The following is a 72,089-nucleotide window of genomic DNA, read 5'->3' on the forward strand; positions in this document are numbered from 1 at the left end:
CAATTAAATTTAAACACGCCTCGTACAGCTAAAGTTAGACGAGGACGTGACTTCATAAAGGAATTGTTGTGAGTGTACTGTTGTTAAAAGAGGAAGTAGCGTGGGAGTTTCCAACTTCTCTTTGTTTCCCCCCCCCTCACCTGCTCGGCTCAGATGGACAGAAGCAAAGCAAAAGGACTTTCCCCGCTCACACGGTTTTATTTCAAGGACAGTTTACAAAGGACAACATTGTTGATAGGTGTTGTGGGCGTGTTTTGGTTCGAGTGTCACGTTCAGTTCAAAAAAATAAAAGGACCCAAATGCGAGACTCCGGGCAGGCAGGTTGAAGAACCAAAAACAAGCTTTAATAACGAAATCTAACACAAGTCCCGAAAATAGGCAGGAAACAGAACAGAACTAAAGTAAAGACAAACTGGTAGGCAGGAGTAGACAGGACTGGGGCTCAAACGCAGGGCACACGGTACGACGACGACCTGACACTGAACACGCAGACTTAATACACTCAGGCAGGGGAGACAACGAGACGCAGGTGAAACCAACTGACACAGGTGAAAACAATGAACGCAATCAAAGACAGGAAGCAAAACTAGCAGACACAAGAGGGAGGGAAAACATAACAAAATAAAAGAGGAACAAAAAAAACCCAAAAGCATGACAGAGTGGAGGTTTCAGGAACAGACCACACAGCAGCATGATTTATATATAGCTGGCTGTATTAACGCTGGATAGTGCCATAGCATGGTGATATGATGTGGTAGCAAATAGAGAATAGAAAGTATTCACATGACTTTACATTTGTGATGTCTGCATCAAACTATCTGTGGGCAAATATGATTTGTGGGGTGCGTTGGCTAAATGAAATACGCCTGTCAGGCTTTCTGTTCCCGCACAGCACATAATGCAGTTTACAATCGTAACGGTGCAGATTTACCATCGAAATTTCTAGTAATTTGTGGGTCTTTGATTTCAGTAGTAAACAAAAGTAGCTTCTCAAGTTTGTCGGCTGAAATGACAACTGTCGCTAGCACGTTTTTTTTTGTAGCTGTAGCTAACTAGCTAATTTAGCTAACATTAGCTCTTTGAGTTGCATGAAAACGCTGTCTCCGGGTGACGTTTTAATGTTTCAAATGTTTCAAAAACTCCTAGCCAGTGACGTTGATTTTGTCACCTGAAATGACAACTGTCGCTAGCACGTTTTATTAGCTGTAGTTAACTAGCTAATTTAGCTAACATTAGCTCTTTGAGTTGGATGAAAACGCTGTCTCCGGGTGATGTTTTAATGTTTCAAATGTTTCAAAAACTCCTAGCCAGTGACGTTGATTTTGTCGCCTGAAATAACAACTGCCGCTAGCACGTTTTATTAGCTGTAGCTAACTAGCTAATTTAGCTAACATTAGCTCTTTGAGTTGGATGAAAACGCTGTCTCCGGGTGACCGTTTTAATGTTTCAAATGTTTCAAAAACTCCTAGCCAGTGACGTTGATTTTGTCGCCTGAAATGACAACTGCCGCTAGCACGTTTTATTAGCTGTAGCTAACTAGCTAATTTAGCTAACATTAGCTCTTTGAGTTGGATGAAAACGCTGTCTCCGGGTGACCGTTTTAATGTTTCAAATGTTTCAAAAACTCCTAGCCAGTGACGTTGATTTTGTCACCTGAAATGACAACTGTCACTAGCAGCTGTAGCTAGCTAGCTAATTAAGTGTTAGCTCTTTGAGCTGGTTGAATGCGCTGTCTTGGCTGATGTTTTAATGTTTCAAGCTGACTTGTTTTAAAACAAGAAGTCTGTAAAGGGTCTCAATATGCACTTGATGGCTACTTAGATGATGTTATGCTAAAAGACTGAGGCTAAAGCTAACAGGTCTGGGGCAAAAAGTCCTCACCAGATGATGATCCACGTAGAATATAAAGGAAGGAAATAAAGAAACAGTGTTGTTCTTGTATTGCAGTGTAGCTAGTAAGTGCTGGTATTTTAAGTATGATTTAGATTTCACTACATCCCTCTGGCAGATGTTCTTTCTTTACGCAAGCGCTTCAACAATCAACGTGTCCTCGCTCGCTTTTCTTATGGCGATGACCAAAGTTTATGGCAGCCGTCTTCTCCTTCCAACGAGAAGTCAGAGAGAGGCAGCAGGAGCTGGCAGCTCCACTGGCTTTCACTCTGCAGTCAGATCAGATTAGCAGCAGTCTGAACAAGATAACGCAGGTAAATGCAGGTAAATTCCCCACTGTGTGTCTGGGTGATATTTTTAGATTGTGTAATAATTCCAGGGGTGCTGCTCAGGTACGAATGAACAGTCAGGTGTGTGTCTCGTGTTGTGTGTGTGTGTGTGTGTGAGTGTACACGTACGCACAATGGAAAATTAAACCAAAAGGATCGATAAAACAACAAACATATATATTTTTTTATTATCACAGATTAATAGTGAAGTAAACAACTAAATTCCCCCGGAAAAATCCCCCCAAAACTAAACATAATAAATGAAAGAATAAAAGGAAAATGAAACGATAAAAGACTACAAAAGTGATTGAAAAAGGGAAAAAAATGTATTAATTAAAAAATAAAAATAAAAATGGGGAAATCAACACCTAATTCATTTAATGAAAACAACCCTATAGGGTTGGAGATTACTTTAATGACGTGGCCTTAAAGGCCTTGCACACCTTCACAGGTGTTTTCAATGACTGAGGCCGATCAAACCTCGTCAGGTTGAAGCTGGATGGAGCTACAGTACTACTACTACTACTATACTACTACTACTATAACTACTACTGCTGCTACTACTACTACTATAACTACTACTACTATAACTACTACTATAACTACTACTATAACTACTACTGCTGCTACTGCTACTACTATAACTACTACTATAACTACTACTGCTGCTACTACTACTACTATAACTACTACTATAACTACTGCTGCTACTGCTACTACTATAACTACTACTATAACTACTACTGCTGCTACTACTACTACTATAACTACTACTATAACTACTATAACTACTACTATAACCACTACCGCTGCTGCACTACCACCATAACCACTACTGCTGCTACTACTCACTACTACTACTACTACCACCATAACCACTACCATAACCACCACTGCTGCTACTACCACCACCATAACCACCACTACCACCACCTATATCCACCACCATAACCACTACCACTGCTGCCACTGCCACTACCATAACCACTACCATAACCACTACCACCGCCACCGCTACTACCATAACCACCGCTGCCACTGCCACTGCTACCACTATAACCACTACTATAACTACTACTGCTGCCACTGCTACCACTATAACTACTACTATAACTACTACCTGCTGCTGCCACTACTACTACTATAACTACTATAACTACTACTACTACTACCATAACTACTATAACTACTACTATAACTACTACTGTAACTACTACTGCTACTACTATAACCACTACCATAACTACTACCATAACTACCACCGCTGCCACTACCACTACCATAACCACTACTACTACTACCTATAACTACTACCATAACTACCACTGCTGCTGCTACTACTACTATAACTACTACCGCTGCCACTGCCACTACCATAACCACCACCGCTGCCACTGCCACCACTATAACTACTACTATAACTACTACTACTGCTACTGCTACTACTATAACTACTACTATAACTACTGCTGCTACTGCTACTGCTACTACTATAACTACTACTGCTGCTACTGCTACTACTATAACTACTACTATAACTACTACTGCTACTACTATAACTACTACTATAACTACTACTATAACTACTACTATAACTACTACTGTAACTACTACTATAACTACTACTGCTACTACTATAACTACTATAACTACTACTATAACTACTACTGTAACTACTACTGCTACTACTATAACTACTACTACTACTACTATAACTACTACTATAACTACTACTGCTACTACTATAACTACTACTATAACTACTATAACTACTACTATAACTACTACTGTAACTACTACTGCTACTACTATAACTACTACTACTACTACTATAACTACTACTATACCTACTATAACTACTACTATAACTACTACTACTACTACTATAACTACTACTATAACTACTACTATAACTACTACTGCTACTACTATAACTACTACTATAACTACTGCTACTGATACTACTATAACTACTACTATAACTACTACTATAACTACTACTGCTACTGCTACTACTATAACTACTACTGCTACTACTATAACTACTACTATAACTACTATAACTACTACTATAACTACTGCTGCTACTGCTACTACTATAACTACTACTGCTACTACTATAACTACTACTATAACTACTACTACTGCTGCTACTACTATAACTACTGCTGCTACTGTTACTACTATAACTACTACTATAACTACTGCTGCTACTGCTACTACTATAACTACTGCTGCTACTGCTACTGCTACTACTATAACTACTACTGCTACTACTATAACTACTGCTGCTACTGCTACTACTATAACTACTGCTGCTACTACTATAACTACTGCTGCTACTGCTACTACTATAACTACTACTATAACTACTACTGCTGCTACTGCTACTACTATAACTACTACTATAACTACTACTATAACTACTACTATAACTACTACTATAACTACTACTACTGCTGCTACTACTACTGCTGCTACTGCTGCTGCTACTAGGCAGCTAATTGCTAATTGCTTAATATGAAAGACCTTGTGTGTAAAAATATCCTTGAATGTTTTAGTTTTGACAGCACTGGGGCAATGTACACAAAGCACTAAATTATCAAACAAACAGGTCAGTAACAACAAAACAGAATTTAGCAAACACCAGTTTAAAAAAGCGAGGGAATATAAGTGAGTCTTTAGACGTTTTTTTTTAAAATATTCAGCTGAACTGAATCATCGAAAATGTCCCCAAATGAAGGTTCCCGACTGCTTTGTTGCCGCCAGCGTCACAAACTACATCGACTCTTTGAGGAATATATTTTTTAAATGTTTCTCTGGTATTGTCGGTTTTGTCTTGTGTTGTTTTCTTTGTGCGTTTATTGTCGTTGGCAGTTTATTGTTTAATGCCCAGCCCAAGAAAGTAGTGACTACCGCGTGAGAGCTAACAGGGGAAAAACAAATAATTATTTAAGAATACGAATACTAAAAAAGTGAAGTACCACAACTCAACCCCGAAAGGGAAACACCGACAGTCCAAGCGTGGGTTTGTGAGTGTGTGTTTGTGCCCATATCCACACACTCATATCTCAAATGACATTTAGAAAGGCCTCGCGGTACCAGAGGGATGAGAAACAGAGAAGTGAAATCCAGCTGCATCACCCTCTCGCTATGATGAAGCTCCAAAGGTCATGAGCCAAAAACCACAACGTCACATTCACATTTCGATTGAAAGTCATCGCGTGTGTGTCGAAACGGGAAGTGTTCAGTCAGACGGGGATGTTACTTGGACGTTTCGAAATTAAAATGTGAAAGAGAGAACGAAATGTTACGACACTAACTTCTGTTCCCTGAACGCGAGGAAGGTACGGCATGGGAGAACGGAGCGGAGAGAGACGGGTGCAGCGAGCAGGAACTGAATCACAAGGGTTGGGATTCATCAGAACTGAGAATAAATGTTAATAAATGACTCAGTGGAAGATAAGGGGCAGTTTTATCAGGTCACTGAACCGCAGACGGTCCGAGCTGAGTCTCCGCGCGATCTGAGAGCTCAGAGCAAACTTTTGACATGACTATTATCAACTTTTATCAAACACAAAGGTAAATGCTAAGCGGGTATTATGTTTTCGTTCGCCGCCTTGGTTTAGCATGTTAGCATGCCAGCTTTTTACAAACTTTAAAAACTGGACCTGGTGATGTTAAATGAAAAGTCAGAGGAACACGAATGTCTGAACCACATTTCATGTCCGTCCGTCCAACAGTTTTTAAGACGTTTCGCTTAAAAACCACAAACCGCAGGCGGCTGTGTCTCCCCTGTCGAGCCCACTGAGCTCAGTGTGAGCTCTCTGCAGGACTGTCCGACAGAAAAAACACTGGATGTGGATACATTTTCTTCAGCTCAACTCAAATAAAACTGAAATCCCTGTCATCGGGCCCCAACACATCACTAAACAAATACTGCCATCTGCTGGTGACCTGTCGCAACATGTCGAGCCTGTTGCAGGAAACCTTGGTGTCCTGTTTGATGGAAATTTATGTTTTGAGCAACTTATCAATAAGCTCATCCAATCGTGTTTTTATCACCTCAGAAACAAAAATCCGATCTACTTTAAATCTTAGTGAAGCAGAAACTGTTGCTCGTGCTTTTATCTCCTCACGCCTCGATCACTGTAACGGCCCGTTCACTCGTCTTAATCTAAAAACTCTGACAGACTGCAGACTGTCCAGGACTCAGCTGCTCGGCTGTAAACCAGGACCCAGAGGTGCGACCACATCACACCTGGTTCAGCCTCTTTACATCGGCTCCCTGTTGGTTTCAGGACTGACTTTAAGATCTTGTTGATTACTTTTAAGGCTCTTCATGGCCCCAGACTATATTTTAGACCTTGTAATCCCTTATGAACCTTCACGTAGTCTGAGATCTTCGGGCAGGGGTCTCCTGTCTGTTCCTGAGTCCAGGATGGAAACTAAGGGGGACAGAGCTTTTGCCATCAGGGCCCCGAGGCTCTGGAACAACCTGCCCGAAGACATCAGGCTGTCTGAGTCAGCGTCCTCGTTTAAGTCTCGTCTCAAAACACATTTTTATCTGAAAGCAGATCCTGATTTTACCTGAACTGGTTATATTATTGCTTTATATTTCGTCTTTCACTGTGGTGTTTTATTTCTCCTGCTGTGAAGCACTTTGTCCTTTGTTTTGATAAGCGCTCTATAAATAAAGTTTTATTATTATTATTCTTTATTAAATGTAAACCTCACAGTGGCGCTAGAGGAAACGTACGAACACAAGAGTCAGAGACGAACATTTCTTTCCAATCCATCCGAGAGTCATTGAGATCTCTCCGTCCATTAGCTGCTGTGTGTGTGTGATTGTGTTGCTTCAGTAGTGAAATGTTAACAAAGATAGGACAACAGCTTTTACAAAGACCAGAAGATGTTTTCAAAAAGAGCATCTGACTCCCACAACTGAAACGTACTGTCGCTTTACTTCACATGGTGTAACTCCTGTGTGCAGGAACAGGAGCAGCCTTCGCTCACTGCGGGGCACAAAGTCAGTTTAAAACCTTGAGTTTCGGCAGCTGAACGGTGACGCCTGCAGGTCTTTGTGAATGCTGTGTGCTCTGAGAAAAGGAAGTTGCAGCAGGATTTGTTTGCTGGTGCTTTAGCGCCCCCTGCTGATCATACGTGGACACAACAAGTGTGCTCCAACGAACTGAGGGTTCGTTTGATCTGCATAATAAATGTTACATTACTTTTTAATTGAATTAAATTAATATTTGTTGCATTATATTTTCACATTATGCTTAATTAAATGTATTTAGCATATATGCTAATATTCAAATATACGTTCCAAACACTGTATACTGTATCTACACATGTAACTTGAATTATGTTTAAATTGTTTTGATAAAAGACTTCTTGTATGAGAGTCTGGCACACGGCCTGGTTTTTGCCTTATTATTCTTGTTTCCACAAAAGCAAAACAAACAAACAAACAAAAAAAAACACTTCTAAGAGAAAATAAAGAAATTAAATTACCACCAGAAGTTCAGTTAACCCTCCAAACGACCGCAGCAACATGAGAAATCTAATATAATTACAGCAGCTACTATTATTATAATTTAATCCTCACTATCATTCAGTTATATTAAAATTCTGATTTGCATACTGTAGCTGGTAGTTGAATTTATGACCCACAATGCTTTAAACACGGAGTGTCATATTTCACATATCTCAGATTAAAGCATAAAAGTGGATTTGTCAGATAAGAGCCAAACCATTAAAGTACTGACAGAATTTCCAATATGAAGAAAGCACGTGTATGGATCCCCAAAGTGTTTAATTAACGAATCAAATGAACAGTCATGTTCATAAATAGATTTAAAATGATTAACTCATTGTTATGAAATGTTATTGAATCGGTGTTCTTCCCGCCTGACTCTTATGCACACTTCACGTCACATTAACGTCTCCATATCTGACTCAGTGAGTTATATTTTCGGATTATTATCTTTGCACATTGCACATATTCTTTATTCTTTATACTGTGAACATTTGCACATTCTGCTCTATCCTCTTCGCACCGTACGGCTCTTTTCATTTCAAAAACAGACATATAAAAACAGACATGTTTGACATATTTTTAAAAATATTTTATATTTCTGATTATTGACTTTTGCAGTACTTGTGTTTTCTTTTTCTCTCATGTTTATTGTCATGCACCAGAACACCAAGGCAGATTCCTTGTACGTGAAAACCTTCAACAAACCTGATTCTGAGTTCGTTTTTAGTTCATTAAAGATTTGTCTTAAAATGTCTCTTTGCATACGTTTTTATTTCATAACTTTTCCGTAACGAAGCAAACACAGACTTTTAAAAAGCTTTTTAAAATAAAAAAATGAATGTAATTAAAATTAGCTCCAATAAAACTTGTAATAATGAAATAACTTTTCACATTAATAATAATAATAAAGTTCAGTTTGAATAATATATCAAATAATTTCACTTTCCATTTCTTAATGATCAGTTTAACTCCGAGGCTGCTGGCTGACTTGGACATTTTCTCCTCTCGAGAGCTTTTCGTGAGTCGTGGATCAATAAAGTTTAATCTAAAATAATACACAGTAATTTATTTATTGATTATATTTTGTATTATTAATCTGAATCTGCAAAGTAAATTAAACATGTCAGATTAATGTAGTGGAGCAAAAAGTACAAAACTTCCCTCTGAGATGTAGAAGCAGAAAGTAGCAGAAAGTGGAAATACTCAAGTTGTACTTAAGCACTTGAGTAGACGTACTTTTCACCACTGACGTGTGTTAAAGAGGGTGAATATTCATGCAAACAAGTATTTTTTAAGTATATTTATTCTCTATATTTGTTTTATTCGGATCACTCTGTAGAGATCTGTTCTCACTTTGACATTAAATGATAGTTTTCCTTTGATCAGTGTCAAAAAAAACCCCATTTCATCTGCTTTGATTCGGCAGATAAATCTTAATCTGAGTACAACACGATTCCCTGTTTTCACGTAATTAAAGAAACTACCGTGTGACTGGTGTTTGCACTCATAGTTAAGCTAGATAAGCCCCCCCCCCCTTGGAGACGCTCTCTTCTTTTGTCTTGTGTCTTTGATTTTACAGGATTTTAACTAAACCTAAGGACTGTGTTATGTCCACATGTGCTCCACTGGAACGAAACACTAAATGCTGCTGAAACAGAAAGCTTGTGTTTGAGTGTGATCAGCTGATAGATGAGAGTACCTGGGGAGGTAATGACCAGCAGCCGTGAGACCCACGCCCATATCAATGACACCATCTCTGCCTGCAGATGGCGCTCTGCTCTCACATTCACAGCTGCACGTCTGTGCTGAAGACGTTCACTCCCGGGCTTCATATAACACGCTGCTGCAGTTATATCAGCAGTAAACCTTAAACCATGAGTGATGTTACGTGCGCGATGCAGCAGATATGATCACATCGCATTGGTAAAGTTGGTTTTGTAGATAATGTGATTCAGCAGAGCTGGAGAGTCAGAACTTCACCTGCTTCCAAGGTGCATGAAGGAGTGAAAAAGGTGAGAAGAAGTCAAAACTCCAGCAACACTTGAGGTATGAAGAACAACTTCACTGTCACAACAACATGCGATCATAAAAGACATTACGGAGAACAGTTAAATAAGACGGGTGTGAAGCAAATACATTCAAAAGGACAACCGATCACATGCACACACGCCTTTACATCAGCAAACGGGGCGCACACACACACACACACGTGTCAACACAACACGCAGCCATGTTGTAACGAGTAAGGTCAGGTCTCGTTATTAATCACACTATAATTTTCATCCATCACATCACTTTCTGATCCATCAAAACCAAAGAGTCCAGCAACTTAAGAAAACACATGCAAAGACACAGAACGTCAACACATGCGCAAAACCAGAAAACACAACCAGAGACGCTGCGAGTCACACAGAGCACAACGGAAATTAGTCACATTTTTTTATTTTAATTCACTTAATAGAAATTAACTAATGCTGTACGTTTTTTTTTTGTTTTTTTTTGATTGCATGATTCTGATTTGAATTTAGAAACTAGTAATTAGCTAAAGGCTAACGCCAGATTAATTATCTGAAATAATATCTGATAAATAATTAATAAACAACATGAGAATGTCTAAAGGAAGAAAAACTTGCGTCGTTTGCTCATTTTCCAACGCTGACAGGTAACCGGTGACTTCGTGAGCCGAAAACCATGGCGACGAACAGCGTGTCCGGGTGTGTTCATCCCTCTTCAGTGTTTTCTGCTGTGTTCTGTACGACGTGCAGGATTTCTGTATTTGGTTGTGTTTTCTCACTTTGCAGCGCTTTTCCCCCCCTAAATGTTGCGCCTGCGCTGTCAAACCGATGAAGACGTGATTTTCCTTTACAATGCGTTTTCTTAAGTTGCTGTAGTTTTACCACATGGTGGTTGGCAGGTCGCATACTAGTACCGGAAAGCAACACAATAGCACTTGCAGTAGTAGATGTGCTCATGACAGAAATACGAACTCGAGTAGCAGAAGAACAGCAGCCATAGCACAAGTATGAGTTGAGTTAGTAGTAGTGGTGTAAATCGTCCTGTAGCAGTAGCAGTAGGAGTGGTAGTAGGCCGAAGTTTAGCAACAGTAAAACTGTCTCATTTTCTAAATTAATAGTTTACTTAAGGTAGTAATTAACTCTTAATTAACAGTTCAACAATTAACCTGGTCTTACTTGTAACCCCCGGGGAGTCATTGAATATCTGTGTGTAACAACAGATCTGCAGTCTCGCCCTCGGACCCTGAATGTGAACACATGCAGCCTGATGCAAACCGCAGCCGGCCCTGCGTAACTCAACCCCCGGAGTTCGCCAGAACAGATCCATCATCATTTACGTCCTGCTGAGCGCCGTTTGTCTCAGCAGCTCCCCGCCTGCTAAAGGTCAGAGCATAAGAGACCGTTTAGTGGCTGCGAGCTGCGTATGAAAGGCCGGCCTTGACGGCCTCGGCAGCCTCGGAGCGAGACGCTGAGAGGAAATGAGCGTGAAATGAAAGTCACATTGAAATCAAAGGCGGGGAAGATAAATGAGAGAGGTGGTTGGAAATCACCTGGACCGGGGGCGAGAGAGACACAGAGAGAGCGATGGATGGATGGATGGATGGATGGATGGAGGGAGGAGTAATTATTAGTGATTGAGCAGCTTCCCCCTCATGTGTTTCATTAGGAGTGGGGTGTTCACACACAATCTCTTCTCTGTTGGGCCGTGCCGAAGCCCGGCAACTCCGGTTTATTTGACCATCTGAAATCTTAACAGTTAATACCTGTATGTTTCCTGCATAATATTGCCTCTGGCAGAGATTGCCAGAAAACGTATCCCCGTGAAAATAAACGGCTGCATTCGCATGCCAGGTAACACAAGGGCCATGTGCTGAAAAAGGAGGGGGCAGATAGAGAGGGGGGGTCAGACAGGTGAGGTGAGGAAGAAGGAGTAAAGACAGCGGGAGACGAACAGAAGCTGTGAAATGTAGGGTGAAAAGGGAGCATTTAAAAAAAAAATACCTTAAACATTGCAGAACCTGCGAAGGCTGCCGGGGTTTCTGTTAAAAAGACACGAGCGGAGAGTTCTGGCGTTTGAAACTCACTCTGTTTTGGAGCAAAAAAAAAAAAAACGTTGGCCAGAGAAATAAAGGTCGAACGTTTCGATATCGACACAAACGTTAGCCCTTTAATCTCCCGCAGCTCCTGTGAAGACGCTCTGGCCCTGTACTGTCCTGCAAAGGCAAAAAACTACAATATTTGGTCGAAACCGAGTTAGAACGTGTGGGCCGATCTGACTTTCTGACATCTGTTTTACTATTTTAAGGATATTATGCACAGAAATGTGTAATTTCCGTGAAAACGGACCTGAAAACCAAAAAAAAAAAAAAAAAAAAACGCAGTATCTGCATCGCTGCCCAGGCTGTAGTTTTATAAGTATCACTAGCACTCAGACAGATAGAAACACAGAAACACGCGATTCCTTTAAGCGGTGGGCTGTTAATAATAATCAAACGAATAATCAAGCTAATTTTCATAAACAAGCTAGTTAAATGGATCAGAAAGCCGAGAGAATAAAAGTTTACGATTATCGTGAGGCAGAGTGCAGGATCTGCAGATTTTAGGTGCAAAGGCAAAGCAAATATAATCAGCCTAAAAAGAAACAAAATGAGCCTCAGCCCTTTTGTAGTGAGTGCTGTCTGTCTTTGTAGCACTGTGTAGTTGGCAAAAGTCAAATTTCCATCCAAATGTAGCACAAATGTTTAACCGAATTTCCACAAAATCTGCAAAAGACGATGTGACGTAACGCGCTTGATGCTTGTTTCCATCCACTACTGTCACGCAAATATTATGGCGGAGCTGATCCTCCAGCCGCTGCCGTTAAAGCGCCGCAGAAGAAGAGGATGAACGTCATTAAAAGAGCTCCAGTGGACGCTCGGACGATGGGAAACCACGTGGGAAACGTGACGCTTCTGTCGGTTTCATGTGTTCGTGTGAGGAAGGTCACCGCCTCCTCATCGCTCCACACACATCTGATGCGTTCAGCTCTTCGCTTTAAGTCACATGCTTCACGTTCATCATCGTTTATTCACTGAGTCGGTTTCCATTGCACTTTATCGCATTTTATTGCTTTTATTGATACTTTTCCACCTAAGCGAAGTGTAAAAGCTTTTTCCCCCCGAATTTTTGGTGTTTCCCCTCAGGATTTTTGGCCGGGACCAGTAACTTCCTGGAGTCTCTGCTGGTTTTCTGGCAGTCGATCTCGGCCCAGTAAAAGCCCGGCACATAACCCCCTGTAAAACGGAGAATTGACATTTTACATTTAATTTCTTTTACAGATTAAACAATTGAGATATTAAGTGTGAGATACTAATTAGTGAGCTTTACAGGTGCTGGTACAGGTGGACTTTGTTACCTTTGGACAGAAGCAGGCTAGCTGTTTCCCCCTGTTTCCAGTCTTTGTGCTAAGCTAAGCTAACCAGCTGCTGGTGGTATAGCTACATATTTACTGTACGGGCATAAAAGTGGTATTGATCTAATCATCTAACTCTGCAAAAAAAAAAAAAAGCGAATGTGTATTTCCCGAACTGTCGAACTATTAGGCTAAACTTCAGCATTCTTTAAAAAAAAACTAGCATAAAGTGGCAGTGTGCTTCACCGGAGTTAATCCTCTGTGAAAACACAGAAACACCTGCACACACGCTGTGATTTCTCATCATCGTGTTACCGAGCTCAGCCTGCCTGCAGTCGTTTCCACATTCACACATTTCCACAGTGCGTCAAAGGAAAGGGGGGGGGGGGGGGGCGTGGAAGGTGATAGGCTACAATCATCATCGCCATCATCATCATCATCATCACATACACACAGGGGCATGTTTACATACACACACAGTTTATCAGGAGCCAGAGTGGGTTTTTCTTTTCCCCCGGGCTGGCAGGCTTCAGGAGGAGGAGGAGGAGGGCTAAAAGTCAACATTTCCAGGGTGAAGGTAAATGACGGAGCTGCAGCCACTCAAACCACAGGCACGTTAAGCAAACACCTGCGGCTCAGGTGGAAAAGCAAGGCCTCTCCGGCCAAGAGAAGGAGCTCTTTCTCTCAGGATCAACCCTCTCAGCAAATGGCCACTTGACACTACGGGAGCTTAACGGTGAAAGCCGTAATTTTATTTAGCGAATGCCAGGGCAGTCTTTCAACTCTCTGATGTCTAAACAGGAAACACATTAAAAACAAAGTGGAACAATCAACAGAAACTGCTCATGACAATGTAGCTTTATTAAATGGTTAATTTAGGTTTTACATTAAATGTCAATATCAATTTTTTCTTCGTCTGTCACTTAAACATTTTTTTTAAATCACAGAGCATGTATAGCACCAAGAAAAAGTATTTTGTAAAAGGAGTGTGTTGCTGCTTTTGTACCACCTTGAAGAAAACATACAAAATTAGCTGTAAACATGATTAAATGGCTTCTATGCATGTAATATACATATAAAGGATTATTAAGCCTGTACCAGTGATAGAAGAAGTACTGAGATCCTTTACTTTAGTAATAGTAACAATACAACAATGCAAAAAATACTACAAGTAAAAGTAATTCAAAATCCTACTTAACTAAAAATACAAAAATGTGAAATGTGATTAAAGTATCTGTAGTAAAAGTTGGTTGTGCAGTAAAATGTCCTGTGATTGATGTTTGATTCTATCTGACATTATCAGATTGTTAATGCTGATGCAACAATATTAGAGCAGCATTTTACTGTTGTAGCTGCTCGAGGTGGAGCTAGTTTTAACTGGTTTATACACAGTTAGCTAGTTTTAACTACTTTATATACAGTTAGCTAGTTTAACTACTTTATATACAGTTAGCTAGTTTTAACTGGTTTATATACAGTTAGCTAGTTTTAACTGCTTTATATAAACAGTTAGCTAGTTTTAACTGCTTTATATACTGTTAGCTAGTTTTAACTGCTTTATATACAGTTAGCTAGTTTTAACTGCTTTATATACTGTTAGCTAGTTTGAACTACTTTATATACAGTTAGCTAGTTTTAACTGCTTTATATAAACAGCTAGTTTTAACTACTTTATATACTGTTAGCTAGTTTTAACTGCTTTATATACAGTTAGCTAGTTTTAACTACTTTATATACAGTTAGCTAGTTTAACTACTTTATATACAGTTAGCTAGTTTTAACTGGTTTATATACAGTTAGCTAGTTTTAACTGCTTTATATAAACAGTTAGCTAGTTTTAACTGCTTTATATACTGTTAGCTAGTTTTAACTGCTTTATATACAGTTAGCTAGTTTTAACTACTTTATATACAGTTAGCTAGTTTAACTACTTTATATACAGTTAGCTAGTTTTAACTGGTTTATATACAGTTAGCTAGTTTTAACTGCTTTATATAAACAGTTAGCTAGTTTTAACTGCTTTATATACTGTTAGCTAGTTTTAATTGCTTTATATACAGTTAGCTAGTTTTAACTGCTTTATATACTGTTAGCTAGTTTGAACTACTTTATATACAGTTAGCTAGTTTTAACTGCTTTATATAAACAGCTAGTTTTAACTACTTTATATACTGTTAGCTAGTTTTAACTGCTTTATATACAGTTAGCTAGTTTTAACTGCTTTATATACAGTTAGCTAGTTTTAACTACTTTATATAGCTAGTTTTAACTGCTTTATATACTGTTAGCTAGTTTAACTGCTATATATACAGTTAGCTAGTTTTAACTGCTTTATACACAGTTAGCTAGTTTTAACTACTTTATATAGGCCTACAGTTAGCTAGTTTTAACTGCTTTATATACAGTTAGCTAGTTTTAACTACTTTATATACAGTTAGCTAGTTTTAACTGCTTTATATACAGTTAGCTAGTTTTAACTGCTTTATATACAGTTAGCTAGTTTAACTGCTATATATACAGTTAGCTAGTTTTAACTACTTTATATAGGCCTACAGTTAGCTAGTTTTAACTGCTTTATATACAGTTAGCTAGTTTTAACTGCTATATATACAGTTAGCTAGTTTTAACTACTTTATATAGGCCTACAGTTAGCTAGTTTTAACTGCTTTATATACAGTTAGCTAGTTTTAACTACTTTATATACAGTTAGCTAGTTTTAACTGCTTTATATACTGTTAGCTAGTTTAACTGCTATATATACAGTTAGCTAGTTTTAACTGCTTTATACACAGTTAGCTAGTTTTAACTGCTTTATATAAACAGTTAGCTAGTTTTAACTGCTTTATATACTGTTAGCTAGTTTTAACTGCTTTATATACTGTTAGCTAGTTTGAACTACTTTATATACAGTTAGCTAGTTTTAACTGCTTTATACACAGTTAGCTAGTTTGAACTACTTTATATACAGTTAGCTAGTTTTAACTGCTTTATATAAACAGTTAGCTAGTTTTAACTACTTTATATACAGTTAGCTAGTTTTAACTACTTTATATACAGTCAGCTAGTTTAACTGCTTTATATACAGTTAGCTAGTTTTAACTACTTTATATACAGTTAGCTAGTTTTAACTGCTTTATATACAGTTAGCTAGTTTAACTGCTTTATACACAGTTAGCTAGTTTAACTGCTTTATATACAGTTAGCTAGTTTTAACTACTTTATATACAGTTAGCTAGTTTTAACTGCTTTATATACAGTCAGCTAGTTTAACTGCTTTATACACAGTTAGCTTGTTTTAACTACTTTATATACAGTTAGCTAGTTTTAACAGCTTTATATACAGTTAGCTAGCATGAACTACTTTATACAGTTAGCTAATTTTAACTGCTTTATACACAATTAGCTAGTTTTAACTGCTTTATATACAGTTAGCTAGTTTAGTCCAGTGGTTCCCAACCTAGGGGTCGGGCCCCTCCAAAGTGTCACCAGATAAATCTGAGGGGTCGTGGGATGACTGAAGAGGAAAGAAGAAAAAACTAAGTTCTGCTACACAAATGTATATTCATTTTTGGGATTTTTGTCTAAGCTTTGCTGTTTTTGAAATATTGGATAATTTGACCTCTTTGGGCCCCAAATAGTTATTTAAATGAAACCATGTGAGAAGTTTAGAGAGGAAATCACTCATTGGTATAACTACTAGAGACTCAAAGGCATTTGAAATGTGTCAAGGGGCCCCAACTAGACACTGTTTTAGTAAGGAACAAGCCAAAAAGGCTGGTTTAATCTTTGAAATGTATTATGTTTAATTTAAAATCTTAATCTGAAAAGTAGTAGCTACAGTTGTCAAATAATTGTAGTGAAGTAAAAAGTACAATTTCCCTCTGCAATGTAGAGGAGTAGAAGTATAAAGTAGCAAAAAATACTCATGTAAAGTACATTTACCTCAAAAATCTACTTAAGTACAGTACTTGAGTAAACGTACTTCCACCAATGGCCTGTACCTGTAAAACAAACCCAGAAAAACAGACACAAAAACGCCGGTTAAACTCGCAGTCGATCTGAATCAACTTGCTGAGATTTGGCACTGTGAGATGATGATTTATAACCTCTTCCTGTTCATCAACAGAAGCATAAATGTGAAATTCTTTACTTTTTGCGTGCTTCCTTACCCTGATGATGGTCTTCAGATTGAAATGCACCAACTTTAATAGCTAAAGAAAGTCAAGTGGTTTTAACTTATTTTGAAGTCTCCCGGATTTTTGTCTCCAAATGTCACATTTTGTTCTTCTTTTAACTTGTCAGATGACACATTAGACGGTCTGGCTCCTACAAAAGTAAAATATACAAACGTCATTTAAATTTAAATTAGATCAACGATGTGTGACACCTGTAGCTGTTGTTTCTACTGAAGAAGGAAAGGCTGCGTAGATCAGAAAACAGAAAAGATGAACCATTTCATAACAGCTGCCACTGAAATGTCAAGTGACATTAGACCATGCAGGTGGCAGTCAAATAGGTGAAAGTGTTCTTGCTTATGCGAGTTTATAACTGTATGCATAGGTCTGTTTCAGCCTGCTGGACAGTCAACTCACAAGGTTTCTGTGTATGCACAATAGGATGGGACTGAACTCAACAGTAAAGAAGTTGACAAACAAAAGAAATAAGTTTAGTCTGGTTAACAAAACAGACTGGAAAAATATCAAATATTTTCTTATTCTTATTCTTTTTTTTATTCACAATCTCAGGGCCAAATTCATGAAACCTTCAGAGGTTTCTTGCTAAGAAAAGAAAACTAACAAATAATGCATTGCATGTGCTTTGAACTTAAGAACTTCCTGAAATGTCTTAATATAAATCTTAAAAGTACCTTCATGATTGTGACCGCTGGTGTCAGCTGAATGGTTTGGCAGCGTCAACGACCAAATAAACTCCCTCTGACACACGACAACAACACAAAACATATTCCAGGAAACAAGTCAATCACAATGTATATACAACAACTAACATATTCCTTCATAACAACAACAAAACACGCTGACGTAAATGCGGTCAATATGATTGTACGTTTGTTTCTCCCTCTGTGTTTTAACCCGAACCCTTTTTTTTCCAGCACGAGAAACGCCACCCTGTTCCACGCTCACTGCGAGGGTCACCACGAGAGGTTTACAGTTCACCTACCGTATCCAGACTTGTCACAGTTTCCACGTTTGAGCCGCAGTCTCGCCAGTTGCTGCTCTCTTTCCGTGTCTCTCTGCCGTGTCAGAGGAGCCTTGGCCCTGCGCTGGAGTTAACTCAGTCTCCAGCCAATCACCAGCACCACCACCACCAGCTCCTCCACCCCGGGGAGCGTTTTCTGTGAGCGATGAAGAAACGAATAAACAGACTCTCGCAGTGATCCGTGTCACATTGTTTGGCCCACCTGCAGCCTGTAAACTCCTCACCACGGACTGGATGTTCTCAGTTTGTTCCACGAGGAGGCCCCGGCTTATATTAGCCTAAAGGGGGCACTGGAAGAGCATCTGGTCCGAGCGGCATGCAGTAAATACAGCAGCACGCTCGCCGGCTCTGGGTTCAGTTTCGAGTCAATTAACGAGCCCCAGAAAAACCACAAGACGGGGAGCAGAACTTCTGTCGGAGAGCAGGGCAGATCGGGGCACGGCGAAGGTTTTAAGTGCTTGAACATTTCGAGTGCTGGAGCTAAAAGCTTGTTGGAGTCATTTCCAAGAAGTGGGGTGCTTAGTTCATGTTAAATAAGAAAGACGTGGTTGGAGATGTATTCAGATCCTTTACTTAAATAAAAGTACCAGTACTTTAATGTAAGAATACACCATTACAAGTTAAAAGTTCTGAATTTAAATGTCTACGCAGCTATATAAGTATAAGAAGCAAAATGTACTTAAGTATCAGTAGTAAAGGTACTTCTTCTGCAGTAAAATGTCTCCCGTGACTAATATCTGATTCTAACAGACATTATTAGATTGTTAAAACTACTTTATACAGTTAGCTAGTTTTAACTGCTTAATATACAGTTAGCTAGTTTTAACTACTTTAGATACAGTTAGCTAGTTTTAACTGCTTTACGTACGTGAGCTAGTTTGAACTACTTAATATACAGTTAGCTAGTTTTAACTGCTTTATATACAGTTAGCTAGTTTTAACTGTTTTATATATAGTTAGCTAGTTTTAACTGCTTTATATACAGTTAGCTAGTTTTAACTGCTTTATATACAGTTAGCTAGTTTTAACTGCTTTATATACAGTTAGCTAGTTTTAACTGCTTTATATACAGTTAGCTAGTTTTAACTGTTTTATATATAGTTAGCTAGTTTTAACTGCTTTATATATAGTTAGCTGGTTTTAACTACTCTATATACAGTTAGCTAGTTTTAACTGCTTTGTATACAGTTAGCTAGTTTTAACTGCTTTATATACAGTTAGCTGGTTTTAACTACTTTATATACAGTTAGCTAGTTTTAACTGCTTTATATACAGTTAGCTGGTTTTAACTACTCTATATACAGTTAGCTAGTTTTAACTGCTTTGTATACAGTTAGCTAGTTTTAACTGCTTTATATACAGTTAGCTGGTTTTAACTACTTTATATACAGTTAGCTAGTTTTAACTGCTTTATATACAGTTAGCTGGTTTTAACTACTTTATATACAGTTAGCTAGTTTTAACTGTTTTATATATAGTTAGCTAGTTTTAACTGCTTTGTATACAGTTAGCTAGTTTTAACTGCTTTATATAGAGTTAGCTAGTTTAGTCCAGTGGCTCCCAACCTAGGGGTCGGGCCCCTCCAAAGGGTCACCAGATAAAACTCTAAGGGGATGAGATTATTAAAGGGAAAGAAGAAAAAAGAAAGTTCTGATACACAAATTTATATAAACTTTTCTCTAATCCTTGCTTCTTTAAAAAAAAAAAGAAGAAGGATAATTTGACCTCTTTGGGTCCCAAACAGCTAAATAAAACCATCAGAGAAGTTTAATTAGGGGAAATGTCTTTTTGGTGGAACTGCCAACAGCTCATAGACCCTGCTGTTTTGTACCGGGTCTCAAGCCAAAAAGGTTTGCTCACTGCTTTAAAGGAGCAGTGTGTAGGATTTAGTGGCGTCTAACGGTGAAATTGCAGATTGCAACCAACTGAATACCCCTCACCTCACCCTCACCTTCCACGCGAAAAACGCGAAAGGCCCTATCTAGAGCCGGTGTTTGGTTTGTCCATTCTGGGCTACTGTGAACATAGCGGTGTAACATGGCGAACTCTGTGGAAGAGGACCCGCTCCCTGTGTAGATATAAAGGCCTTATTCTATATTATATTCGGCCAATAGATCCCCCTAAATATTACACACTGGTCCTTTAATCTTTAATAATGCATTGTATTTTATAAGCATAATATGATTGTAATGTAAAAACTTAATCTGCAAACTAGCTTAAGTTATCAAATAAATGTAGTGGAGTAAAAGGTACAATATTTCCCTCTAAAATGTAGTGGAGTAGAAGGATAAAGTAGAAAATGGAAATACTCAAGTAAAGTACAAGTACTTACTTCTAACCTTTGCCTGCAACTTCTTGTTTATGTGAATAATTAAACCACCTGGCGACACACACTGTCACGCAATACCTCTCACACAAACCAACATCCTGATGCACAAAACCCATCTTCTTCTAGTTTGATCAAAGCCATGTTTAACAGTGTGACACCTGGTGAACATGCACAGGATTACATTTACACAAACACACACACGCATACATGCATGTACACACAGTCATAACTCAGAGCAGATGACGTGGGGCTGAAGTCAGGGGAAACCGACGTGAAGCAACCAGGGACAATTATTCGGGTCCTAAAGGGACAATTCACCAAAACAAGCTGTAAACGAGCTGTAAACAAAGAAATCTGTTGGAGGTTTTCTTCTTTCAGCTGCTGTTCCAAAACCTCCTTAAGGTGGATACAAGTCTGCCAGGTCAGACAGGCAGGAAACACATGAAAAGCTTTATTTGACAGACTTTTATTATTATTATTATTACTTTTTATTGTTTTACTTTGGTCCAGACTGAAATATCTCAACAAGTACTTGATGGATTGCCATGAAATTTTGTACAGACATTTATGTTCCCCTCAGGATGAACGGCAATTACCTTGGTGATCATCTGACTTTTCGTTTAACGCCATCAGGTATAAAATGTTTAATTTGTCCAATACTTTGTTTTAAGACATTCCTATCACCCTCAGCTGTATTTTGTGTTTTGTGCTAATTAGCAAATGTTAGCATGCTAACATGCTAAACTAATATGTGGAACATGGTAAACATTATACGTACTAAACATTAACATGTTAGCAATGTCATTGTGACTATGTTAGCATGCTGATGTTAGCTTTAGCTCAGAGCACCGCTGTGCCACTAGCATGGCTGTGGAGTCTTGTTAGTAGTCTTGTTAAAATGACAACTTTCCATGGAAACCCACCGCTGGGATAAAATACCTTTATGACTACATCAAAATACACAATGATCCTGTCGGACAGACGATACACTACCGGGTTAACCTTCTTGTCTGACACTGCTGCACAGACAGGACTGCTTAAATACATCAATGAAGAGCCCAAACTGCCAGTGGAAGATTTCTGTACATCAGCGAATATCAGAAACATATACATGGATACAAACACATTCGCACCCATTCTACACTACAACTATTTTTGTAACTTTAATTATAGTGCAACCATTACATTTGTGGGCAATGTGACTAATATTTCCAATTATATAATAAAAGACACAATAAAACACATCTGACCAGCCAAACCATGAATATTCTATATTTCCTGCCATCTAAACGAATTTTTTTCCCTTATGGTGTGATGTTTTATAAACACAGTCTCAGCGACAACAGGACGCGTCTCCAAGCACTGGCTCACAGTCATGGAAGGAGGGTAGCAAATTGACTCTTTATTTTATTGGTCTAACCTCACGGCAGACGCTGTCTCGCTGTGCGGTTTTAGCAGTGTCACTCACCCCTGTCTGTCTAAATATCAGCAGCGCAGCCTACACACCCGTCTCCCTCACTGATATATTATTGTCGTTGCATGGCAAAGCCCTGGGGCCAGACAGGAAAGCACAGTGGCACATTCAAACTAAGGCACAGAATATGGCTTTAACCATTTATTGCACAGAATTATCTTTGTTCTGAAGGTTAAGTATTCAATTCCTGCAACAATGTAAGCAAAAAAAACCCAACACAATAACTTATGATTACTGAAAAATCAATCCACCAATCCACAATGAAACAATCATAGCCTCATATATAACACCATTTACACTTGTGTCTTGGAGCTATCAAAAAAGTTTCAATGCATCCAAGAAGAATTTGAATCTGATTGCTAACGTCAGTGCACACAGGAATAGCAAAAAATATAATACACTATAATACAGGTCAGAAAATAAGTTAAGTACCAAGTGGGTATGAGTATAAAATAAAATAAGTGTGAAGTGCTTTTTACCTGTTGATGATAATAATACGGTATAAGGTAATAGTGCATGAACTGTCAAGTTAAATGTAGCTTATTAGGATTATAATGAGACGGAGGATATTGCACAGCAGTAAAAATATCAATATCAATAAATAGGGAATTTTAAACTGAAAAGAGTATATTGCACAGCGGTATTAACACAGAATATTGCACAATTATGTCAAGTATTGCAATGATGTTAATGATCAATGTCCAGTTTAGTGACTTAGGGTCATACAGACTGACAGAGGGAGGAGTTAAAGAGTTTGATGGCCACAGGCAGGAATGACTTCCTGTGGCGCTCTGTGGTGCATTGTGGGGGGATGAGTCTTCCGCTGAAGGCGCTCCTTTGTTTGACCAGCACATCATGGAGCGGGTGGGAGACACTGTCCAAGATGGCATGTAGTTTGGCCAGCATCCTCCTCTCTGACACCACCGCCAGGGAGTCCAGCTCCACCCCCACAATGTCACTGGCCTTACGGATCAGTTTGTTGAGTCTGTTGGCGTCCGCTACCCTCAGCCTGCTGCCCCAGCATGCAACAGCATACAGGATAGCACTGGCCGCCACAGATAAAACATCCTCAGCATTGTCCAGCAGATGTTGAAGGACCTCCGCCTCCTCAGAAAACAGAGGCGGCTCTGGCCCTTCCTATAGAGGGCTTGAGTGTTCTTGTGTACTCCCAGGTACTTGTAATCCTCTACAATGTCCACACTGACCCCCTGGATGGAAACCGGAGTCACTGGTGCCTTGGCCCTTTGTAGATCCACAACCAGCTCCTTAGACTTTGTCGCAATGAGCTGCAGATGGTTCTGCTCACACCATGAGACAAAGTTCCCCACCACAGCCCTGTACTCCGTCTCATCACCACCGCTGATACATCCCACCACAGCAGAGTCATCAGAAAACTTCTGAAGGTGGCAGGACTCTGTGTGGTGGCTGAAGTCCGTGGTGTAGATGGTGAAGAGGAAGGGAGAAAGGACAGTCCCCTGAGGGGCCCCAGTGTTGCTGACCACGCTGTCCGACACACAGTGCTGCCGGCGCACGTGCTGTGGTCTGCCAGTCAGGTAGTCCACAATCCAGGACACGAGGGGGGCATCCACCTGCATCGCTGCCAGCTTCTCCCCAAGCAGGGCAGGCCGGATGGTGTTGAAAGCACTGGAGAAGTCAAAAAACATGATCCTCACCGTGCTTGCCAACTTGTCCAGGTGGGTGTGGATGCGGTTCAGCAGGAAGATGATGGCGTCCTCAACTGAACAGGGACCCTTTGAAGACTCAGGCTCAGGTTGAAGACATGTTGAAGGATTCCACATAGCTGGGGGGCACAGGCTTAGCATCCCGGGGCTAACTCCATCGGGGCCTGCAGCCTTGTTTGAGTGGAGTTTCATCAGCTGTCCTCTCACCTGGTCAGCAGTCAGGCCCACAGCAGAAGTTACAGTTGGGGGAGGGGGGGAGTCGTCAGTCTGGAGAGGGCCGTTAGCCTGATGGGGAGGGGGGAGCAGAGTACTCAGAGGAGCTTGAGGGCCGACAGCAGCTGAGTTAGAGGGGGGATGAGCAGGAGCCGGTGTGTCGAATCTGTTAAAGAACAGATTAAGTTCGTGGGCCCTGTCCAAGCTGCCTTCAACTCCTCTGCTGCCAGTCGGTCTGAAGCCAGTGATGGTCTTCATGCCGCTCCAGACCTCTCTCATGCTGTTCTGCTGGAGTTTCCGCTCCAGCTTCCTCCTGTACTTCTCCTTGGCCTCCCTGATCTTCACCTTCAGGTTGGCCTGGATAGCCCTCACCTCCTCCCTATTACCATCAGTAAAGGCCCTCCTCTTGGCATTCAGGATGTCCTTGATGTCCTTTGTTACCCACGGTTTGTTATTTGGGTAACAATGGACCATCTTAGTTGGGACATTGCAGTCCACACAGAAGTTAATGTAGCCAGTGATGCACTCAGTGAGCCCGTCAATGTCCTCTCCATGAGGCTCACAGAGTGCATCCCAGTTTGTCGCCTCAAAACATTCCTGCAGTGTCTCGTAGGCCTCCTCTGACCATCTCCTCACTGTCCTTGTGGTCACAGGCTGCCTTTTAACCAGAGGCACATAGCAGGGTTTAAGGTAAACCAGGTTGTGGTCTGACCTACCCAGGGGGGGAGGGGGGAAGAGCTTTATGCGTCCTTAACATTAGTATACAGCAGGTCCAGTGTCCTCTCCTCTCTAGTAGGACAATTCACATACTGGGTGAAGTTAGTCAGTGTTGTTGAAACACTGACATGGTTGAAGTCACCCGAGATTAATATGAGTGCACTCGGGTGTTGAGTCTGGAGTTGTGCTAAACCACTGAATGATAAAACCTTTATCTCGCTTGTAGTTCATATCCATGCGTTTGTCTTAGTGTATAGTTGTTAGCTTGCTAACGCTAGCTAAACTGTTATTGTTGTAACTAAGCTGTTAAAATGCAGAACTCTTCTTGGTGTTTTTGGCAGTTACCTAAACTTCTTCTAACAATATGTAGACTCATGTGTAGTAGGCCGTTGCAGAAGCTATGTTTATGTACAACAGTTGTTTGAAAGTAGGTTGAATGTAATGGAAGAGTTAAAAATGTCCCTGGTACTTAATTTAGTACCCCAGGGCCCCAAGGGTCCCCAGGGACCAGCAACCTTTGGAGTTCCTCCAAAGTCCCTCTAAAGGTTCCCAGTCCCAGGGGAAAGTTCCTGCAGTCGAAACGCAGCTTATGTTATTTCCTAGCCTGTCACTAACTGTCTACCCTTGTGCCTCAGGATCATCCTTCATCTGCCTGCCTGATTGCCTGCTTACCTGTTTGCCTGCTTGCCCACTGACCCCTTTGCAACTCCAGCCTGCCCATGTTCATCCACCCTGCCCAGCTGGTCCTGCCGTTCCGCACTGCCCTCCTGCCCTCTGCCAGCCAGCTATCTTCCCTCTCACTTCACCTCCATTCCCTGGTACCTTGCAATAAATCCTCATAACTACACCTCACTTCTGTGTCTGTGTCCTGCGTTTGGTTCCAACCTGCAACACTTTTACAGAATGATCTGGCCAAACATGGACTCAGCAAACACAGACACCAGCCCTGCTTGCCTTTTTCCTGGCACGACTTTGGAGTGACACACAATATTTTTTATGAAACCAGAGTTCCTGTGGCTCCTCATTGGAGTCTGGATTTGGGACCCTGAATGGGCCCAGGAGTTGGCATTTGTCAAGTGGAAGCTACACGCTAGTCCTGCTCCAATCCCTGCTAACCGCCAGCCAGATTCACAGCCTGCTAGCAACCAGCCCTAGCTATCAGCCTAAGTCTCAGCCCCAGGTTCCCAATTTTCAGCCCAAGTCTGATAGCTTTCAGCTAGTCTCCAGTCTGATAGCTTTCAGCCAGCTAGCTTCCAGTTTGATAGCTTTCAGCCAGCCAGTGTCCAGCTACCATCCCAGTCAGCTAGCATCCAGTCTGAAAGCCACCAGTCTGATTCTCGACCTGATAGCATCCAATTAGCTAGCCTCCAGTCTCCAAGCCTCCAGCCTGCTAGCCCCCAGTCTGCTGGCCTCCAGCATGCTAGCCACCAGCATGTTAGCCTTCGGCCCATACCCTGCCCGGCTAGCCCCCAGCATGCTAGCTATGCACCACTCCCTGCTAGCCTCCAGCCGGCTTCCCAGTCTGCAAGCAGTCAGCCTGCACTCCTGTCGATTAGCTTTGGGTTTGGGTTTGTGAGCCTGCAGCCTTCCTGTCCTGAACCAGCAACCCCCTTGCCGGCTTAATGAACTGTTTTCGAGGAGCCACCCTGACATCTGATAATGTCCTTTTGAGGGAACTTGCCTGGCAATTTTCACAGGCAAGGTCGCCATGGCTCCCGACCTTATTGGCAGTCTCAGCTGCCCAGCACCCCAGATCCTCAGTTGCCCAGCGCCCCAGATCCTCAGCTGCCCAACATCACAGAGACACAGCTACCTGCCACAGAGCTGCCACCAGTCCTGTCTGGTCCCAGTCGGCGGCCCAGCCAACGCCTGCAGCTGGTTCCCAATCAGCGGCCCGGCCGACGCCTGTTCCTGAGCAGCAGCCGTCAACAGTTCCTGAGTTGCACCTGTCTTCTGTTCCGGTGCTGCAGCAATCCACTGAGCCCATGCTCAGAAAGTGGAAATTATAAGTGCACTATAAATCATTAAAAGATTCATTACGTTATAATAAGAAAGGCCACTACTTTTCACAGTTAATCTCTGTGAATCAGCATAATCCTCACACTTTATTCAATACCATCAATAACCTTGTCAATCCCCCCCACAAACAACCACAACCGCCTCGTCTCCAGCAGAGTGTGAAAAGTTCCTTACTTTCTCTATTCATAAGATAAATAACGTTAGAGCACATAACTCCTCCTGCAACATCTGGGTATATACCCGGCCTTTACTTAGAATTATTGAATTGTTTTATTCCCATATCACTACAGGACCTTCTCGACACTGCCACATATGGGCATGTCATCATGCCCACTTGACCCTCTCCCCACAAAACTTTTGAAAGAGACGCCATCGATACCTCATTTGCTCAATATTATAAACAGTTCCCTTTCCTCTGGAATGTGTGCCTGATCTTTTTAAGATAGCATACGTTCAGCCGCTTCTGGATCCGGCTGACATACAAAACCTTTGGCCAATTTCTAAGTTTTCATTTATTTAAAAAATATTGGAGAGTAGCTCTTAGAGGCACTAAGAAAAAATAACACCTTTGAAAAATTCCAGAGTGGTTTTTGAAAAGCTACACAGTACGAAAACAGCTCTCCTTCATGTGACAAATGACTTATTACTGGCTGCAGACTCTGCTCTGTCCTAATGCTGCTGGACTTAAGCGCAGCCTTCGACACCATAGAGCACAAAATTCTTATTGAGAGACTGAGGAAATGGGCAGGAATCACTGAAGTGGATCTCCTCTTACCTGGAAAACAGGACATTTTTTGTCTCCATCCAGGATTTTAAATTATTTAACTGCTAGCATCACCTATGGAGTGCCCCAAGGATCTATTCTGGGATCAATTTTATTCTCACTGTAAAATTGGACATATCATTCGGCAACACAACATTTCGTTTCAGTGTTACACTGTTGATACACAGTTATACCTCTCATTTAAACCAGATAAACTGAACAATCTAACCATACTGTATTCCTCTTTATCCAACGTCAAGGACTGGATGGCAGCTAACTTCCTACAATTTAATAGCAATAAAACAGAGGTTTTGATCTTTGGTCCAGACATCACAAATTACAGATGCAGTCCTCCCTGGGTTCATTTACTGCCAATGTTAAGTCCGTGGCAAATATGTCGTATGTGGTGTGGTATGTCGACCCAAATACAGATGACCAGGAAGTGGTATGAGGGTGAAGTAGCCGGATGGCTACAGTGTTTATTGGGGGGTGATGTGATTTACAGGCAGGTACAGGCAGGCAGACAGGCAACAAACAGGTAACAGGCAAATAGGCAGATACAGGTCCAGGTACAGGGAAATGGGTTACCGGCTGGCAGTGGGGGAACCAAGGAAGTGAGTCCAATGAGGCTAAACAAATCCAAAAGGGAGCAGGCAAAGTTCAAAGTCCAGAATCCAGACACGGTCCAAGGGAGACAAAGAATCCAAAACAGAACTCACGGTAAGAATGCCGGGGAACTGGGCGCGGGAACAAGGTACAACGAAAAGTGCCCCAAACGGCAACACACCCAAATGTCATGAACACACACAAGACAGGAATAACAATGATCCGACACTGAACAAAGGAAAAGACCTGGACTAAATACCCTAAGGGAGGTGAGACGACGAGACACAGGTGTAAACAATCAAGGAAGGGCCAACAATCAAAACTGGAGGGAAAGCAAACAAAGACAGGAAGTAAACCCACAAGACACACAAGGTGAGGAACACACTACAAAATAAAACAGGAAGTGACAAAACCTCAAACAACAACAAAATAACCTTGGAGTAACTTCTGATGGCCACTTATCCTTTTGAGCAGCATACCAGAAGTATCATTCAAGCTTGTTTTTATCACTTAAGAAACATCTCCAAGATAAGACACATGCTCAATTTTAATGACACAAAAAAGGTCATACATGCTTTTATATAATCACACCTGGACTACTGTAACTCTCTTTTCACCTGTTTAAACTCCCACTCACTCTCACAATTACAATTTACCCAGAACTCCGCAGCCAGATTATTAATTAAATCTATGAGGTTCTGTTATATCACTCCAATTTTAGCATCACACTAACTGCACTGGTTGCCCATTACGTTTAGAATATGTTTTAAAATGTTATTAATTACCTACAAGGCCATCCATGGCCTGGCTCCAGATTATATTAAAGAACGTTTAACCCCTTACAGCCCAGCCAGGCCCCTAAGATCAGCTGATCAAAACATTTCAGAATGAAAACCAAGGGTGACCGTGCGTTTTCGGTTTCAGCCTTTCAGTGCGAGTTCTGCAGACTCCACTGCAGTGCCTCCTTAAAACTCACTTTTACAAGATGGCCTACACTTAACAATGTTTTCCTTTTCCATTATTGCATCACTTTCATATCTGCTATTTATATTACTATTTTTTATTAATATTTTAACATATTCTAATTGTGCTTGTTTTAGTATCATTTTAGTATTTTTATATGCACTTCCATATATTTTGCACTTTTATCTGTTTTAAATTCAAGAGTTTGTTTTTCTATTGGTATTCGATCTGCTTTATATGAGATCAGAATCACAATCACAATCAGAAATCCTTTATTGATCCCCGAAGGGAAACTCTTTGTTACAGCAGCTCGCCTTTACATCAGTGCACACAGGAGAAAGTACTAGCAAACAATATAATACAATGCTTTCATGTTCCTAATTTTGTACGTCATATGGGGGGGTGCATGGTTTTTTTTTTTACATTTTTCCTGTGAATCTTTTAATCTGAAAAGCACTTTGTGTTTAAGCTTGAAAAGTGCTATATAAATAAAATTATTATTTCTATTAATGACAACCAAGAAAAGAAAAGACAACATATTATTATGTTGATGAAAAACAAGAATAAATGCACATTTAGCATTATTGCGTTAATGTTAATATTCTTAAATCACCAACATTACATGAAGTCTGAACCCAAACTGAGATGTTCACCTTAAATAAAACGACTTCTCTGACTAAATGAATAACAGCAGAATTCAACTGGTGGAAACTGAATGAAAACACTTTAATGTACAAGGCAGAGTCCTTTCTACAGCGGCCTCGGTTCGAGTCCAACCTGCGGCCCTTTGCCCCCCCCCAATTTCTCGTCTCTCTTCAGCTGTTCCTATCAAATAAAGGCAAAGCCCCCCCCTCCCCCAAAAATATATATTTTGGTTGATTTAAAACATATTTATAATATATTTATAATCATATATATATTTTAAACATTTAATACATGTACACTTTTTGATAAACTGGTAATTTTTTCTTTATTTGGATCCTCATCGGCTTCACAAAGTGGCTGCTGGTCCTCATGGCTCCACACACAAACGAGTCCAAATAATAAAACGTGATTTAAAATGAGAATTTAAAATGACACAGTATTGATAAAAAAGAAAAGGTGAAACAAACCAAACATTTAGATCAGAAACTAACATATCTTTGGAATAATGAGGAAGCAGGAGGACAGGTGCAGCTTCACAGGTTCAATTCAGAGACTTTTCCCTTTAAGAAATAAACATCATCATAAATATAATCATCCTCTTTATCTCTAACTGCTCTGCTCCACTGTCACACAGACCTTCTCTGCTGATATCTGCAGTTTATCCCCAGTGTTAATGAATGGAAACATCCTCTCAGTGAAAGTGTGTGTGAAGGTGTGTATGTGTGTGTTAGTATCAGGATCTGTGAACGACAGCTTTCCTCTGTTCCAGTCCAGATTCACTCTGATCCTCTGGAGCTTCTTCGGCACTCGGAGAGCAGTGGGTAGAGCTGATGGTGACCGTGCTGAGTATTCACCTTTATATAACCCTATTCCCCATAATCCAGACCGTATGCGTCCCTTCCTCTGGAGAGACTCTGCTAACACACCCAGAAACCAGTGTGTACTGTCTCCAACCTCGACCTCCCAGCTGTGAGTCCCTGAGCTGAAGCCCTCCGAGCCCAGGACAATGGGAAAGTAATCAAACCTCTCTGGATTGTCAGGAAGCTGCTGCTCGTCTCCTCGTCTCACACTGGTCAGATCTTCAGACAGGATGAGTCCTGGATGAGCAGTGTTTGGGTCCAGGATCACAGGAGTGTGGGAGACCATGTCCTTCATCTTGTTCCAGATGTTGAAGGTCAGGTTGCCCAGGTGTTTGGCCTGGTCTATCAGAGCTCCTGAGGGCAGCTGTGGATCCTCCAGCAGGGGGCGCTGCCGGACTCTTTCCACTGCAGCCTTGTAGTTGAGCAGGAATGAGACGTCTTCAGCTCTCAGCTGCTCCTCTGTGGCTCTGACTGTGTCTGAAAGAGCTGCTATGTCTCTGCTCAGAGCCTCCATCTTCTCCTTCAGCATCTGACTCTTCTGCTCCTCTTCCTCCCTCAGTGCAGCCACCCTGGCCTCCTCTTCCTCTTCTAGAAACTGGTGAAGCTTCTTAAACTGCTCCTTAATCTGCCTCTCTGTGTGTCGGGCCTGGACCTTCAGGTGTTCTGCTGTTTGACCAAACTTCACTTTAACTTGTTCAGAAACCTTTAACTTCTTCTTTAAGGGCTCCAGAGTTTCCTGAAGTTCCTCCTTGTGTTGTCTTGCAGCTTCATCGATGGGTCTGAATCTGTGGTCGCTGTGTTTTTCTGAATCTCTGCAGACGAGACACACTAGCTGCTGATGGTCCAGACAGAAGAGTTTGAGTTTCTCAGAGTGCAGACTGCAGAGAGCCTCTGAAGGTCTCTGATCTCTCTCCTTTAAGAAGGCCTCACACAGGTTCTTTAACACCCGGTTTAAAGGTGGTTCTGACTTTGAAGACCTTCTCTTACAAACTGGACACTCGTGTGCTGGATTCTCTCTCCACCAGCTCTGCAGACAGTCTTTACAGAAGCTGTGGCTACACGACAGAACAACAGGATCTCTAAAGACCTCATGACAGACCGGACAGCAGAAATCCTCCTCTGATCTGGAAGCCATTTTGTCTCCGAGTGAAGCTGAAAACACAGCAGACAGAAAGTACAGTCAGTCACGGCTCCCCTCCCTCCTCCACTAACTTTCACTTTGAGTCCTGTTTGTAGTCAAACTCACATCCAGTGTGTGGAGTGTCCGCAGGCTGAAGCAGCGGTTTGTTTTCCACGTTTCTCTCCTGTAGCTGAACTCACTCAGAGGAAGCTGTTAGTTTGGTCTGAAGGTGAATCTGGTCGTCTGTGTTTCAGTCTGAGTGTCTCTCTGTAGCGAGGAAGAATAACAAACTGTTTCCTGGTTTGTCTCAGGTGAGTCATGTGAGGGGCGGAGCTTTGTCAGAGCTCCTCTGCTGTTGCTTCACATGTAAAATAGTAATGGCTCTTTGAAGTGAGCCGGCTCTTATGGCTCCGTTCCTTTCCGAGAGACGACTCCCACCGTTCACTTAAAGGAGCCGGCTCATTCTGTAGGACACATCACTAATGTAAGACAGGGGTGCGTTTCATTCCAAAGTATTGATTCATTGCTGGAAATGTCGACTGATAGTGTGCAGCAGGCTGCTGCAACAGCTATGTTCATGTTCAGAAGTAGTTTTAATGTAGTTTGAATGTTTTGGGGGAGCTAAAATATAACTTCTGGAAATGGGGGACCATGGAACATTATTTGTGTGAGTTTGACCATTTGTGTTTACACAACCTGCGAATATTCACATTACTATTTGCAATAAACATATCAAAAGGATGCAGAAATAACTACATCATGACGCCGATTTTAAAAAAGTCTGAATTCATGCTTTGTCAGGTCTGTCCGCAAGACCACAAGCAGACAACTTTTAAAATGTTTGTTTTTTTAATGGAGTTTGGATCGATCAAGTAACAGACACATATTTTCAGAACTTACCAGGTAGTCCAACTTCCTTACTTACTTTTCTCCAAGCAATCTCCTTTTTTTTATTCGGTCTCTGTATAAATATGAAGTAGTAGCTATCATCGAGCTCTGCGTGCCCACAGACGGCTACAACAGTGACAGCAGAGGTCGGCATCTCCGCTCGCTGGTGCAGACAGGTTGAGAAGTGACAGTGAAGATGAATCCGCTTTTTAATCCCAAAAGTTTAAAAAAAAACATAAAACAATGAGAACAGAGCAGAATCCGGTGTGACTCCAGGTGTTTGTTCCTCCAGAAGCTTACGGTTCTGCCCACCAGCTCGCTCCTCGGAGCTCCCCGAAAATCTCGCCTCCTGTGTGAACACACCTTAAGGGGTCGCATGGAATGATGTATGTAAGAGATACCATGGAATATGATGTAGGTAGTGGGTAACATAGAGTATTATATGAAATGGGTGCCCAGGAATATTATATGTAAAGTGTACCATGGAACATTTTAGGTAAGGGGTACCATATACCTTAAGGGTACCATGTGCCAGGACTCGATCCACCAACTGCAGGGTTGGTGGTTCGAGTCCTGGCTCTCCCTGATCCACGTGTCAAAGTGTGCCCACGGCTGCCCGCTGCTCCTAGTGTGTAGGAGGGGCCGAATGCAAAGGACACATTTTCAATGTATGTAAATGCTGAGAAATGACAATAACGACCTGAAGCCAATAGCCCTGATTCAGATTCTGGTGTGGAAGCGGTACCGGGGAATTCCTGTTTAACTGATCAGCATGATTTTAAATTGCTGTTTGTTTTCATTGTTGTCGTTTTTGTGTGGATCCCAGGAAGACTAGCGATGACTTTGTGGAAGGCGACGGGGATCCACATTAAGAATTATAGAATTAAAACCTCAGGTGTACTTTGTGTTTAGTGCTAACTAGCGTTAGCATGTTAACGTGTGAAATTAAGATGGCGAACATGGTAAACATTATACGTGCTAACATCAGCATGTTGGAATACAGCGTAATTCTTCCCAGTTTACAGTGTAATGTTTCGTACCAACAGTGTACTAGTACAGTACGTTCAGATAGGTACAAGGGAACAAGATGTGAAGTTATGTGGGAACTTAAAAATACTTTATACTGCAGGTATTTTTAACTACCAGTTACCTATTTGAATACGGGGTACAGTATGAAGTTCGGTTTTATATCACAGCAGTCTCGGTGAAGACAGTTTTAGCCACAACATGTTAAATACTACTGCAGTGATATTAAAACAAGCTCCCTTCAGTTTATAATGGATCTTTTGTCAGCAGCCATGTTGGAAATCGGGCTGTTCAAAGGCTCAAACTGCAAGAAGACCAAAATTTCCAACCTGTTCCATCCGAAATCCATCCGATCATCCAAGAGCCAGATCGTTCACCGTTCAGGTGATTCACGAGCCGTCGTGACCTCAAACTGAGCGTCAAACAACAGAAATTCAGCCAGATTCTAAACTGAGTCTACTAATATGTCCAAAAACAGGCCAAAGACGAGTAGCAGCAGGAGGGATGTCAAATCGCAAAAACCCTCAGCAGAGCGTGTCACAAATGACAGAAACCACTCACAACCAAAACAGAAATATATGCAATAACCAAAATAGCTTCAACCCTGAAGCTAAAGGGTCATTCACCCCGATTTCAAAGAACGAAATGTGCAGAATACATTTAAATCACACACGGAGATATGAGGGAAAGCTCACGTATTAAGTTTTGCTGGGAACGGTATGAAGCATCTCACACATCGACGACGTTCAGTGTCTCATCCAAGGACACGTGGACAGAGGAGATGATGCTGGGATTGTACCGCCAACCCTGCGGTTGGTGTATGACCCGCTCTGCTTGTACCACATTGTTACATTCGCTGTAATAGAGGTCAGGTTTGCAGTGGAGATGTCTTTGTTAGATTTGTGTTACTGAAAAGGAGCAGACAACTGAGCCTTTCCCTTCATGTTGTCTTCACTCTCGACAACCTCTACCAGCACATGTGATACTTCTCTCACCACAGCCCCGGTGTGTAGATACAGTTTTGAGGAGGTGCGTGTCAACTTTGGCATAACTAACGAGCCTATCCACGTAGCAGAAGAATAAATGAAGCTCAAAGCTGCTGCTGACAGGCTACTTTCACTGCGTGACCAGTGTGCAGAAGGTGTGAGATGGCCACTGTGCAGGAAATAAGGAATAAACCTTTTGGTTTAGGAAACAACGTGGCCTTTTCTCTAGCACCACCTTCAGGCCAAAGTTTACTTTTTTTTTGCCATCAAGGGACTAAGAAAAGCAAAGCTGTCTGTCCACCTTTCATAGAGTCAACAGTTTTTAGTTTTCTGCTGTGTAAAAAGCATTAAAGCATCACACAGCTGCTTGTGTAGCTGTAAACTTTAAACTCAAATTAAAGTCAGAGACAGTTGATGCTTTGACTTGTGGTTCCTAATGTGTTTTAGCCACAATTATCTGCACATAAAGTCAGTCTGGCGAACTCGGGCTGAAATTACAACTACAAATTGAAAGTTCTGAGAGAAAAACAACAGTATACTCTGTTGCTGCAGCAGAGATGTATTACACCGGGGCTTATTTTACAATTAAAGCAAACATAAAGCTGTTACTGAGCCTCGTCTGTGCTGCAGCTACTTGGCCAGTCACCGTTACTCACGTCCTTCGGCTGTTTAGTCGAATTGACTGGATCAGGTTGATTTTATGTGTGATCCACGACAGCCTCATATTATCCAATCACTTCTGTTCATCCATCATGCCCTCGTACCGAGCTGCGCGGTGAAAGACGGATCGAGAGCAAAACGGAGAAGGTTGAGAGAGACAGAGAGGGAAAGAGAAACACTGTACCAGAACACCAGCTCTTGTTACAAACCCCCAGAGACCCTCCTCGACTGCCAAAATCTCCAAATTTGAACCCAAGCGTTCTGGCTGCTAATTATTCCTAGAGCTGAGTCTAAACTAAATTTATGACACCAAGCTGGCGCTCCTTGCGGCATCATAAATTAAACTGGCAAAGAGTTTTAGAATCAAAACCAAGGCCCCCTGTCCTCTAGCGAAGGAAGGAAAGTACAGAAGTGGAGAATGTAAACGTGGATGTTCACAGGGCCGACCCTCTGACTGACCCGTCTCTCCGTTTCTAGCAGATGAGGTTGAGATTGTCCTCCCAGGAAACACGACAGCAGCACGACATACGTTCACGTGACAGCGCCCTCTAGCGGCCGCAGTAGTTATGTCCATGAGGAGCAAAGGAGGAGGTCGGGTGACGTCACAGAGGCACAAAGTCCACAGAGGTCGGAGGTCGAGGGTGGATGCACGGTGCTTTAACACGGCAGGCCGCTGTTCATTTCAAGTTGCAAACCGACGTTGGTTTCCTTTTAACCGTGATCGTGATCTTTCCCTAACATTAACCAACCGTGTAAGACACACTCGCACAGTTTATAAATAATGCCGCTTATCATTTTATCTATTAACTTGACAGTTGAATTATATTTAGGCCTATATTTTATTTTTATTTTAAAAACGTTTTGCTGTGTTTCAAAGCCTAAACTTTTGGTCAATCATTAAATCACTAAATCGTTTATTGGTCTAAAACTATACTTTAACTAAAATCCAAAACTGACCCGGTTTGGGTGAATATACTGCAGCACTGATGCAATGCTGACCTGACCCAGTACGAATGGCTTGTTATGGTCCAATGTTAGTGCTATTTTATTACATTGCTGTTGGGTTGTTTACCCAAATTAAATCATTTTGAGCCAGTGTTAGACACAGCAATCTTTCACCTGCCACACAAAACTATACGAGATTCAAAGCAGCAAAGGATACATATATTATTAACAATCAGCGACAAAAAGTGATGCGTAACAGGCCGTAACCGTATTTTTTAGTTTGGGTAAATAAATTAACAGTAATATAAAAGTAATACTAACACTGGGTCAAAACTAAGCTACATTTAACTTGACAGTTCATGCATTATTACCTTATACCGTATTATCATCATCAACCGGTAAACCCACTTTGTACTTCACACTTATTTTATTTTATACTTATACCCACCTGGTACTTAATGTATCTGACCTGTATTATAATGTGTTATATGTTTTGCTCAGTACTTCTCTTCCTGTGTGCAGTGACGTGACAGCGAGCTGCTGTAGCAGAAGGGTTTCCCCTCGGGGATCAATAAAGTATTTCTGATTCTGATTCTGAAAACAACCCATTGCCTCGGGTGCGTTGGTGTTATATCGATCCAGTGATTTTTAGTAGTCAAATTTAAATATATTAAGTATAAAAATACTGGAATCAGCCTTTAAAATACCCATCATGTGTAATTTTTTTTAAAATTAAACTCCCCTCAGGTTGCTAAAGAGGGCATGACCTCATAACGATGAGTGCTTTTACTTCTGATAAGCAAAGTTAATTCCGTACTTTTAATAACCTTTTCAGTGCAGGACATTTACTTGTTTTTAAAGTGTGGTATTGCTACTTTCACCTAAATAAAGTATCTGAATACTTCTTCCAACACTTGAGTTTGGTACCTGTGTGGCTACCCTGACATCACCTGACACCCCTCTCACCTTTTTGTGTGGAGAAAGTGGAAGCCTAGAAAAACTGCTTCAAATGACATAATGCAAAGGTTTTCTTTTCTCTTTTCTTTTCTGGGGGGGGGCTGTTTTGTTTTGTGCCATTTTGTGTCACAGCTTGAGTGAGTCATTGGTGGAAAAGAGGGGAGGAAGATTTGAGAAGAAATATTGCTGTTAAATGAGTTTGGACAGCATGACATCACGGGGTAATTAAAACGCAGCTTTCTGGAATTCCGTTTCCAATTCCTGCGCTCAGGTTTGCTGCTGGAGGATTTTATTTTTTTTCAAACACCTGCAGGTTGGTGTGTGAGTGAAATATTTTCACTGGACGGAGTTCAAACTTTGAAGGGAAAGAGAGAGAGAGAGAGAGAGAGAGAGAGAGAGAGAGAGAGAGAGAGAGAGAGACGGAGGCAGCGGCATTACGCCATTCTTGCCTCTCTTGGAAAAAAGTGGGATTTAAAGAAGTTTCTTACAAGATATCCAGCAGAATCGTGCCGTGGAGGGTTTAACGCAAGTCCACTGTTTCTCAGCCTTTTCTTGGATTTCTGCACTTCTATCACAGACAGGATCTCTGCGGCACTATGGTTCTTACAGATGACGGATGGGAGGATAAGGCTTTGCAGGATTTGTTTCTTCAACTTATAAAACTCAGTTATAGTCCACATCTTTGCTTTTACAACCTCGCATATGTCTATAGTCTATTTCAGACGGGAGAGGCACTTTTTATTCATTTCTCCTCTGGCAGAGCGCAGAGTAAACTCAGAGGATGAAAGACTCGGACCGAACAGGACTGCTGCCTCTTCTTTTTTTAAACAAACAGGTCAATTCATTCTGAACAGACTGCGGTTTATTACAATGACGGCCTGGCAAAAGGCAAAAGGGCTTTAGGATGAAAGTTGTGAAGCGTCTTTCTCTTCTGCTGAGCTTCTGGACTCTCATTTACCTGCATCCCGTCCTGGGTTCACTCAGCCGGACCAGACCAACCGAGCCCCACCACCACCGGCTTGGAGAGGCAGCGGAGCGCACGGCAGGCGGCGGCGAAGGAGAGCAAACCCACGGGAGAACCGGCGGAGGAATCGGTGGGTCCACACCAGCCGCGGGCAGGCAACCGGCGACCGCTTCTGGGACGTGGAAACCCTCACCGGTGAGTCCGGCGAGGATTACTCGGATCCGCGCAGGTCCGCCGTTAATCAAGGGTGAAACGACTGTTGTTAAAAGCAAACTTACCGCAGCAACATCTGCGTCCTCATCCCTGGCACTGCGCAGCGGGGCCGTGCCGGTAAACCGTGCACAGCTGCAGCAGCAGCAACGGGACAGAGCAGTCAGCCTAGGGCGCAAAGAGGCTGCGCGCTCCTGGCTGCCCGGCGGGGATGTTCACATTAACGCGCACGCTCCCGCGGCTTTTAGCGCACATGCAGCGGGGAAAGGAGTCGGGACTGCGGCTGCTGGTGGAAGGGGCGGCTCACCGGGGAAACATTTTGAGAAAGTTGCTTCCAGAGCGAGTGCAGCTGCTCCGGTGCGCACCGGGCCTCCCCACAGGGCCATCGGTGCGCAAAAGCAGCAGCAGCAGCAGCAGCAGCAGCAGCAGCAGCACGCGGGTCCGGTGGCGCAGCGGGGAGCCAGCAACAAGGCCCCGAAACTGAGCGACCGGGAAGCGCATCACAAACAGCCGCTGGTTACTCCTCACGACTACATGCTGTCGCTGTACTGGTCTCTCTCCACCGGGGACCTCAACAGCAGCGCTCTGCATGAAGCCGGTCTGGCCAACACCATCACCAGCTTCGTGGATAAAGGACAAGGTAAACACGACCTGCTCTGAACCAGGTCTTCTCTCTTTCCATGCGCGTTCAGTTCTGTTCCTGACGCCGCGTGACTCCAGAGATGCAGCGTTTTAAATCACGTTTAACTCCCACAAACAACACACGCTTCTGTAGTTATTCTGAATTTTAAAATCTTCCAACTTCAACTGAACAGAAATGAAAATAATTCGTGTTGAAATTCATTGAACCTACAAAGACAATGTGAGAGATCTTTTTTTGTTTAAGGAAAAACAAGGCACAGCAGATTGAATTCTCAAAAAATATCTTTAAATATCACTAATTCGGAATATTACTGAAGTACAAACCCTTTCTGGTGATATACAGATATAAACCCTGTTTAATGTCGATGGACTCTTTGCTGCAGTCAATCATATCTCCACTGCCTCAGCATTAAAGGAAATCCATGTTAATAGTATATGTATATACTAATATTTCCCCCCAGGACATTTGGCAGCATTACAGACAACAGTGAAGCAGTATATCACTTAATGATTATTTTTCCTTGGGTTTGAAATCAATGTTGGCCATTGATGTTATTTGGAGTAGGCTACAAGGTGCAGAGACGCAGTAGTGCTGATTAACTGAAGTATTAATCAGAAAGTTTGACAAAAGAAGGTGCACAACAGGAGCTGGTGCAGGATCCAGGGAAAGAGCCCATGTGAGAGGAGAGTGCTGAGCGAGAGGAACCAAAGCCCGTGAATGAGGAGGAACTATAGAGGACGTGATGTGTGGTTTCTGGACCGGGAGTGTGGAAGACAGGGCTGCTGAGTGTGGAGAGGGCTGGGAGATCTGAGGGAGGGGACTGGAGGTCAAACACCAGTCTGGAGGTTACTGGAGGAGGGCGGCGCTGGAAACAGGGCTGTAAATTGTCTAAATGTACACATGCCTGTGTTCGGGAGTCCATGAGGTAAGAGAGTTAGAGCATCTGGAGGGGGAGTCAGGGAGGTCAGCCACTCGTATACACGAATGATGGGAAAAGATATGACTCTGTTACTCATAACTGTGCTGGAGCTGACTTCAAAGCTGCAGGAAGCTTCTGCAAGCTGAGTGAGCTATCACACATCTAAATGTCACTAGTGTGTGTGTGTTAAAGGAGCAGTTCAACATTTTGGGAAATATGCTCATTGGCTTTCTTGCCCGAGAGTTAGATGAGAAGATTGCTGCCAATCTAAATATGTATATATATATATATATATATATATATATATATGTAGCTGGAGCCAGCAGCCAGTTAGCTCAGCTTAGCTTAGCTTAGCGTAAAGACGGGGGGAAACAGCTAGCCTGGCTCTGTCCTAATGCAACAAAATCCACCATTTAACACCTGTAACACTCACTAATTAACACATTATATGTGGTTTGTTTAATCCATGCAAAACCAAAGTGTAAATATGTCAAGTTGTGGTTTTATAGGGGAGCTGTGTCCCGGACTATTTCTAACTACATACCGAAACTCTACATTTTTAATCTGTTAAATTTTTGAACAGATTAAAAAACGAGATGTACGCTAACGTGTTAATTAGTGAGCTTTAGAGGTGCTGCCAGGTGGAATTTATTACTTTTGGGTAGAGCCGAGCTAGCTGTTTCCCCCTGTTTCCAGTCTTTATGCTAAGCTAAGCTAACAGGCTGCCGGCCATAGCTTCATATTTGCCATACAAACACGAGAGTGGCATCGATCAAGCTTCTCATGTAACTCTCAGCAACTCTTGGCGTATTCCTTTAAAGGCCCTGTAAACCTATTTTCTCAATTTCCAGCCATCTGCGCTGTCCTGATTAAGAAGATTAGCTGAGGTTTTGACTGTTAAACTCTTCAACCTCAGGATTTTTAACCTTGACTGCTTCTTATTCAGCCACAAATATTTAATATTAGAGAGAAATATTTTGAATTTGAAACCAAGTGTCCGGGGGCTTTAATCTCTGGGGCATGCCCGTGCAAATGCATGTAGGTGTGTATATTTATACTTATGGATTTATGTGTGTGTGCTGTTGCATTTTGGTTTCTGTATGTGCATATGTGTCTGTGTGTGTGTGTGCATTTCTAACCATCTGGTTGGTCATTGGCAGCACTGCTGCTTTCGGTGATATACGGCCTCAGGAGGGTAAATAAACACTCCTCACAGCCACAAGTAGGGTGGCCCCCCTGTGTAATGTTATCTTTACGGTGTAAAACTGTTTAAAACAATGTTTAAATGACCAGAGTTTAATATTTCTAGCCCTGCTAAAGGTTTACATTTCAAGCACTTAATGTACTTTTAATTTGGGCTTTATTTGTTTAGTGTGTCCTCAGCAAATCGCCGGTGACCTCCTCCGCATGTTGAGGGGGTGAGCGAAGGTGTAACTGATGGCCTGACACATCTCTTCCCCCTCACTTGTTCACATGAACTCATTTCCCCTTTTCTTTCTGTCTTTCTGTCTCTTTCTTTGCCTTTCTTCCTCTCCCCTCATTTGCCACATGTTGCTAAGATGCCAGCTAAATCTCATATTACACATTACAGTTACATGGTAGTCAAATGAAACACATAAACAATAAAACTTACATCTGTGCATGTATTTCTATGCACTTAAAGACTGTAGACTGTAGTGTTTTTTTAGCACAAAACAGGAAAAAGAGTTTTAAGAATGCTTTAATAGCGCGGTGGATTTATTGAATGGTCTTATATCTTTCAACAAAGGCATCCTCTGTACAAGAGTCTGAAAAGGTGTTTTTTAATCTTTAGTTTGGGGGATTTTCATGCTTTGAGTTTAGAAGGAAAGAAACCGGAAACAAAACGAAGGAAGGACATCACCACGAACACATCCTCCGAAATGATCACACAGGTGAATCAACAGCTCTCTAAATCAACAAAAACGGAACATTATAACTTACAACTTCTTGAATTTCACATGCTGATGGTTCACATCTCTGCAACCTTATGCCCGCTCACTTCTTCACACGAGTCACTTCCACCCTACCACCCCTATGCACCCCTATTCTCCTCACTAATGGTAAATGATGCTAAGGACACACTCTGTCCATTGGACCTGCTTGGGCTATTCCATCCCCACCATGGCTATTCACACCTACAGAGATCCTACAGACCTCACTGGGTACCAGACTCTTCCATCATCCTTTGCCTCCAACCGGCTTTTTATCGTGACAAGATCAGCTCTGCTACAGACACTACAAAATTATTTTCCACCTTCAAAAGCCCCCTTTACCCCCCACCTCCTCCACCAGTGACCTCTCTCTCGGCTGATTTATATGACGCCTAACCACGATGCATCTCCTCCGATTAAGGGTGCGTCACTTACTGCATTTGAGAGGAGTTTCCCCTCGGGGATCAATAAAGTATTTCTGATTTCTGATTTCTCCCTCTCACTGAGGCAGACGTCTCCGAACTTCTGCTCTCGAGTCTTCCCACCACTTGTCCTCCGGACCTTGTTCCCTCCAAGTTCTTTCAAGCCATCTCACCCACAATCACGCCTGTGATCACGCACATGATGGCAGGCCCAAGTCACCCTGTTGTTGAAAAAGCCAACCCGAAAAGTTGAAAACTACAGGCCGCTCTCACTACTACCCTTCCTATCCAAAGTTTTAGATCAGGCAGGTTTCACCCAAGTCTCAGACTTCCTCTCTCAAAATAATCTACTTGATCCAAACCAATCTGGTACCAAGAGCAGCCATTCCACTTAAACTGCACAGCTATCAGTCAGGTCAGCGAGAAGGGATGCCCAGTCATCAGTTCTCATCTCGCTGGACCCGTCGTCAGCCTTTGGTACCGTGAATCACCAAATCCTCCTGTCCACCCTATCCGAACGAGGCATCTCTGGTACAGCACAACCGTGGTTTGAGTCCTACCTGACAGAGCGATCACTCAAAGTGGGATGGCAAGGAGAAGAGTCCAAGCATCACTGTCTTTCTACTGGGGTACCACAAGGATCTGTCCTTGGTCCCCTACTCTTCTCAATATACACCACCTCCCTTCGTCTGATTTTCCGCTCACATGGTTTTTCTTACCACTGCTATGCTGATGATACCCAGCTCTGTCCTTCCCGCCAGACGACCTGACTGTCTCAGCACGGATCTCAGCCTGCCTTAAGGTTATCTCAAACTAAATGATGGGACGTCACCTTCTACTAAAATCTCTCTCAGATTGAACTCCTGCTGATCCCTGCCAGTCCTTCTGTTCGGCACAACATTAGTATCCAGCTCAGCTCAGCCTTGCTCTCAACAACGAAATCTGAAAACTTTCACTGAGCATGTTGCGTCTGTCATGTCACGTCACACTATGTAGCTTCAGAAAGATCAGGCCCTATCTGCCTGAGTATGCCGCTCAACTCCTCATGCAGTCACTGGTTATCTCTCAGCTTGACTACTGTAACACACTTCTGGCAGGGCTGCCAGCATGCACAGTAAAACCTCTGTGAATGGTCCAAAATGCAGAAGTGTGTCTGGTCTTCAACCAGCCAAAGACAGCTCGTGTCACTCCACTTTTCATTACCCTCCACTGGCTCCCTGTTGCTGCTCGCATTAAGTTCATATCACTAATGCTCACCTACAGAGTGGCCACCAGCACATTACCTACCCAGCTGAACTCCCTCATTCAGGGTTATGAGCATTCTCGTTCACTACGATCTGCAAATGAACGACGACTAGTCCTACCTTCACTGTGAAGCAATCCAGCCTCTTCTCCTGTGTGCTCCCTCGGTGGTGGTCAGCAGAATCACTTTCTGTCTTGAAAATAACCCGAAGACCTATATCTTCTGAGAGTACTTACTCAGCTAATACACTCTTTCTCTCTCTCCATCTCTCAATCCTTCTCTAGCTCTTTTTCCAATAAAAGTAATTTGTTGGGCACTTAGATGTTACTTCATGCACCTGCAAGTCTTGTGGAACTTGAGTCAGGTGGAACATGAACCGAGTGTTGAGGTTCTTGTTCTCGAAGGCTTCTCCTTGATCTACTGTTGGATTGCATCTCACTTGTTTGTCGCTTTGGATAAAAGCATCTGCCAAATGAATAAATGTTAATGTAAAACCTTCCTGAAGGGAGGATGTATTGCAGGACTGTTGTATTAGACTGCATTTGTCTTAGCTAGGTGTACCTAATAACTGAGTGTATATACTGATTACTTAGCAAAAGCAAATTTTAATTTCAGTTTGACTTTAAAGACTGCACCTGAGAGTTCATGTAAACTCACGTCTTGCAAACAGTTTAATGTTTACTGTTTTAAAAGTATGTGACAGTTTGTGAAATCACATTCCTCTCAGTTTGAGCTTTAATCAGATCTTCCACAGAGAAGCGCCAGGATGTGTGTGTGTGTTGTCGACGGTTTGTTTCCTCTACAGCAGATGCTGGTTAACTGTCTATCGGCAGTGAATAGCTGCAGGTCCATAATAACAGGCCTGTTTACAGTCCAATGTGGTCTCCCTGTCTGGTTCTAATGTACTTTTCAATGCATGCTAAAGTCCTGGATAGGAAAGAGGGGGAATGACGTGAGAAGAAGTGAGCAGAGTGGAGAGATCTGCTGCTGCTGTGTGTGTGTCTGTGTGTGTGTGTGTGTGTGTGTGCTTTAGTGGATTTCGTTGCTGGATTTCATTTGGACATGGAAGTTCACTGGTTTCCCTCACTGACAATAAAAGAAAACTTTACACACCATACCATTCAGTTCATTCCTCCTGATGTTTCTGTGCTTATGTATGAGTGTGTGACGTCTGTGTGTGTGTGTGCGTAAGCGTGTGTGTGTGTGTGTGTGTGTGTTAGCGTCTACCTGCAGAAGCGATATTGTCATGCTGTAAGGAAACGTGTAAATATTTTTGTTATTCCTGCCCTTGATTGTGTTGATCTCACATTTCTGCTTGTGGTATGTGTGTGCATTAGGGCTGCAACTAACGATTACTTTAATTACCAGTTAATCCACAAAGTATTTTTCTCGTTTAATCAATTAATCTTTTTGTCTTTAAAATGTCAGAAAACAGTGAAGAATGGGCGTCCATTATAACTTACCACAGCCCAAGGTGATATTATAAGATATTTAGTTTACTATCATGTATGACAAAGAAAAGCATGAAATCCTCACATCTGAGAATCTGGAACCAGCAAAAATGACATTATTATAAACGATTATTTGTTTAAAAGAAATTACAGATTAGTTTTCTGCAGCTGCAGCTCTAGTGTGTATGTAAGTCTTCATATGTCTGCCTTTGTGTGTGTATGTCTGTACAGCTATATGTGCATGCGTGTGTGTATTTACATGTTTGAGTCTTTGAACATGCACATGAACAACACTTCTTTCACCCCGGTCGTGTTTGCACCTGCGCTTTTTATGTGTCTACAAGTAATTTTACTTTTGCCCACGTCCGTGTGTTTTTGCCTTTCTGTCAGTTTGAACTCTTATTTCTGCGTCTTTGTATTTCTGTCCTCCCTCGCAGATGAGCGTGGGCCCCAGCTGAGACGGCAGAGGTATCACTTCAACGTCAGCTCTTTGGAACGAGACGGGCTCCTGGGGGCCGAACTACGCATCCTGAGGAAGCGTCTGTCTGACCCTCGCAGAGCCTCAATGGGATCCACAGCCACTGACGGAGGGGGTGGAGGAGGCTTGTCCCCATGCCTGAAGCTATACACCTGCTCTTCAGGTAAACAACAGGCTGTTCTGCTCCAGACGAAAACCGTGGAGGATCTGCTCAGCGGAGGCGAATTCAGCAGCAAATGGGAAGTGTTTGACATTTGGAAGGTCTTCAAAGGCTTTAAAAACCAGCAGAACCAGCATTCCCAGCAGCTGTGCTTTGAACTTGAGGCCCTGGAGCACAGAGGCGGTCGCCCCATGGACCTGCGCACTCTGGGGTTCGCCCGACCCGGCAGGACCAACAAGGAAAAGGCCTTCTTCCTGGCGTTTGGCAAAAGCAAGAAGCGTGACCTTTTCTACAACGAGATCAAAGCGCGGTCAGGCCATGACAACAAAACCGTCTACGAATACCTGTTCACGCAGCGACGAATGCGCCGGGCTCCTGCTGCAAGGGGCGCTAAAAAACCACTGCAGCAGCCGCCACAGTCCCTCCCCCAACATCAGGTGGTGAAGACGCAGACGAGGCCGCGGTGTCACCGGAGACGACTCCATGTGAACTTCAAGGAGATGGGCTGGGACGACTGGATCATCGCGCCGCTGGATTACGAGGCCTTTCACTGCGACGGCGTCTGCGACTTCCCCATCCGCTCGCACCTCGAGCCGACCAACCACGCCATCATACAGACCCTGATGAACTCCATGGACCCAGAGTCGACGCCGCCCACCTGCTGCGTCCCGACACGACTCAGCCCAATCAGCATACTCTACATCGACTCTGCCAACAACGTCGTCTACAAGCAGTATGAGGACATGGTGGTGGAGTCGTGTGGTTGCAGGTAGCAAAGAAAGTTGAGAGAAAGAGAAAGAAAGACGGTGTCTGCCTTTCACTTTGAGAAAAGATGGATTTGTTTGTTAATATTATAATCAAACCTAAAATGGGAAGATCAACACTGAGAACAGTTCTCATTTGAGTTGACTGCGACCGAACTCACTGCTATGCAACAGCCATTACTCTTCACACTCAAGTGGACTATCAGACTGCATACCAAAGACTGTTACACACTGTTAAAGACTAAACAGAGAAAGATAAACTCATGGAGGTGATGCTCTTTAACGCCCACTCACTAAAACTTGTGTGTAATGTTGATGTTGGTGGCGATGAGCAAGATGCATCTGAGAGAAGCCAAAAACAACCAGATAACAGAGACACTTTTTTGGTTAAAGGTTCTGATTAAAAAAAAAGAGACTGCTCTCGAGTTAGACTCAAACCGATTTTTACTGCTTTTGTTTTCTCTCTTCAGATTTGTGTCTATGTCCTGATTGGTGTAAAAAGTTTGTGTGTAACAGAATATTGAAACATTAGTGAATTATACTCAGAAATGCCCTTTTTTCCAGCACTTCTCTGCCATTGTGCCTTTGCCCATTCAGATGTACGACGAAGAGTCATTTGTGTGCCTTGTACAGGACGTTTTTATGAAGCATGTAAAGAATTCCTGATGTATAAATACAGGCCAGTGATGAAGTGCTAATCTGACCTGCTCCAAATGTGGGAAAGTTGCATGAACTACTCTTCAATAAAAAATGTCTAATTGACTGAGCTCCAAACTCCTATCAGTCTGAACCTCTGCCCCCCCAGGCTCTGTAGACTAAACTATCAGAGGAATTTATAAGATCGTTAGATGCCAAGTCACAATTTAACCCGAGAATGACTGTGTTTGATTTGGAACATAAGTGTTTCTGTTCAAACTGCTGCAACTTGAAAGTTACAAGGAGTCAGGTGATAAAGATTAGTTAACAGGTATTAAAAAGGCGTTTCTTTCTCAGTTACTGTCTGCTAATGAATTGCAACCAGGAACTTGGATTTCTGTCTGTCATGTTCTACATCTCGGTTAATGTGATCATTACCCAGGATCTGTATCAAACACTCCCATTCCCCGTAGGCCGGAAAGGTAGCTGTGAACTTTGTAGTTTTGTCCTCCACAAGCGCGGTGGTCAGCTCGAATTCCCGGCAAAGTGTTCCTGGAAACGTCTCAAACCACTCCTGCAGCATATTAACCTTGTCTGCTGTCAGTTCACATGCTTATTATCTTTCAGCAAAATATTGCAAAATACAGTGTTTTTGGTCTCAATCCTCATGCATGACTATTAATTTGCTCTTCCACTGGACAGAAGAAGGTGGTTGAATCTTGAGTATTAAGTAAGTGGCATGCCTGGGAGCCAATCAGAAAGCTCTAATAGAAATTAAGACCAAGAAATGAGTAAGAGAAATGAGATACAGATAGGACAGAGCAGTTCTGACCAAGGGAAGCGCGTGAGGACTGTGCTAACCGACGCACAGCAGTATATGAAGCCTTCAGATGCTATTTGTGGGGTCTTCATTGCTTAGTTTGCCTGTTGTTTAAAAACAAAATGAAATATCTGTGTACAAAAGAAAATGGCTTCCAAAGATAGTGCAAAAAATGTTGTCCATATAAATAAAAAAAAAAAGAGGTAGAATTTCAAATATGTTCAAAATAGGACAAAAATAGATCTTAAACGCAGCAAACAAACACTAAGAATGTGATTAAAAGTATGCTAACAATACAGCAGTGACACTTCCACAAGTGAAGAAAACACACTGACAACACTGACACACAAAAACACACAAAAAAATTCAATTAAATGACATTTCTTAAAATCGTCGATAATTACAGTTTCAGATTTCTTCCTATCTGCATCGACAGTCTTAAAACTAACAATCTAACTATAATGGATGGAGTCTCTGTCTGTCTGTCTGTCTGTCTGTCTGTTCTCTGATTTTCTTGACAACTGTCCATCCGATCGACTTGGCGGGTGTGTTACTGAGGACCGAGTGTGGATGAGCAGTTCTCGAGAAAGCTGAGAAACGTGGCTCAAACAAGGCTTTGGGGAACTGTCTAAAACTGGTGCATGGATGTATTATATCACCGTGTTGTTAATAAAGTTTAAAAAAGATAAAAAAAACAAAACAGTGGCGCATACGTACGTCTAAATCGGTGCGTCTGGAGCTGCTGCGTCTAGACCTGCGGGCGCTCTCCGGCTCTGCAGGTCGATGGTATTGAGAAAGCTGCAAGCAGAAATACCGGCAGTCAGCACTGCACTAGTTACAACAAATGTGGATTTCTATCAAAATTTGTGTGATTTTAGAATAACGTTAGCATACGAATGGTTAGCTGAGAAGTGGAATATGCTGCAGGAGTGGTGTGATACGTTTTTTATTGACGTTTTTGATAATTTTCTTACAGAAACTGTAAGTGATGTGAACTGAAGCTCACCACAGCTGCTGAGCTTCATGAAGGATGAAACATCTGCATTAAAGTCTACAGGGGAGACTGTTAGAGACTTAAAGATGTTTGGTTGAATATGACTTTAAAGTAAAGCTGCACTAGGCGACTCTAAACTAAACTGCAATAAATGTTTGAAGGATATTTGAACTAACCTAAAAAATTATGTAATGTAATGTCTGTAAATTGTACACAGCGTTAACGTTTTCCAACCTGGCTGGTCTACGAAGCTCGATTCAAAAGGAGGACAAAGTGTCGCAGAACTACTCTGTAAATATGATTCAGATATTTGTATTGTTTTTTTGTTTTTTTTTACATAAAATTATGTGCAGCTTAAAGTGTCATAGAGACGGCAACTCTTTCGCAAACGTCAGGCCCCTTTGCTTTTTTTTCCCTTTAACCTTTTACAGCCCAGAAAAGTAAATTTAATTTTGACCTGGACACAGTCTGTTTAAAACATACCATCACACTCCTGAAGTCACGACCCATCACACACAACGTCACGGCCTGTTTTGTATAGACAGCTCCAGCTTTACTGTTGCTATGTAACACATAAAACAGCAGCAACACGTCCCTGTCAGCAGCGAGCGCACCTGTCTGCCTGCCCCTCGTAAAGCTCCTCAGCCATTGGATGAAGCCATCTGTGCCGAGCGAACGGCTTGTTTTCTCTTGGAGACGGAGTGATGTAAGCATTTCCTTTAATCAAAGCTGAGGCATGCCAGTGTTATTGCCCCCTCGCTCAAAACCTGAACTGACAAGGCATAAGGTGGGGAGAGGCTGAGCAGGACTGGAGTTAAAAACAACTTCATATAATTTAGCTGCTAGCTTGCAGCTCCAAACCAGCAATCTTGGATTAAAATGTATTATTTAGGAAATGTTACAGCTAGATGTATTAAGACAGACTTTGAAGACAGGAGCTTGGGAATATCAGCATTGTTCAGTTTGTGTTTTAGTGCCAGAGCAGCTCGTTTGTGCTCAGGATGCAAGTTGAGTTTGGAAAGCACTTATTGCAACTGTCCAGGAGGTAATGTGTCATGCAGCAGCAGCAGCAGCAGCTGCGGAGCCCCTTTTTTCTCATTAGCACATAATAAAAACTACATATTTTAAGTCACGCTGCTGCTGCTGCAGTTTCCATTATCATTTTTTTAGAGATGCAAACGTCAGATTTACATTTTGTTTATCGTCATTTAAAAGAAAAATACGCTTGTTTCGAAGGTAGTGATTTACAGTGCTTGTGATTTGTGTGTCGGTTAACAATCAGCTCATTCTTTTCAGATGCGGGAAGGAACCCATTCACCCAGACTTGACAGGCCTAAATTTAGCTGCGTACAACAAATGCCAGTTACAGATAAGAGGCATTCACAGTGTTATTGTTTCCCAGCCTGAGACCCGCTTTAAAAATTCAAGGCCTAACCTTGGGGTGAATATCCATGTAAACACATTGCTTCTTTTAGTATGTTTAAAAAAGAACCAACTTTATTTAGAAAGATATGAGATATACCATAGGCACAGCACTACACTTAGTCCTCATGTGTAACTTGTACTTTTGTATAACAAGACTGAGAGTCTGCAGCTCTGTGAGGCCGTACTGAGGCCCAGCTGTGCTTTGAGCTAAATGCTAACATCGGCGAGATAACATACACAGTGACAATGCTAACATGGTGATGCCCAGCAGGTATAATGTTTGCCATATTCACCATCTAAGTTTAGCATTTTAGCATGCTAACATTCGCCAATTGGCACAAAACGCAAAGCACAGCCGAGTCTGATGGGAACGTCATTAGTTTTGCAGGTTTTTGGTCATTAAACCAAAGTGTTGGACAAATTAACATTTTGATGATGCAAATAAACTGAAAAGTCAGAAGATCGCCAAAGTTAATACAATTTCTCCTGAGAGGAACCTGCATGTCTGACCCATATTTCATGGCAATCCATTCAGTGGTTGTTGAGACATTTCAGTCTGGACCAAAGTGGCGGACCGACAGACCGACACCGCCGCTAGCATGGCTAAAAATGTAGCTCCGCCACAAGAAACCTTTTCATTAAAATACTCAAAAACAGAAAGCTGCAAACACATTGAAGATGAGCTGCAATCGTGACTTTTCGATGTACTTTACATTTGTCTCTGTTTAATTTTAAAAAAATTCTCGACAATCTTTGTCAAAATCCTTCAAAGAGCCAAGTTCAGAAAATCCTGGAGTCACTAACAAGTTGAAGGAGGTATCGAGTAGAGCGCTGTTAAATGGAAATTGGGAAACTGTATTCCCCACAGAGAGAGCGCCTGGCTTTAATTATCACACATTTCCACACATTAGCCCATCTGAGATACAGGCACTGGATTATACAAACAGCTGATTTAAATCTCCATGTATGATTTATGGTGACTGATATTTCCTATGATTTATGACGGTGTAAAAGTGTGTTGGCTCGACAGGAAATGAAGCATAATTGGGAAATTGACTTCACGGTATGCTTTCTTGTATGTTTTTTCCTCTTATCACGGGATGGGATTGTTTAAGGAGAAACACAATGGCCTGGAAGCTAGGCTCTTTCAGTCGGGTATAATGTTACCGCTCTCATATCTTCAGTTTTACATTTGTCTTAGTTCTCACTCAACATTTACATAATTGTTTCTGTAAAGACACATGTGCCTTAAGAAAACCTGTTGTTTCCTAAATTAACAATAAGCTCTTTTTTTTTTTAAATATTATCTTTTTTATACCTTCTAATAAAATGATGACCGTGCTTTTAAAGTTTTTACTAACCTAAAGAAACACGGACTATCCAACAAGCCCTCCAAATTAATTACATACACACGTATAGTTAAGTTTTGGTTTGAGTCACAAAAATGTATTGGTTAGGGAAAGATCATGGTTTGGTTTGAAACAACTATCTAGTCATAGTAATAATTTAAAATGTTTCTAAATCTAGATGAGAGGATCGAAACCACGCTCACGTCTGTATGTAAATATGAAGCTACTATGATCAGGCGGTTAGCTTAGCTTAGCACAAAAACAGGAAACGAATGGGGAAATAGCTAGATTGGCTCTGTATTTCTTGGCCAGGCGCTGGTTGCTTGGCAACCTCACGGTGACGACGAGATTCCAGGAAGTCACTTCTCCCGGCCAAGAAACAGTCCGGCACATAACCTCCCGTAAAACCTCTAATAGTACAAATAGTGGCTTCGGGTTTAACAAATGAGACGTGCTGGTAGGTGGATTTTGTTACCTTCGGTCAGAGCCAGGCTAGCTGTTTCCCCCTGTTTCCAGTCTTTGTGCTAAGCTAAGCTAACCTGCTGCTAGCTGTAGCTTTATATTTACCGTACAGACATGAGAGTGGTATCAATCTTGTCATCTAACACTCTGCAACAAAGCAAATAAACATATTTCCCAAAATTCGGAACTGTTCCTTCAAGGTTAGGGAAGCAACATTACGCTCAGTTTCACTTCACTTTAAGGTTAGGATTGGGGAATGATCGCGGGCATGGTAAGAAGTTAACATTGATTGTTGGAAGGAAGGTCTCCTGTGTTAAAGATCGACGTTTAGTTGACCCATCCATCCGCCTCGACCTCCGTCTTCCTCCGTCAGACTTTGCGGCTCTATGGCAACGTCACAGTATTTCCTCCTTTGCTCCAGACGGATGAAAGTCATAATTCCTACAGCCGCTTGGTTTTGGGCATTCGCTGAAGCGACTGATGCTGTCGTTGTTCTTGGGAGGACAGTCTCCCTCTATGACCAGGTACTGCAACAACAACAGCAACTGAACGAGTACACCAGCTCATCAGAGCAGCGATCCAACAGAAACATCTCGAGAAAGCATAATAAGTAATAGGTTCAACAATAGCGTTTTGTTTTTGTTTTTTTGCGTGTTTCTTTTGGCCACGGCTTGTTGTTGAGCACTTAAGAACCGGAAATGAAAGATTTCATTTGCAAACAGAATAAAGAATATAAAAGGTGAGAAAACTCAGCACCTGGTGAAGCAACATGTTGATCAAAAACGATAAAGTGGTACCTTGAAGTCATTGTTTGGATGAATGGTTTTTGAGGAAATTAATGATGAATCTAAAGTACTTTTCCTGGACATTATGGAAACGGACTCTCCATATTATTCCATAATGCAGCTCCATTGGCCCCGTGCCACGGCCGTCCCCACCCGGCCTTTGGCCCACAGAGCCCATAATCAGATTACGTCGTAGTGAACTCTGCGGTTCGCCTTCTCAAGCCCAGAAATCTGTAGTAAAGCAGAAACATGGATTGTTTACGGGTTTCGGGTTTCCTTGTCGCTGTTTGTGGCCGGGAATTGTGGCAAAGTGTCAGGCCGAATCCAAGAGAACAGGATCAAGAACCCGGTTGAAGAGGGCCATTGTGTTTCGCTGCTCGGATCTAATCAGAAACATATGCTCTCCATCTTCAACGCTGAAAAGAGAGGCTTTTTTAACAGGGCTTAACTTCATTGAATACAACTTTAATGGTCGCCCCTATTACACGATTTAACAATGATGTTTCGGGAAGGCTTGCAAAAGCGTTTTGTGTGTGTGTGTGTGTGTGTGTGTGTGTGTGTGTGTCCCAGGAGAGGACTGTACACACCCGGAAGGCTTGTGTTCCCACCGAGAGCTCCAGACCTGAACAACTTTGTCCAAGGTTAGTGTTCCACATCTCCGTCACACACACACACCTCCTCCAATTTTATGGAGTGCTGCATTTTGATAATCACGTATTTTCTTCCACTTTATCTGTAATCTGATTATTGTTTGGTTTAGTAAGTAGCTTTGGTTGGAATAATCATCTTTCTAATAATTTTTTTTTTTACTGTAAGACAACAAAAAGCAGATTTCTGATTTACACTTGTGATGTCAAGTGCGTCTCGTATCCAGATAAAATCTAAGTGAGATTTACTTCACTTTCGTTCACACTTAGTATTACAAAGTATTCAGATAGTTAACTTAAGTAAAAGTATGTAAGTATTATCAGCAAAATGTACTTAAAGTATCAAAAGTAAAAGTACTCATTCAAATGGTATTTTTCCATAATATCTGATGTTTCTGGATTCATATTCCTGCTGCATTAATGTGTGTGTTGCATTTTACTGCTGCAGATGTTTCAGGTTGAGCTCATTTTAACTGCTTTATATCCTGTTGGGTAGTTTAATCTGCAGCAATGCATCATGGTCTATAAGGTCATCACGTGTTTGCGGCGTTGCCGTCCTCAGAGAACCACGTATCAGAGAAACAGCCTGTTTTCAGCTCTGTGACGATGCGTTTCCCAGCTGATCCGAGGGGGGGTTAAAGAGTTTATTCAGCTTCAGGAGGAGGAGAGTTTCCTCAGCACATGAAGGAAACTCTTCATCCTTCAGCTCGTCACAAACACCTGGAGATACGAGGCTTTCACCGGACAGGAAGGGTGTGCAAAATTGTAATCTGAAAAATAACTAGTAACTAAAGCTGTCAGACAAATGTAGTGCAGTAAAAAGTATAATACTGCATTAAATGGAAATACTCATGTACAGTACAAGTACCTTGAATATGTTCTTAAGTACAGCACTTGAGTAAATGTACTTAGTGACGTTCCACCACTGGCCACATGTATGCATCTGTTGGTATAGATCCGCCGCTAAATCACTGATAGTGAAAGCAGGTTTGCATCATTAGGCGCTGTCAGCTGTGAGGGGCTGTTATGCTGAATTCCAGTCAAAGTCGGAAGTCGGGAATTTCCCGGTTGAAATCTCCGACTTCCGACCTCCAAGTGCACGACGTCAAACAGACGTAAACAAAAAAACACGGCTGACCGTGACAAACTGATGTTTCTTTGGCAAGTGTACACACAACTGAACTCTCAGCAGTGCAGCCTCCTATATATATATATATATATATATATATATATATATATATATATATATATATATATATATATATATATATATATAAACGAAACAGAGGAGGAAACGACGATGCATGAACAGACGTCATTATACATATTATTTTACGGCTCTTTTATACTCGGAAACATCTAGCCTAATGTGCGTTTCCATGGTGCTGCCATTGTTGTGTGACGTCAGACAACTAATGGCCGCTGTCCCAGACGCGAAATACACACTAATACCTCCTGATCCCGCCTCCATCTAATGCAAGTCAATGGGTGTAAAAACACCAATAGAACGACTATTCAGTTTCTTCCTGTTTACATGTCGGCGTAGTACAGCAGTCTGGAAGGACACACCTACATATAGTCGCGACCACATAATTAGCCGTTTCCAGCTCCACCGGTCCAGTCCAGCAGATGGCGACGACAGTGAGGCTGATATCAGCGACATCAAACAGTAACGCTGATTACATGCTGCATTGTTTCCTGTGAATCTCTAGTGAGTGTGAAGGCAAGTTTTATCCAGCGCGGGAATGGCGGACTCTGCCACTAACAATTTAAAAATAAAATAACACTAAACAACTATATAGAGAAGTAATTACAAATTTAAATACACTGAATGGCTATCGCCATAAATATCCGTGAATGATTTGTCAAACAGCTCTCATTCAATAGTTTTTTCCCCTCCATTTTCCCCAAAACAACACAAGATAAAAGCTGAGACTCACTGTAGGTTTCCACCTTATAATAACAACTTTATTTATATCGCACCTTTAAAAACGTTTACAAAGTGCTTTGACAGACAAAGCAGCAAACTCAGGAGGCAATATAGCAACAGAAAGCCAAACAAAAGCAAGACAAAATTACGATAAAGTTAAAACAAGAAGAAGAAAGTAGAGACGACATCACATAAAAGCAAGTCTATAAAAATGGGTTTTAAGAAGTGATTTAAACAAAGTCACAGATCCTGGGGCGCCCTGGTAGACTTACCGCAGCGGCTGTCTCGCTTCAAAATAATTCCTATCAAATAATATAAACATAATATCCCGGTCAGAGTGTGAGAGCGTCGGTTTGATTCTGGAGATGGTTCTTATTTGGGGGAAGCAGGCCCGGACAACTCTTTTGATCTGTGCTTCAAAGCTGAGATCCTAATCAGTACTCCCAAATTTCTGGCAGTGGGCTTCACATTAGCAGACAGGGGGCCGAGGCCACGCTCAATGAGACTGATGGGGTTTGGGGGGGAGGGGGGGTTTTGAACAGTATGATTTCTGATTTTGAGTTATTGAGTCGAAGAAAATGTTGTGCCATCCAACAGTTGACATCACTGAGACAGTCTAAAATAGCAGCTAGGCTTTTTGTGTCATCAGGTCTCAGCAGGCGGTATATCTGCGTGTCGTCTGCGCAGCAATGAAAAGAGACGTTGTGACGTTGGAGATAGAAAATGAAAGTGGACCTAAACTTGATCCTTGCGGTACGCCACAGGTAGTGTGAGTTGTGGGCTGAGGATGAGTAGTTACCCGTGGTGACCGCGTAGGTTCTTTCTAAAAGGTGAGAATAAAACCAACAAAGTGCTGTGTCCTTGATGCCAACCCAGGTTTTGAGACGGTCACTTAAAATGGCATGACCTACTGTGTCAAAAGCTGCACTTAGGTCCAAATGATTTAAAATTGCGCTCTCCCCCGTCGGCTGCTGAAAGGAGGTCATTGGTTACCTTGAGCATTATTCTAAATTTTTTTGCTTTTATCTAAAACCGATTTCTGTGTGGTATTTTATAAAGGTCTGTTTACAAATTTTATGTGTCGTTTCCTGAGGTTGTATGTCACTTTGTGTGACACTGTCAGAGCTGTGTTACATACAGCCTTTGTGTGGGCGACTGTGTGACACGCCGACTTCCTCGTCAGGAAGTCGGCGTTGGCGCCCAATTAAAAAAGAGCAAATCTCTAAAACGTTCCTTGATTCCTTGTCATGCACTGGGGCTTATATAAGACATATTTACATTCTTCCACAGAGCTCTGAAAGATGCTTTGTTTCGTTGCTTTTCATTTAATTAAGCGCAGCAGATTACCAGATGATTAGCAGTTTTGTAATCTGATAATAACAATCATCCTGTAATATGTGTCCCTCTACCCTGCGACCTCTGGATCCTTCTTTCTGCCCCGCTGTGCTTTGCACCACATCTCCTCCCAAACCTCTTTCGCCGGGTTTTTATTGCTATCAGATCTGGCTTGGCCGAGCTGACCGGTGTTTAACTTTTTAGTAAATGCGGTCGTGGTTTTCCTTGACAGATGTTAGAGAGGAATTTTATCATGTGGCCGCGCCAATAGCTGCTGAAAGAAAAACAGAGCCGTTTTATCTGGCACGGCGTGTATGACACCTACGTTCACAGCTGTGTATGTCTTTCCCAGCATGCATGTGGGTGTGTATGTGTGTGTGTATACCTGTGTGTACATGCGTATGTATGTGTGGGTAAATGGTTTTTATTTGCATATTATCTGCGAACTTGCACATTTTCTTGATTTGTTTGCACTTAAATGATTTTGTGTGTTTAAGAGTGTGTGTGTGTGTGTGTGTGTGTGTGTGCACTTGCACAGGGTGGATTTTTAAAGCACACAGACCAGGTTACAGTCTAAATGTACAGCCCAGAAGGGGGGTATTTTTCTTCAGAGTTCAACATCTCGGAGCCTTGGCAGAAGAGCAGCTGAGTACATTTTCAGTTCAGTTTTAACCTCCAACTTTTTATCAAGAGTTAGTGCCGCGCTGCTGCTTCGCCCTCCTCCTCCTCCTCCTCCTCCTCCTCCTCCAGGAATCGCTCAAAAAAAGCCACAATTTCTGTTCTGCTGTGAAAACATAGCTCTCTTTTCAGCGCAAACCCCGGCCTGGAAAGCATTTGATTGAGGCGTACATGTTTCGTGTTAAGATACAGTAGGTCTATTCATTTCTATTCACTTGTTGAGTGTAAGAGCAGAAGCGCGCCGCAGTATGTTGTTACCTTTGAGGAAGAGACTAGTTTCCATGGCAGTGTCAACAGCTGCATCTTGATCCTTTTTCCTCATGTTTCTGCTTTCAGTACTTTCATTTAAGCAGCTTGGATTTCTTTCTCCTCTCTTTTACCAGTTCCTGTCATTTAGTCAAATACTGTACTTAAGTACCGTTTGAGGGTTCAGCGGCCTTTTGCACAAACTGTAAGTCAACGCTAACTGTTGCAACTAGTTAGTTTTGCACTTTGTTCAGTTGCGCCATCTCTACTCACACTACAACTTAGCGAAGTCGACTGCAATCAAAACACTGTGAAGGTTTGGGAGAGAAAACCACAACTGACTAGCGATGGAAAGTATGAAACCTACGAAAGACTTTTGTATTAACAAGACTGAGAGTCTACGGCGATGCTCGCAGCTCCGTGAGGCTGTACTGGGGCACGGCGTTGAGCTAAATGCTAACATCTGCACGCTAACATGCTCACAGCAACAATGCTAACATGCTGATGTTTTGCAGTTATAATGTTCGCCATGTTCGCCATCTTAGTTTAACGTGTTAGCGGTCTAACATTTGCCAATTAACACTAAACACAAAGTACAGCCGAGGCTGATGGGAACGTCATTAGTTTTGCAGTATTGGACAAATTTAAATTTTGACCTGCTGGTGGCGCTGGAGGAAAAATCGGACAATCACCAAAGTCAGTAGGATTCATCCTCCTGGGACCAAGGCCTGTACAATTAATACTTGATTGAAATTTCATGTCAATCCATCAAATAGTTGTTGAGATATTTCAGTGGTGGATCGACCGACTGAGCAACCGGCCGTGTGGCTAAAAAGAGTCAAATACATAACTTCAACAGTAACAGCTGCTTATAATGTTTCCTTCTTTATTTCTTGTTTTCCGCCCTTTCCATCCTTCATTTTTGCATTCTTAAACTGATCCGATAAGACAAAAATCAACAGATCCAGGACTTTCACCCGACAGTGAAACTAAACTCTCGTCTTCTTCATTACAATCACTTTTACTTTAGATCCTTAAGCTGATGTTACTGAAGTTAAATTGGCAACTCCGACACTATTGTCCCGGAGGTGAAATTTGTCTCGCAGCCAGGTAAAACACAGAACACACAGGGACGAAGGCACACGGACAAAAAACTTTATAAAAGACATGAATACATCAAGTGACAACAGAAAACCTAGACTATGTTTAGCCATCGCTAAAAGCATCATCATCACTAGTTATCAGAATCAGAAATACTTTATTGATCCCCGAGGGGAAACTCTTTGTTACAGCAGCTCACTGTCACGTCAGTGCACACAGGAAGTACTAGGCAAAAAAAATATAATAATACACTATAATACAGGTCAGAAAATAAGTTAAGTACAAAGTGGGTTTACCGGTCGATGATGATAATACGGTGTAAGGTAATAGTGCATGAACTGCCAAGTTAAGTGTAGCTTATTTATAATGAGATGGAGGATATTGCACAGCAGTAATGGAGGTATGAATAAATATCAATATCAATAAATAGGGAATTTTAAACTGAAAGAGTACATTGCACAGGAGTATTAACACAGGATATTGAGACGGAGCTACGGCAACAAGCAGCATGCGCACTATTTCTATTTATTAAGTTAAATAGGAAACCAATCATCAGTTGGGTCTTCGTGAGCATTTAACAGGACTTTTATTTACAGTGAATTTTAAAATATACTTAATTCTACTTACAGTACAGTAAAGGATATAATGTTCCTTTTCCAACCACTGCTTTTTATGTTTCATGAGCCAATAAACTGAACTTTAACCATAAACTATCACTGAAGGATGGGACGGCTTTCTCTCGTTCACGCTCACTGTCTCATACAGGCTTTCATGGCCACACACAGAGCTCGATAGATACTGGAGATACACACCCACATACCCTCGCACACACACACACACACACACAATCATCCGGGACGCCTCACTCTGTGAACCATTATCATTACCAGGTGTTAAAAAGAAGAGATATCATTGCTAGTGATTCATCAATCACCACGACTCCCCTCGTGTGTGCCTCCAGTTGCCAGAAGTTTTTTTTTATTTTTTTTTTTAAATTTAAGATGTAAAACATTTTGACCACCTGTGCACTTTGGCTCGATGCGGCCCAAGCAAATTTTTAACTTTTCCAAAAACGTCAGGAAAAAGATGAATATTAGGACATGAGTTTTTGTCGGAGAGAGGGGAAGCGTTGAACCGGAGGTTACAGCATTTTTTACTTTTTGTGTGAAAGGTCATGACAAAGCTTCAGTTTGAAAGTCAAGAGACCTGTAAGCGTTATTATATACTATTTAATACCTTAAGTTGCTAGTTACTTTGCAGATTCAGATTAATAATACAAAATATAATCAGGGGATATGGATAAAGATAAGACTTTATTGATCCCTCGGTGAAATCACAAGCTACCCGGCAGTATATATAGTAAAAAATAAGCCCCACCTTTACCTGCTGCAACATTAAAGTACTGTACATTTTAATGCATCATTAATTATAATCCAATAATATAATACACATTATTCTGAAATGAGCCATTCTGCATAATAAGTACTTTTACTTTTTGTACTTCAAGTATATTTTGATGATAATACTCTCATTTCGACACCGTGGTATTTCTTTTATTTAGTAGATTTCAGTACTCTGATAGTGTGAAAGTGATTATTTTTTCGGCTGAACGGGTTATTCCAAGTAGACACACAACACGTCTAAACCATCAGCCACGTTTCCGGCAGTTTATTCAAACTTTGGTACATCTGACCAACTGAAAAACCTCCGAGCGTGGGTTGTCAGAAGTGAGAAGGTAACCTGAAGCAAGTGCAGGAAATGACCACGTTAAGGTACCGCGACATTTTATGGGTAAGAGGAAAGAAATCATGACGTCTGATGCCCAGCCGTTACTTACGAATGGAAAAATTTACCGCAACAAAATGAACAGAGAGCAAACTAAATGTTGTCAGAAGCTTCAGACCGTCCGGGACGTGATGTCCGCAGTGACGGATCATCTCAGTTTTAAACGGTTAGCAGTCGTTGTGTTAGGGGTGCAAACAAGAACGAATGTATTATTCGGATATGAACAGATAATGTGCTCTGATCAGGTACAAACTGTATGCCGACCCCTCCTCCCCACACTGGCCTGCATCGGAGCGGCACGAACTTGCCACGAACGTCCCACCACATCTTTTCATAACTGAGTTCAATCTAAACACACAGACATCAGACTCATCTCGTATCAATCAGCTGAACTCATCGTTTACAGAGGTTTCGTCTCATCTCCAATATCCATCAGGGACAAACGTCCATAAATCTGTTTAGAAAGCACAGAGAAAAGCTGCTCCTACAGATCTTCCTCTTAATCGTCAGATTCTGACTTTTTCCTTCAGGATCAAAAGTAATCCAGGTGATTGGTTGTCTGTACGGTAAGAACAGGAGCTGCTGGCAGCCGGAGCAGCATGATGCAGGTTTGCCAAAATGTAAACAAATATGCTTTAGGCTAAAAACATGGAGGTGTAGATAGTTTTAAATCAATATTCAGAAATTCAGCGAGCCTGGCTCTGTCCAAAGGCAACAAAACCCACCTAATAGGATCTCTAAAGCTCACCAATTAACACGTCATATCTCGTTTTTTTAATCTGTACATAAACCAAAGAGTAAAAACAGAGCCAGGCTAGCTGTTTCCCCCTGTTTCCATTCTTTATGCTAAGCTAAGCTAACTGGCTGCCGGCTGCAGCTTCAGATTTAGCGTACAGGCATGTGAGTGGTGTCAATCAGAGCATCTAACTCGTTTACTTACCGAAACCCGTCTGTCCGTCTGGAGGAAGAAAAGCAGATTTGCTTTATCAGCATCTCACTGATAAATCAAATTATTTCCACTTTATTTCTTATTGTTCTTTTTACTGGGAACTGTGCAATACTTTGTTTAATGAGATAAAAAGAGAAATTGATTTTGTAAGTATAGACTTGAGTTGGCTGTTCACATTAGTTAGTTGGGGAAAGCCTTCACTGCTTCAGTTCATTGGAAATATGTCACATAAATGTGTTATTTGAAAGAATATAGAAGCACGTAAGATGTTGTAACTGATGTTTTTATTTCCGTTTGGTTTTGTAAAAGATGCATGTTATGTTTATTTCTGATAAAACTCATGTTTGGCATGACACAGAAATAAAAACTATTCCTCACACAGTATTTCTTGGTGACAAATTTAGAGCTGAGCTCTTCCTGCTGTGATGTCTCTGCGCTGCACCCTCCAAAGACAACCTGTTAATCAATCAGTGGGCTGCAAATCACTTTTCAATTCGGAAACACAGAGTCGCAAAACAGACGTTTATTTATATGAAAATGTTACAGATAATTACTTATGCCACTTCACCACCACGTCTGTCTCCTACACTCTGCGGTGCTACGGCTGACCGCTCTATTTATCATAGTCAGCGTATAGAGAAGAGGAAAAAGACGGGCCCAGACTCCACCGAGTCCAGGTTTCACGCTGCTTAGCACACACACACACACACACACACACACACACACACACACACACACACACAAGCTGTTTTCATTCAGAAAGTTAGCATGTCGAGCCCCCTCCTCGAGGACGAGGGCAGAGAGAAAACACGGGTGGTACGAATTCTTTAACAGTCTCCAGTCGCTGCATTTGGCCGACGCGCTTCTCCATCAAGGCATTCCAGGAGAGACAGATAATTTGTCTGTTTCCTCCTATTTGCATCCTGAACCGCCACACTGCCTCTCTCTCTCTCTCTGTGTGTGTGTGTGTGTGTGGATGTGTGTGTGTGTGTATTTGTGTAATAATATGTGTGTGTGTGTGTGTATTTGTGTGTTAGTGTATGTCGGAGCACATGCTTAAGAGACAGAAAGTGTGAGTGTTACATGTGCAGGAGGAGTACGTATGTGAGGGCATAGTCACATATTTTTTGGGTTTGTGTGTGTGTCCGTGTGTGTGTGTGTCCGTGTGTGTGTGTGTCTGTGTGTGTGTGCGTGTTAGAGAGAGAGCGAGAGAGCAACAGCAGGGTAACGCAGTGCTCGCTGTGTCACCGGCAGACACATTAGTGGAGATGTTTCAGACTGTTATAAATCTGGGATTCCCATCTGTGTGGAGTGAGGTGGGGTCTGTGTGTGTGTGTGTGTGTGTGTGTGTGTGTGTGTGTGTGTGTGTGCGTGCGTGTGAATAAACAGCAACTTAGCATGTATAAGTGCAAATTTGTGCGAGTCTCTTTCCAAGTATCCCAACATACATGTATGTTTACTTGCATGCTGAGATATGCTATATGTTTCTGTTGCACAACGGTACGTGTGTGTGTGTGTGTGTGTGTGTGTGTGTGTGTGTGTGTGTGCCTCACTGCGTCGTCTGGCTCTTGTAAGTGTGTCCATGCGTGTGGGAGAAAGGGCTATTTAAGCAGCATTACTCTGCTCGTGAGCTGCCAAGTACCTGTCGCCTCGACTTCGCCTTCCCTCTTTGTCTTCTCTTTCTCAATATGGCCAGCACCTGCAGAAGCAGTGCAGACACACACACACACACACACACACACACACACACATACAAATACACACACACAAACACACACACACACACACACATACAAATACAAATACACACACACACACCTACTAAAGATGTGCAGAGAAACGCGCTCTCAAGTGTCGTCTACACCGGATACGATGCACCCACATTTTACCCGTCACCCTGTCTAACTCGTCTCCACACAGCTGACGGGTGACTTTGTACACTTAACATCCTTTTCATGTATTCATTTACTCACATGCATTAATGTGCCACTGCGTACACAGAGTTTAATTTGTGGCTGTCTGAACAAAAGCACCGTGGACACAATGACGATGGAGTCATGCATTCTCACAATAACATTCAATTAAAGGACAAGGCTGACATTAATCTATATTTTCATTACTGTTCTTCCTTCCCTTCCTCTTATTTGTGCTTCCCTACCGCGACCGTGGAACTTGAAGACCTAAATCTTTGAAAGGTGTCACTATATAGTTTCATTCTTAAAAAGGCTCAGTAATTTCCTAAAACAGCTGGTCAGTGAAGTTTTTAGCAAATGTTACTCAATGATGTGTATCAGGGTTTGAATGTACTTGTCACGTTCAGTTCAAAAGAGTTTCCCCTCGGGGATCAATAAAGTATTTCTGAAAAGAGGACCCAAAGAGGACTCAGGCAGGCAGGTTCAAGAACAAAAGACGAGTTTATTCTTTATTTAAACGGCAACACGGTGTAGAGCGGCTGAGAAAAAACCAACACAATAAAATAACAGGAGCCCGACAAACGTAAAGCCACACGGGAAAATACAGGACTGACGCCAACACGCTGAACTGGTGGGGACAAACGCAGGACACGTGGTCCGACGACTCAGGTAGGGGAGACAACGAGACACAGGTGAAACCAATCAAAGCAATCAAAGACAGGAAGCAAAACTACCAGACACAAGAGGGAGGGAGAACGTTACAAAATAAAACAGGAAATAACAGGACAAAAACCCCAAACCACGACAGAACTTATCTGAATTTGTGAAGAGGACATGTTCAAGCTAAAACTGGGTGTTAAGTTGCCTTTTAAGTTTCCATCCCTAATATATATAATGTCCAAACCGCGTTCAGCTCAGGTCGACAGGTCGTGGACCCCCCCAGTGACCCTTTCCGATCGACCAGACTTTGAAATTGGACAAGAAATTCCAGAAAAATGTTTCAGCTTTTCAGAAAAGACCAAAGAAAGGAACATATTTTAAATCCGTAGAGTTACAAATGCTCTGCTCTCCTCTGGATGGATGTAAAAGAAGCTTTTCCAAGCAGTGGTACAGTGATAAGCTTTAACCTTCTAAATAGTGGGACAATTTAGTTTTAATGACAGCCAGCATTAAGACAACATATACAGTTTACCTTATACACATCTTCAGCTTTATCTGTTTGTTTGCATGTAGTTTGTTAGAATCACTCGTCAAACTTCAGGATGCTCGCGTTGGTCTTTTTCTGTCAAACATCCCATGAATGCAGTACAGCAGCCAACTTGGACACCCTCGCTGTTGGACCTTCTCGCCAGCAAAACGCACAATTAGATACACAAACACAGACTGTACACACCCACGCAGAGCCAGCTTTGGACAGAACTGAATGCCTCTCTCCCACTCGAAGCCTCTTCATAAACACTGCTACTCCAACGTTAAACCATGTGGAGCTGGCGCGCTACGATAAACGCAATGAAACCACATAAACGACAAAATAAATATCGCCACAGGGTGGCCTGCAAATATTATGAGAAACAGGTTTTCACTGAGAACGGCAGGAGAGGGAAGGTGTGTGTGTGTGTCTTACATGCATACTCACATCTCTGTGTTACTTTAAGTGTGTATTTCCACAGGTCTGTCTGTGTGTATATGTCTTTTTAAAGGTACCTCGCTTGTGTGTTTTTAGTATTTCTGTTTTTGTGCTCCTCTACCTGTTTATATGCGTCTACAGTACGTAACTAAGTGTGTGTATATGTTTGTCTACCTGTGTGTGTGTGTGTGTGTGTGTGTGTGTGTGTGTGTTTGAAGTTCAACAGCTCTCTGACCTTATATTTCATGAATAATTGATCTGCGGTGCTTATTTTCAAACGAAAAATATCGTTTCATATTACATAACAACAATAGCCTACAGTCATGCTAGCAGCTCTGTGAGGCTGCTTCTGCATGCTAACGTGTTGATGTGTAGCAAGTATAATGTTTACCATGTTCAGGTTAGCATGTTAGCATGTTAAATTGGGCGACGTAAAATGTTGACCTGATGACGGCGCTAGTCAGAAGATCACCAAAGTTATTACAGTGAAATCTGTGCCACATTTCAAACAAAGCCATCCAATAGTCGTTGAGATATTTCTGTGTGAGACTTACTGTATGTCCGACTGACCGACAGGCAGAGCGAGGCTGCCATCCCTGGATCCGTACTGCTAGCACTGCTAAAAATCTGGGGCTGTACTTAAAAAGTACTCTCTCCACTAGGAGTCCTGAACGGCACTAAAAGTTTCCAGCAAAGAGTTTCCTCTTAAGACTTTTCCACAAACCTGCTGAGAGCAACTTTTACAAAGTGAGAGAGAGAGAGAACTAATAATGAAATAATTATTCATCAATTCATCTACTTGTTTGTTTTTTTGCAGTTAAACAAACAAGATATAACGTGTTAATTAGTTTCCAGTCTTTGTGCTGAACGTCTACTGGCTGGACTATAATCTTCAGCATACAGACGGGGGAGTGGCATCAACCTCGTCATCCAACGCTCAGCGAGAATGAGTGTATTTCCCAAAATGTGGAACTACTCCTTTAAATAGATGAGTGTGTTGACAAAAAAACATGACACGCAGTAAAGGGTTTCGAGCTCAGACAACTGACGTACACGACACGCACCATAACCCGCTGAGTCACTGGGAGACTCCTAATCATGGTCTTATTTAAAGGTGGATAATCACACCTATAATTTGCACTTCCACTGGCCTCTCCAGCCATCTGGCGTGTGGGCCGCGGTGTCACAGTCCTGCACGTTACCGCAGTATATTTCAGACTTTTTCCTTGTTTAAGCAGAGCGCTGAAGTGTGCAGGCAGATCAAAAGGCCGTGTCCAGTATCCTGAGGTTTCTACAGTATATACAGGTTAGGATTAGACTGCTGCCCTGCGAGCACACGCTTTTATACACACACACTTACATTAAATACATGCATACATAACTGCAGACTGTCTATGATCAGTTATTCCCTAACCTCAAAAACTGACATTAACCTAAAACTGACCCTACTAAATCCTAACACAAATGCAAAAGACGGAAGGTCTGTCCTCATCTTTCAGTCCTTGTGAGGACATTGGGCCTCATGCAAGAGCACTTTACGTGTTTTTATTGCAAATCTCTCCTGTTCCAAGTCAGATTCACCAAACTCTTAACTGGACAAACTTGTAAATCACTCGATTCGAGGCAGGTGAATACCACCTCTGCTTGTGCAGGTGCATGTTCGGAATCGATGCCCAGTAATTGCTTTATAAAGCTACCTGTTTCGCTCTGTGTCTGGGCGAGTTTTATTCACAAAGACGTCACCCGAGAGCAAAAAGACGTGTAATCAGAGCGGAGCCGTGCTGTGACAGAAATAAAGAGGGAGTAGCTCGACATTATGTTGATGCTAAAGAAACATCTCGCTCCGGCAGAGTCCGAGGACACGTGACGTCACGGAGATATTAGACGAGACAATATTGTACAGCAGGTGATGTAACACTGTCAGATGTCATAACAGAGGACGTTCAACCGACATAAAGACCCCGAGGCAGCAGCTGGGCTGTGAGACAACAACTACTGAACTGTGTAAGTCGCCATGCCAATAAAATCATAACATGTTTAAAAAAAACCATTGTATAGTAAGTAAGTATGTTGGCAAGTTACGCACATCACCCTGATATGGTCAACAGAATATTTATTCAGTATAATTTCAGTTATTTACTTTAATTCTGGTTGATTTCGGGAACATATTTAAACTTTAAAGCCCCTCTCCTCTCGGAGTTTTTGATGTGGACGTATGAGATGTGACGTTACAACTAGTCTGGAGCCAATCGTGGTCCAATATGCAACTTACACAAGTGCGACGATATGCACATCCACTGAAAATGGGGCTTTTCGGTGAAACAGGAGAGATCTTGTGTCCAGCAGTTAAAGTTTTGAAATGAACAATATTTGCACATTCATAGCTTAGCATAGTTGATGTAATTTTAAGAATTTTCAGTAATGCAATTGAACTTTTTTTTGTGTGAAAAACTGTATCAGACACAAATGATCAACCCAAGCAGAGTGGTTTTATACGTGACGGGGATATTTAAATTCACGTAACTCTTAAGTTCTTTGGAGAAAGGCAGACTATTTGTACTGCACGGCTTGCATGACAGGTCTACTTGTGAATTTCATTTGAGCCTAAGAGAAAACACTAAGCACAAGAAGAGTTGACTGAATTCCACCAATTCTCTTAAATTGCTCGTAAGTAGAGACATTTGATTCGACATAAACACACACACACAAAGAAGTCATTGGATGTCACTTTTTATTTCCAGAGTCCTGTTCTCTCCTCGTTGCGTAACATGAAACTCTGATTAAGAAATGAAACGCAGTGCTCTGGCTACATCTACCCACATGCACTCTTCATTAGCTGACCTTTAACCTCATCAAGGGATTCCATCTCTGGTTTGTGTAACTGAACCGCAGTTTTTTGTCTCTCTCAGCTGAAATGTGACCATTTCTTGATAATATAATTTCACGATAATGTTTTCCAGCTTTTTATTTTCAACCATATTGTACGTATCTTCTTTACTCATTGCTCAATTTTTGTATAACCCTTAAGATCCCCCAAAACCACCAAACAAAAAGTTGTATAACACTAAAAGCCCTTGAGTGTCAACATGAAAAGATTTGTCTAAGCTTCTGGAAAGTCGACTGAAGCTGCGAACACACAACAGAGTACATATGAAGTCGTTTAAATGCATCACGTGGAGTCTCAGAATGTTATTACTATTTATAATATTACTGGAACTCAAAAGTAGATATAAGAGACAGAGGCATAGTTGCTGTTTTAAGCTTTCATCAGGAGCAGGTAGAGGTGTCAGGAAACAACTTATCAATGCCAGGTGTGTTAGTAGATTCCTGAGTTGATCCAGTTAGGCTGAAGATGTCACAGGCCTACACTGTTTATCAGCTACAACATCAGTAAATACAGCACAAACATGCAATACTCTCAATTTCACGTTTTTAGACCACCTTTCTTAAAGGTTTGTATCTGCTAACGGTAATTTCCGCCTCCAGCAGCTACAGAGCGACATGATGCTTCATCAGGAGGCGTGTCTGTGTCTCCTGATGGACGTCAGTCCGGTCTTCTCTCTGTCCGCTCTGTGTTCGGTCTCCAGCAGCTGCTGAGGGAAACATCTGGCTCTTTAGCAGCTAGATGCTCCGCTATGTTCACCAGCTGGACTCTGACTGCGTCTGTCTGCTGTTTGCCGCTCAGCAGGAAGCGTTCAGAGGCTTTTTACAGCTTCTTCTTCTCTGGAAGCGACGCTCTGAGAGCTGAGAGGGAACCAGAGCAGTGAAGCTGCAGCCGGACGGATAAACAACGAGCTGAAAGTCTCTATGAAGCTCTGTAAAGCCGAGCGGAGCTGCAGGTTCAGCTGGTGATTCTCTGGAGGTTCATCACTACCAGAGACAACTTTCACTTTGTCATTTGCTTATTATTATAAGAATATTGATTCTAGATGCTTCATTATATATATATATATATATATATATATATATATATACACACAGACAGATGGAGAAAGCAGGGTTTATTTCACGACACAGCAATGAGGCAAGCAGCAGGCAAATGAATAGACACACCGGAGTGTGGATACCGTCCTTAATCGGCTGCAGTTACGGATCAGGAGCTGGAGAATCTCACACCAGATTACTGGTGTAGCAGGTCTGAGAGACGGGGAGTATTGGAGACGAGGATAGCGGCTTAGTAATTCGGGAGTCCAACGATGTCTAGTTTGTCTGGAGTCTGAATCCATGTATCAACGAGACCGGACACTGACTGATGTGAGTGTGGAGTCTTGATACTGCTGGGGAGGTGATGGGTTTCAGGTGTGGGATTGAGACCAGGTGTGTAATTAGAACTCAGCTGAAGGCGTGCGTCGTGACTGGGTGAGAGTGGAGCCTGGCGTATCCGTGACAATAAAAGTATTGCTTCTGTAATACATTTCCAAAGCTTGCTCATAATGTTAGAAACCTTGTTGCAGTGTTTTGGCATCTGATAAACCTTCAAACTCATAAATCTGTTACTCAAGCTGAACTTCCTGGATCGTTTTTAACTGTCTCACTAGTACCTGAAGCAACACGCCCCCGCCAACGCAGCCCGTTGCATTTGTGTTTAACGCAGCATTGTCTTTTCGGTCCACTAAACTGCTCTAGAGCGCTCACAGCTTACATAGAAAAATAGAGGATGTCTGATGAGGTGAAAACCCGCCTTCCCCTTTTTGCCAATGATGGCTGATGTTTGTAGAGTCGTACGTCTCTATATCTGCAGCACACAATATATACTGTTCTCTCCAGGATATATAATGTCATTAACATTACATTTTCTGGATGGATTTGTTTTAAAATGAAGGACTGGCAGCAGATATTTCATTCATATCATTTTAATGGTGCTAAATTCTACAATATGTCACCGGGGATCACCCTTAGTACCAGCATAGGGAACTATATTAAACATGAGACCGCTGCGGCACCGACACGATAACTTCCTGTATTTCAGCGAGGACAGAAAGCAACGAAAAGAAACAAAATCACTTCCTCTGGGAGCGTTGGCAGCAGTATCAACTGTCAAATGAACTCCAGTGCCGCTCATATTGGGACTTAAACAGAAAACAGGTATGTTTTGTTAAATTTTATTGCATGTGGCCCTTGCGTGAAACCTAAGCCCAGTGGGTAAATACAGAGTTATGCCATTTTCAACAATGCCCTCCCGTTACCGGCTGAATAACTGCCCAAAGTCCATGTACACAATTATGTCACTTCCTGCATAAAATGTGACTGCGTGCCCCCGAGCCTCACAGTTCAACTCAGTCAACGAAATATTGATGAACGTCCTCGACTTCACCGTTTCGTACAGCGGTAGCAGATCTTTTTCTGCCGCTACAGCGGCTTTAAAAAAAACCCAGAACGTCAGGAAGGAGCTAAAGGCTAAAAGTTCAACACAAGCAGGCTGTAAAGGAAACAACTAAAGGTCTGCAGTGGCTACAGCGACGTCCAAACAGGCTCCATCTGTAACTGTGACTGTATACACCGCATGCATTTCTGCGTAAAGCAGAACCAATCGAGCTACAATAACTCAGATTTGAGTGAATGATGGTTAAACTGAATGAACTCTGGCTTAAGGAAACACCAGGAAAGATGGTGGATTGTGGGAAAAGGTTTTTAAAACCCAAGAAGAAAAAAAAAAGTCTTTTCCTGATCGTTATGAATGACTTTGTGCGAGTATAAATCCACCGACTTGTCTCAAGTGAACCAAGACAAACTTGTCTGTTACTTACAGCGAGATTATGTGATTTATGGCCTCGAATGTTTTGAAAAACATAGAGAGGAAAGGGGAGAAATTACATGAGTAAACATATCCAACTACACAGACACACAGGCACAGGTATAAAGTGGAGCTAGCACACACACACACACGCACACACACACACACACACACACACACACACACTTACATACACTCGTGCACGCATTGAAAACTAATGGGAATGTGTGTTCGTGCTGTATATATTCAAATAAACTCCTACACACTTTTGAAATCAGTCACAGCTTTGATAAAAAGATCCCTCGCAGATGTAAAAGTGTGTGTGTGTGTGTATTACTCGGTCTGTGAAGGCTTCATACTTGGCATCTGTTTGACATGTTCACACAAGTTACCAACAGCGCCACCATGTGGCCTCTTACTAAGCACTTTGCATTATGGCTGGTAACTCATGATCCACAGAAGAAAAACGCATTTTTTCTTTTGATTCCACTGATGATTAAGACAAGCTCTTCAAAGACGTTACCAACAGCGCCACCATCTGGCCAGTTATGAAGCACAGTGAAGACGCACCAGCTGCCGCTTCGCAAGCACGAGGAACTGCGTGGCAATACAGCAGCAGCGATGGCACGGCCTGCGGACGGAGGAGGGCGGGTGTCGGGGTGCGAGCTCACCTAAAATTGTGCTTGCACCTCGACACCGTCTCCCAAGAATTTCTTGCTGTTTTGTTCTTCCTCTTCATTAATAATCTCTTACATCTCCTTCTTCTTTTCCTTTCGGCTGTTCCCTTTCAGGGGTCGCCACAGCGAATCATGTGCCTCCATCTAACCCTGTCCTCTGCGTCCTCTTCACTCGCACCAATTAGCTTCATGTCCTCTCTCACTACATCCATAAATCTCCTCTCTGGTCTTCCTCTAGACCTCCTGCCTGGCAGCTCCACCCTCAGCATCCTTCTACCAATATATTCACAGTCTCTCCTCTGAACACGTCCAAACCACCTCGATCTGGCCTCTCTGACTTTATCTCCGAAACGTCTAACATGAGCTGTCCCTCTGATGTACTCATTCCTGATCCTGTCCGTCCTCGTCCCTCCCAAAGAGAACCTCAGCATCTTAAGCTCTGCTGCCTCCAGCTCTGCCTCTTGTCTTTTCTTCAGCGCCGCTGTCTCTAAGCTGTCCAACATCGCTGGTCTCACCACCGTCTTCAACACCTTTCCTTTCATTCTTGCTGATA

At 42.1% G+C, this 72,089-nt stretch overlaps 2 protein-coding genes and 1 long non-coding RNA gene across 4 annotated transcripts; 1 reads left to right on the top strand and 2 right to left on the bottom strand.

Annotated features, from left to right (window-relative positions):
- Positions 1–17,137: 17,137 nt before the first annotated feature.
- LOC122869716 lies at positions 17,138–18,471 on the bottom strand. 2 transcript variants are annotated; one of them, XR_006376393.1, is made up of 4 exons: positions 18,346–18,471; positions 18,035–18,101; positions 17,337–17,493; positions 17,151–17,168 (listed from the first exon to the last, which is right to left on the bottom strand). It is a non-coding gene; the product is annotated as an uncharacterized LOC122869716 (long non-coding RNA). The 2 variants fall into 2 exon arrangements; XR_006376392.1 differs by having other exon boundaries at positions 17,138–17,493.
- Positions 18,472–29,405: 10,934 nt separating this feature from the next.
- On the bottom strand, positions 29,406–32,254 carry LOC122869725 (nuclear factor 7, ovary-like). Its single transcript, XM_044182974.1, has 2 exons — positions 31,902–32,254; positions 29,406–31,807 (listed from the first exon to the last, which is right to left on the bottom strand). The coding sequence occupies exon 2, from the start codon at positions 31,788–31,790 to the stop codon at positions 30,402–30,404; it is 1,389 nt and encodes a 462-aa protein (XP_044038909.1). The 5' UTR covers positions 31,791–31,807; positions 31,902–32,254; the 3' UTR covers positions 29,406–30,401.
- Positions 32,255–37,396: 5,142 nt separating this feature from the next.
- gdf5 (growth differentiation factor 5) lies at positions 37,397–47,209 on the top strand. Its single transcript, XM_044182989.1, has 2 exons — positions 37,397–39,051; positions 45,479–47,209. The coding sequence occupies exons 1-2, from the start codon at positions 38,142–38,144 to the stop codon at positions 46,450–46,452; spliced, it is 1,884 nt and encodes a 627-aa protein (XP_044038924.1). The 5' UTR covers positions 37,397–38,141; the 3' UTR covers positions 46,453–47,209.
- The last annotated feature ends 24,880 nt before the right edge of the window (positions 47,210–72,089 follow it).

The sequence above is a fragment of the Siniperca chuatsi genome, linkage group LG2, assembly GCF_020085105.1.
Source record: "Siniperca chuatsi isolate FFG_IHB_CAS linkage group LG2, ASM2008510v1, whole genome shotgun sequence".
NCBI lineage: Eukaryota > Metazoa > Chordata > Actinopteri > Centrarchiformes > Sinipercidae > Siniperca > Siniperca chuatsi.

Coding starts and splice junctions, on each gene's coding strand:
- LOC122869725 (XM_044182974.1), bottom strand. CDS start 31,790: ATGGCTTCCAGATCAGAGGAGGATTTCTGCTGTCCGGTCTGTCATGAG.
- gdf5 (XM_044182989.1), top strand. CDS start 38,142: ATGAAAGTTGTGAAGCGTCTTTCTCTTCTGCTGAGCTTCTGGACTCTC. Junction 39,052..45,478: donor CTTCGTGGATAAAGGACAAG/GTAAACACGACC, acceptor CCTCCCTCGCAG/ATGAGCGTGGGCCCCAGCTG.